We start from the raw sequence: 68,783 nt of genomic DNA on the forward strand, positions 1-68,783 counted from the left end.
TTGGCCCAAGTTCGAGTGTAAGGCTCGGCAGAACGTTCGACCTTACCTCGGCAGGGAGACTGAGCTTCCTAAGCCTAATAGGAGAATCAGGCGAGGGGACTTGGACTGAGTTCAAATGCATGGCTCGGGAGGATGTTCGACCTTACCTCGGCAGCGAGACAAAGCTTCCTAAGCCTAGTAGGAGAGTCAGGCGAGGGGAATTGGCCGGAGTTCCAGTGTAAGACTCGGCAGGACGTTCGGCCTTACCTCGGCAATGAGACCAAACTTCCTAAGCCTAGCAGGAGAGTCAGGCGAAGGAACTTGGCCGGAGCTCATGTGTAAGGCTCGGCAGGACGTTCGACCTTACCTCGGCAGGGAGACCAAGCTTCCTAAGCCGACTAGGAGTCAGGCAAAGGGACTTGGCCGGGGTTCGAGTGTAAGGCTCGGCAGGACGTTCGACCTTACCTCGGCAGGGAGACCAAGCTTCCTAAGCCTAGTAGGAGAGTCAGGTGAGCGACTTGGCCGGGGTTCGAGTGTAAGGCTCGGCAGGATGTTTGACCTTACCTCGGCAAGGAGACCAAGCTTCCTAAGCCTAGTAGGAGTATCAGGCAAAAGAACTTGGCCGGAGCTCATGTGTAAGGCTTGGCCGGACGTTCGACCTTACCTCGGCAGGGAGACCAAGCTTCCTAAGCCTAATAGGATAGTCAGGCGAGGGGACTTGGCCAGAGTTCGAGTGTAAGTATTGGCAAGATGTTTGACCTCACCTCGGCAGGGATACCAAGCTTCCTAAGCCGTGTAGGAGTCAGGCGAAGGGACTTGGCCGGGTTTCGAGTGTAAGGTTAGGCAGGACGTTCGGCCTTACCTCGGCAGGGAGAACAAGCTTCCTATCCCTAGTAGGAGTCACGTGAAGGGACTTGGCCCGAGTTTGAGTGTAAGGCTCGGCAGACTGTTCAACCTTACCTCGGCGAGGAGACCAAGCTTCCTAAGCCGAGTAGGAGTCAGGCGAGGGGACTTGGCCGGGGTTCGAGTGTAAGGCTCGGCAGGACGTTTGACCTTACCTCGGCAGGGAGACCAAGCTTCCTAAGCCTAGTAGGAGAGTCAGGCGAAGGGACTTGGCCGGAGCTCATGTGTAAGGCTCGGCCAGACGTTCGACCTTACCTCGGCAGGGAGACCAAGCTTCTTAAGCCTACTAGGAGTCACGCGAAGAACTTGGCCCGAGTTCGAGTGTAAGGCTCGGCAGTACGTTCGACCTTACCTCGGCAGGGAGACCAAGCTTCCTAAGCCTAGTAGGAGAGTCAGGCGAGGGGACTTGGTAGGAGTTCGAATGTAAGGCTCGGCAAAATGTTCGACCTTACCTCGGCAGGGAGACAAAGCTTCCTAAGCCTAGTCGGAGAGTCAGGCGAAGGAACTTGGCCGGGGTTCGAGTGTAAGGCTCGGCAGGACCTTCGTCCTTACCTCGGCAGGGAGACCAAGTTTCTTAAGCCTAGTAGGAGAGTCAGGCGAAGGAACTTGGCCGGGGTTCGAGTGTCAGGCTCGGCAGGACGTTCGACCTTACCTCGGCAGGGAGACCAAGCTTCCTAAGCCGACTAGGAGTCAGGCAAAGGGACTTGGCCGGGGTTCGAGTGTAAGGCTCGGCAGGATGTTCGGCCTTACCTCGGCAGGGAGACCAAGCTTCCTAAGCCTAATAGGAGTATCAGGCAAAAGAACTTGGCCGGAGCTCATGTGGAAGGCTCGGCCGGACGTTCGACCTTACCTCAGCAGGGAGACCAAGCTTCCTAAGCCTAGTAGAAGAGTCAGGCAAAGGGACATGGCCGGAGTTCCAGAGTAAGCCTCGGCAGGACGTTCGGCCTTACCTCGGCAGGGAGACCAAGCTTCCTAAGCCTAGTAGAAGAGTCAGGCAAAGGGACATGGCCGGAGTTCCAGAGTAAGGCTCGGCAGGACGTTTGACCTTACCTCGGCAGGGAGACCAAGCTTCCTAAGCCTAGTAGGAGAGTCAGGCAAGGGGACTTGGCCGGAGCTCATGTGTAAGGCTCGGCAGAACGTTCGACCTTACCTCGGCAGGGAGACCAAGCTTCCTAAACCGAGTAGGACTCAGGCGAAGGGACTTGCCTGGGTTCGAGTGTAAGGCTCGGCAGAACGTTCGACCTTACCTCGGCAGGGAGACTGAGCTTCCTAAGCCTAGCAGGAGAGTCAGGCGAGGGGACTTGTCCAGGGTACGAGTGTAAGGCTCGGCAGGACATACGAACTTACCTCGGCAGGGAGACCAAGCTTCCTAAGCCTAGTAGGAGAGACAGGCGAGGGGACTTCGTCGGAGTTCGAGTGTAAGGCTCGGCAGAACGTTCGACCTTACGTCGGCAGGGAGACTGAGCTTCCTAAGCCTAGCAGGCGAGTCAGGCGAGGGAACTTGTCCAGGGTCCGAGTGTAAGGCTCGGCAGGACATACGAACTTACCTCGGCAGGGAGACCAAGCTTCCTAAGCCTAGTAGGAGAGTCAGGCGAGGGGACTTCGTCGGAGGTCGAGTGTAAAGCTCGGCAGGACGTTCGACCTTACCTCAGCAGACCAAGCTTCCTAAGCCTAATAGGATAGTCAGGCGAGGGGACATGGCCAGTGTTCGAGTGTAAGTATTGGCAAGATGTTTGACCTCACCTCGGCAGGGATACTAAGCTTCCTAAGCCGTGTAGGAGTCAGGCGAAGGGACTTGGCCGGGTTTCGAGTGTAAGGCTCGGCAGGACGTTCGGCCTTACCTCGGCAGGGAGACCAAGCTTCCTAAGCCTAGTAGGAGAGTCAGGCAAGGGGACTTGGCCGGAGCTCATGTGTAAGGCTCGGCAGGACGTTCGGCCTTACCTCGGCAGGGAGACCAAACTTCCTAATCCGAGTAGGACTCAGGCGAAGGGACTTGCCTGGGTTCGAGTATAAGGCTCAGCAGGACGTTCGGCCTTACCTCGGCAGGGAGACCAAGCTTCCAAAGCCTAGTAGAAGAGTCAGGCAAAAGGACTTGGCCCGAGTTCGAGTGTATGGCTCGGCAGACTGTTCGACATTATCTCGCCAGGGAGACCAAGCTTCCTATGGCGAGTAGGAGTCAGGCGAAAAGACTTGGCCGAAGTTCGAATGTAAGGCTCGGCAGGACGTTTGATCTCACCTCGGCAGGGAGACCAAGCTTCCTAAGCCTAGTAGGAAAGTCAGGCAAGTGGACTTGGCCGGAGCTCATGTGTAAGGCTCGGCAGGACCTTCGACCTTACCTCGGCAGGGAGACCAAGCTTCCTAAGCCGAGTAGGAGTCAGGCGAAGGGACTTTGCCGGGGTTCGAGTGTAAGGCTCGGCAGGACGTTCGGCCTTACCTCGGCAGGGAGACCAAGCTTCCTAAGCCTAGTAGGAGAGTCAGGCGAAGGGACTTGGCCAGAGTTCGAGTGTAAGGCTCGGCAGGAAGTTTGACCTTACCTCGGTATGGAGACCAAGCTTCCTAAGCCTAATAGGATAGTCAGGTGAGGGGACTTGGCCGGAGTTCAACTGTAAGTCTTGGAAAGACGTTTGACCTTACCTTGGCCGGGAGACCAAGCTTCCTAAGCCTAGTAGGAAAGTCAGGCAAGGGGACTTGGCCGGAGCTCATGTGTAAGGCTCGGCAGGACGTTCGACCTTACCTCGGCAGGGAGACCAAGCTTCCTAAGCCGAGTAGGAGTCAGGCGAGGGGACTTGGCCGGGGTTCGAGTGTAAGGTTCGGCAGGACGTTCGGACTTACCTCGGCAGGGAGACCAAGCTTCCTAAGCCTAATAGGATAGTCAGGCGAGGTGATTTGGCCGGAGTTCGAGTGTAAGTCTTGGCAAGACATTTGACCTTACCTCGTCAGGGAGACCAAGCTTCCTAAGCCTAGGAGAAGTCAGGTGAAGGGAATTGGCCGGAGTTCGAGGGTAAGGCTCGGCAAGACGTTCGACCTTACCGCGGAAGGGAGACCAAGCTTCCTAATCCTAGTAGGAGAGTCAGGCGAGGGGACTTGGCCAGAGTTTGAGTGTAAAGCTTGGCAGGACGTTCGGCCTTACCTCAGCAGGGAGACCAAGCTTCCTAAGCCTAGTAGGAGAGTCAGGCGAAGGGACTTGGGCGGGGTTCGAATGTAGGGCTCGGCAGGACGTTTGACCTTACCTCGGCAGGGAGACCCAGGTTCCTAAGCCTAGTAGGAGAGTCAGGCAAGGGGACTTGGCCGGAGCTCATGTGTAAGGCTCGGCAGGACGTTCGACCTTACCTCGGCAGGGAGACCGAGCTTCCTAAGCCTAATAGGAGTCACGCGAAGGGACTTGGCCAGAGTTCGAGTGTAAGGCTCGGCAGGACGTTCGACCTTACCTCGGTAAGGAGACCAAGCTTCCTAAGCCTAGTAGAAGAGTCAGGCAGAGGCACATGCCCGGAGTTCGAGTGTAAGGCTCGGCCAGACGTTCGACCTTACCTCGGCAGGGAGACCAAGCCTCTTAAGCCTACTAGGAGTCACGCGAAGGGACTTGGCCCAAGTTCGAGTGTAAGGCTCGGCAGAACGTTCGACCTTACCTCGGCAGGGAGACTGAGCTTCCTAAGCCTAATAGGAGAATCAGGCGAGGGGACTTGGACTGAGTTCAAATGCATGGCTCGGGAGGATGTTCGACCTTACCTCGGCAGCGAGACAAAGCTTCCTAAGCCTAGTAGGAGAGTCAGGCGAGGGGAATTGGCCGGAGTTCCAGTGTAAGACTCGGCAGGACGTTCGGCCTTACCTCGGCAATGAGACCAAACTTCCTAAGCCTAGCAGGAGAGTCAGGCGAAGGAACTTGGCCGGAGCTCATGTGTAAGGCTCGGCAGGACGTTCGACCTTACCTCGGCAGGGAGACCAAGCTTCCTAAGCCGACTAGGAGTCAGGCAAAGGGACTTGGCCGGGGTTCGAGTGTAAGGCTCGGCAGGACGTTCGACCTTACCTCGGCAGGGAGACCAAGCTTCCTAAGCCTAGTAGGAGAGTCAGGTGAGCGACTTGGCCGGGGTTCGAGTGTAAGGCTCGGCAGGATGTTTGACCTTACCTCGGCAAGGAGACCAAGCTTCCTAAGCCTAGTAGGAGTATCAGGCAAAAGAACTTGGCCGGAGCTCATGTGTAAGGCTTGGCCGGACGTTCGACCTTACCTCGGCAGGGAGACCAAGCTTCCTAAGCCTAATAGGATAGTCAGGCGAGGGGACTTGGCCAGAGTTCGAGTGTAAGTATTGGCAAGATGTTTGACCTCACCTCGGCAGGGATACCAAGCTTCCTAAGCCGTGTAGGAGTCAGGCGAAGGGACTTGGCCGGGTTTCGAGTGTAAGGTTAGGCAGGACGTTCGGCCTTACCTCGGCAGGGAGAACAAGCTTCCTATCCCTAGTAGGAGTCACGTGAAGGGACTTGGCCCGAGTTTGAGTGTAAGGCTCGGCAGACTGTTCAACCTTACCTCGGCGAGGAGACCAAGCTTCCTAAGCCGAGTAGGAGTCAGGCGAGGGGACTTGGCCGGGGTTCGAGTGTAAGGCTCGGCAGGACGTTTGACCTTACCTCGGCAGGGAGACCAAGCTTCCTAAGCCTAGTAGGAGAGTCAGGCGAAGGGACTTGGCCGGAGCTCATGTGTAAGGCTCGGCCAGACGTTCGACCTTACCTCGGCAGGGAGACCAAGCTTCTTAAGCCTACTAGGAGTCACGCGAAGAACTTGGCCCGAGTTCGAGTGTAAGGCTCGGCAGTACGTTCGACCTTACCTCGGCAGGGAGACCAAGCTTCCTAAGCCTAGTAGGAGAGTCAGGCGAGGGGACTTGGTAGGAGTTCGAATGTAAGGCTCGGCAAAATGTTCGACCTTACCTCGGCAGGGAGACAAAGCTTCCTAAGCCTAGTCGGAGAGTCAGGCGAAGGAACTTGGCCGGGGTTCGAGTGTAAGGCTCGGCAGGACCTTCGTCCTTACCTCGGCAGGGAGACCAAGTTTCTTAAGCCTAGTAGGAGAGTCAGGCGAAGGAACTTGGCCGGGGTTCGAGTGTCAGGCTCGGCAGGACGTTCGACCTTACCTCGGCAGGGAGACCAAGCTTCCTAAGCCGACTAGGAGTCAGGCAAAGGGACTTGGCCGGGGTTCGAGTGTAAGGCTCGGCAGGATGTTCGGCCTTACCTCGGCAGGGAGACCAAGCTTCCTAAGCCTAATAGGAGTATCAGGCAAAAGAACTTGGCCGGAGCTCATGTGGAAGGCTCGGCCGGACGTTCGACCTTACCTCAGCAGGGAGACCAAGCTTCCTAAGCCTAGTAGAAGAGTCAGGCAAAGGGACATGGCCGGAGTTCCAGAGTAAGCCTCGGCAGGACGTTCGGCCTTACCTCGGCAGGGAGACCAAGCTTCCTAAGCCTAGTAGAAGAGTCAGGCAAAGGGACATGGCCGGAGTTCCAGAGTAAGGCTCGGCAGGACGTTTGACCTTACCTCGGCAGGGAGACCAAGCTTCCTAAGCCTAGTAGGAGAGTCAGGCAAGGGGACTTGGCCGGAGCTCATGTGTAAGGCTCGGCAGAACGTTCGACCTTACCTCGGCAGGGAGACCAAGCTTCCTAAACCGAGTAGGACTCAGGCGAAGGGACTTGCCTGGGTTCGAGTGTAAGGCTCGGCAGAACGTTCGACCTTACCTCGGCAGGGAGACTGAGCTTCCTAAGCCTAGCAGGAGAGTCAGGCGAGGGGACTTGTCCAGGGTACGAGTGTAAGGCTCGGCAGGACATACGAACTTACCTCGGCAGGGAGACCAAGCTTCCTAAGCCTAGTAGGAGAGACAGGCGAGGGGACTTCGTCGGAGTTCGAGTGTAAGGCTCGGCAGAACGTTCGACCTTACGTCGGCAGGGAGACTGAGCTTCCTAAGCCTAGCAGGCGAGTCAGGCGAGGGAACTTGTCCAGGGTCCGAGTGTAAGGCTCGGCAGGACATACGAACTTACCTCGGCAGGGAGACCAAGCTTCCTAAGCCTAGTAGGAGAGTCAGGCGAGGGGACTTCGTCGGAGGTCGAGTGTAAAGCTCGGCAGGACGTTCGACCTTACCTCAGCAGACCAAGCTTCCTAAGCCTAATAGGATAGTCAGGCGAGGGGACATGGCCAGTGTTCGAGTGTAAGTATTGGCAAGATGTTTGACCTCACCTCGGCAGGGATACTAAGCTTCCTAAGCCGTGTAGGAGTCAGGCGAAGGGACTTGGCCGGGTTTCGAGTGTAAGGCTCGGCAGGACGTTCGGCCTTACCTCGGCAGGGAGACCAAGCTTCCTAAGCCTAGTAGGAGAGTCAGGCAAGGGGACTTGGCCGGAGCTCATGTGTAAGGCTCGGCAGGACGTTCGGCCTTACCTCGGCAGGGAGACCAAACTTCCTAATCCGAGTAGGACTCAGGCGAAGGGACTTGCCTGGGTTCGAGTATAAGGCTCAGCAGGACGTTCGGCCTTACCTCGGCAGGGAGACCAAGCTTCCAAAGCCTAGTAGAAGAGTCAGGCAAAAGGACTTGGCCCGAGTTCGAGTGTATGGCTCGGCAGACTGTTCGACATTATCTCGCCAGGGAGACCAAGCTTCCTATGGCGAGTAGGAGTCAGGCGAAAAGACTTGGCCGAAGTTCGAATGTAAGGCTCGGCAGGACGTTTGATCTCACCTCGGCAGGGAGACCAAGCTTCCTAAGCCTAGTAGGAAAGTCAGGCAAGTGGACTTGGCCGGAGCTCATGTGTAAGGCTCGGCAGGACCTTCGACCTTACCTCGGCAGGGAGACCAAGCTTCCTAAGCCGAGTAGGAGTCAGGCGAAGGGACTTTGCCGGGGTTCGAGTGTAAGGCTCGGCAGGACGTTCGGCCTTACCTCGGCAGGGAGACCAAGCTTCCTAAGCCTAGTAGGAGAGTCAGGCGAAGGGACTTGGCCAGAGTTCGAGTGTAAGGCTCGGCAGGAAGTTTGACCTTACCTCGGTATGGAGACCAAGCTTCCTAAGCCTAATAGGATAGTCAGGTGAGGGGACTTGGCCGGAGTTCAACTGTAAGTCTTGGAAAGACGTTTGACCTTACCTTGGCCGGGAGACCAAGCTTCCTAAGCCTAGTAGGAAAGTCAGGCAAGGGGACTTGGCCGGAGCTCATGTGTAAGGCTCGGCAGGACGTTCGACCTTACCTCGGCAGGGAGACCAAGCTTCCTAAGCCGAGTAGGAGTCAGGCGAGGGGACTTGGCCGGGGTTCGAGTGTAAGGTTCGGCAGGACGTTCGGACTTACCTCGGCAGGGAGACCAAGCTTCCTAAGCCTAATAGGATAGTCAGGCGAGGTGATTTGGCCGGAGTTCGAGTGTAAGTCTTGGCAAGACATTTGACCTTACCTCGTCAGGGAGACCAAGCTTCCTAAGCCTAGGAGAAGTCAGGTGAAGGGAATTGGCCGGAGTTCGAGGGTAAGGCTCGGCAAGACGTTCGACCTTACCGCGGAAGGGAGACCAAGCTTCCTAATCCTAGTAGGAGAGTCAGGCGAGGGGACTTGGCCAGAGTTTGAGTGTAAAGCTTGGCAGGACGTTCGGCCTTACCTCAGCAGGGAGACCAAGCTTCCTAAGCCTAGTAGGAGAGTCAGGCGAAGGGACTTGGGCGGGGTTCGAATGTAGGGCTCGGCAGGACGTTTGACCTTACCTCGGCAGGGAGACCCAGGTTCCTAAGCCTAGTAGGAGAGTCAGGCAAGGGGACTTGGCCGGAGCTCATGTGTAAGGCTCGGCAGGACGTTCGACCTTACCTCGGCAGGGAGACCGAGCTTCCTAAGCCTAATAGGAGTCACGCGAAGGGACTTGGCCAGAGTTCGAGTGTAAGGCTCGGCAGGACGTTCGACCTTACCTCGGTAAGGAGACCAAGCTTCCTAAGCCTAGTAGAAGAGTCAGGCAGAGGCACATGCCCGGAGTTCGAGTGTAAGGCTCGGCCAGACGTTCGACCTTACCTCGGCAGGGAGACCAAGCCTCTTAAGCCTACTAGGAGTCACGCGAAGGGACTTGGCCCAAGTTCGAGTGTAAGGCTCGGCAGAACGTTCGACCTTACCTCGGCAGGGAGACTGAGCTTCCTAAGCCTAATAGGAGAATCAGGCGAGGGGACTTGGACTGAGTTCAAATGCATGGCTCGGGAGGATGTTCGACCTTACCTCGGCAGCGAGACAAAGCTTCCTAAGCCTAGTAGGAGAGTCAGGCGAGGGGAATTGGCCGGAGTTCCAGTGTAAGACTCGGCAGGACGTTCGGCCTTACCTCGGCAATGAGACCAAACTTCCTAAGCCTAGCAGGAGAGTCAGGCGAAGGAACTTGGCCGGAGCTCATGTGTAAGGCTCGGCAGGACGTTCGACCTTACCTCGGCAGGGAGACCAAGCTTCCTAAGCCGACTAGGAGTCAGGCAAAGGGACTTGGCCGGGGTTCGAGTGTAAGGCTCGGCAGGACGTTCGACCTTACCTCGGCAGGGAGACCAAGCTTCCTAAGCCTAGTAGGAGAGTCAGGTGAGCGACTTGGCCGGGGTTCGAGTGTAAGGCTCGGCAGGATGTTTGACCTTACCTCGGCAAGGAGACCAAGCTTCCTAAGCCTAGTAGGAGTATCAGGCAAAAGAACTTGGCCGGAGCTCATGTGTAAGGCTTGGCCGGACGTTCGACCTTACCTCGGCAGGGAGACCAAGCTTCCTAAGCCTAATAGGATAGTCAGGCGAGGGGACTTGGCCAGAGTTCGAGTGTAAGTATTGGCAAGATGTTTGACCTCACCTCGGCAGGGATACCAAGCTTCCTAAGCCGTGTAGGAGTCAGGCGAAGGGACTTGGCCGGGTTTCGAGTGTAAGGTTAGGCAGGACGTTCGGCCTTACCTCGGCAGGGAGAACAAGCTTCCTATCCCTAGTAGGAGTCACGTGAAGGGACTTGGCCCGAGTTTGAGTGTAAGGCTCGGCAGACTGTTCAACCTTACCTCGGCGAGGAGACCAAGCTTCCTAAGCCGAGTAGGAGTCAGGCGAGGGGACTTGGCCGGGGTTCGAGTGTAAGGCTCGGCAGGACGTTTGACCTTACCTCGGCAGGGAGACCAAGCTTCCTAAGCCTAGTAGGAGAGTCAGGCGAAGGGACTTGGCCGGAGCTCATGTGTAAGGCTCGGCCAGACGTTCGACCTTACCTCGGCAGGGAGACCAAGCTTCTTAAGCCTACTAGGAGTCACGCGAAGAACTTGGCCCGAGTTCGAGTGTAAGGCTCGGCAGTACGTTCGACCTTACCTCGGCAGGGAGACCAAGCTTCCTAAGCCTAGTAGGAGAGTCAGGCGAGGGGACTTGGTAGGAGTTCGAATGTAAGGCTCGGCAAAATGTTCGACCTTACCTCGGCAGGGAGACAAAGCTTCCTAAGCCTAGTCGGAGAGTCAGGCGAAGGAACTTGGCCGGGGTTCGAGTGTAAGGCTCGGCAGGACCTTCGTCCTTACCTCGGCAGGGAGACCAAGTTTCTTAAGCCTAGTAGGAGAGTCAGGCGAAGGAACTTGGCCGGGGTTCGAGTGTCAGGCTCGGCAGGACGTTCGACCTTACCTCGGCAGGGAGACCAAGCTTCCTAAGCCGACTAGGAGTCAGGCAAAGGGACTTGGCCGGGGTTCGAGTGTAAGGCTCGGCAGGATGTTCGGCCTTACCTCGGCAGGGAGACCAAGCTTCCTAAGCCTAATAGGAGTATCAGGCAAAAGAACTTGGCCGGAGCTCATGTGGAAGGCTCGGCCGGACGTTCGACCTTACCTCAGCAGGGAGACCAAGCTTCCTAAGCCTAGTAGAAGAGTCAGGCAAAGGGACATGGCCGGAGTTCCAGAGTAAGCCTCGGCAGGACGTTCGGCCTTACCTCGGCAGGGAGACCAAGCTTCCTAAGCCTAGTAGAAGAGTCAGGCAAAGGGACATGGCCGGAGTTCCAGAGTAAGGCTCGGCAGGACGTTTGACCTTACCTCGGCAGGGAGACCAAGCTTCCTAAGCCTAGTAGGAGAGTCAGGCAAGGGGACTTGGCCGGAGCTCATGTGTAAGGCTCGGCAGAACGTTCGACCTTACCTCGGCAGGGAGACCAAGCTTCCTAAACCGAGTAGGACTCAGGCGAAGGGACTTGCCTGGGTTCGAGTGTAAGGCTCGGCAGAACGTTCGACCTTACCTCGGCAGGGAGACTGAGCTTCCTAAGCCTAGCAGGAGAGTCAGGCGAGGGGACTTGTCCAGGGTACGAGTGTAAGGCTCGGCAGGACATACGAACTTACCTCGGCAGGGAGACCAAGCTTCCTAAGCCTAGTAGGAGAGACAGGCGAGGGGACTTCGTCGGAGTTCGAGTGTAAGGCTCGGCAGAACGTTCGACCTTACGTCGGCAGGGAGACTGAGCTTCCTAAGCCTAGCAGGCGAGTCAGGCGAGGGAACTTGTCCAGGGTCCGAGTGTAAGGCTCGGCAGGACATACGAACTTACCTCGGCAGGGAGACCAAGCTTCCTAAGCCTAGTAGGAGAGTCAGGCGAGGGGACTTCGTCGGAGGTCGAGTGTAAAGCTCGGCAGGACGTTCGACCTTACCTCAGCAGACCAAGCTTCCTAAGCCTAATAGGATAGTCAGGCGAGGGGACATGGCCAGTGTTCGAGTGTAAGTATTGGCAAGATGTTTGACCTCACCTCGGCAGGGATACTAAGCTTCCTAAGCCGTGTAGGAGTCAGGCGAAGGGACTTGGCCGGGTTTCGAGTGTAAGGCTCGGCAGGACGTTCGGCCTTACCTCGGCAGGGAGACCAAGCTTCCTAAGCCTAGTAGGAGAGTCAGGCAAGGGGACTTGGCCGGAGCTCATGTGTAAGGCTCGGCAGGACGTTCGGCCTTACCTCGGCAGGGAGACCAAACTTCCTAATCCGAGTAGGACTCAGGCGAAGGGACTTGCCTGGGTTCGAGTATAAGGCTCAGCAGGACGTTCGGCCTTACCTCGGCAGGGAGACCAAGCTTCCAAAGCCTAGTAGAAGAGTCAGGCAAAAGGACTTGGCCCGAGTTCGAGTGTATGGCTCGGCAGACTGTTCGACATTATCTCGCCAGGGAGACCAAGCTTCCTATGGCGAGTAGGAGTCAGGCGAAAAGACTTGGCCGAAGTTCGAATGTAAGGCTCGGCAGGACGTTTGATCTCACCTCGGCAGGGAGACCAAGCTTCCTAAGCCTAGTAGGAAAGTCAGGCAAGTGGACTTGGCCGGAGCTCATGTGTAAGGCTCGGCAGGACCTTCGACCTTACCTCGGCAGGGAGACCAAGCTTCCTAAGCCGAGTAGGAGTCAGGCGAAGGGACTTTGCCGGGGTTCGAGTGTAAGGCTCGGCAGGACGTTCGGCCTTACCTCGGCAGGGAGACCAAGCTTCCTAAGCCTAGTAGGAGAGTCAGGCGAAGGGACTTGGCCAGAGTTCGAGTGTAAGGCTCGGCAGGAAGTTTGACCTTACCTCGGTATGGAGACCAAGCTTCCTAAGCCTAATAGGATAGTCAGGTGAGGGGACTTGGCCGGAGTTCAACTGTAAGTCTTGGAAAGACGTTTGACCTTACCTTGGCCGGGAGACCAAGCTTCCTAAGCCTAGTAGGAAAGTCAGGCAAGGGGACTTGGCCGGAGCTCATGTGTAAGGCTCGGCAGGACGTTCGACCTTACCTCGGCAGGGAGACCAAGCTTCCTAAGCCGAGTAGGAGTCAGGCGAGGGGACTTGGCCGGGGTTCGAGTGTAAGGTTCGGCAGGACGTTCGGACTTACCTCGGCAGGGAGACCAAGCTTCCTAAGCCTAATAGGATAGTCAGGCGAGGTGATTTGGCCGGAGTTCGAGTGTAAGTCTTGGCAAGACATTTGACCTTACCTCGTCAGGGAGACCAAGCTTCCTAAGCCTAGGAGAAGTCAGGTGAAGGGAATTGGCCGGAGTTCGAGGGTAAGGCTCGGCAAGACGTTCGACCTTACCGCGGAAGGGAGACCAAGCTTCCTAATCCTAGTAGGAGAGTCAGGCGAGGGGACTTGGCCAGAGTTTGAGTGTAAAGCTTGGCAGGACGTTCGGCCTTACCTCAGCAGGGAGACCAAGCTTCCTAAGCCTAGTAGGAGAGTCAGGCGAAGGGACTTGGGCGGGGTTCGAATGTAGGGCTCGGCAGGACGTTTGACCTTACCTCGGCAGGGAGACCCAGGTTCCTAAGCCTAGTAGGAGAGTCAGGCAAGGGGACTTGGCCGGAGCTCATGTGTAAGGCTCGGCAGGACGTTCGACCTTACCTCGGCAGGGAGACCGAGCTTCCTAAGCCTAATAGGAGTCACGCGAAGGGACTTGGCCAGAGTTCGCGTGTAAGGTTCGGCAGGACGTTCGGCCTTACCTCGGCAGGGAGACCAAGCTTCCTAAGCCTAGTAGGAGTCACGCGAAGGGACTTCGCCCGAGTTCGAGTGTAAGGCTCGGCAGGACGTTCGACCTTACCTCGGTAAGGAGACCAAGCTTCCTAAGCCTAGTAGAAGAGTCAGGCAGAGGCACATGCCCGGAGTTCGAGTGTAAGGCTCGGCCAGACGTTCGACCTTACCTCGGCAGGGAGACCAAGCTTCCTAAGCCTAGTAGGAGAGTCAGGCGAAGGAACTTGGCCGGGGTTCGAGTGTAAGGCTCGGCAGGACCTTCGACCTTACCTCGGTAAGGAGACCAAGCTTCCTAAGCCTAGTAGAAGAGTCCGGCGAAGGAACTTGGCCGGGGTTCGAGTGTAAGGCTCGGCAGGACGTTCGACCTTACCTCGGCAGGGAGATCCAGCTTCCTAAGCCTAGTAGGAGAGTCAGGCAAGGGGAATTGGCCGGAGCTCATGTTTAAGGCTCGGCAGGACGTTCGACCTTACCTCAGCAGGGAGACCGAGCTTCCTAAGCCTAATAGGAGTCACGCGAAGGGACTTGGCCAGAGTTCGCGTGTAAGGTTCGGCAGGACGTTCGGCCTTACCTCGGCAGGGAGACCAAGCTTCCTAAGCCTAGTAGGAGTCACGCGAAGGGACTTGGCCCGAGTTCGAGTGTAAGTCTCGGCAGACTGTTCGACCTTACCTCGGCAGGGAGACCAAGCTTCCTAACCCTTGTAGGAGAGTCAGGCGAGGGAACTTGGTCGGAGTTCGAGTGTAAAGCTCGGCAGGACGTTCGACCTTACCTCGGCAGGGAGACCAAGCTTCCAAAGTCTAGTAGGACAGTCAGGGGAGGGGACTTGGCCGCAGTTTTAGTGTAAATCATGGCAGGACGTTCCACCTTACCTCGACAGGGAGAACAAGCTTCCTAAGCCTAGTAGGAGAGTCAGGCAAAGGGACCTGGTCGGAGTTCGAGTGTAAGGCTCGGCAGAACGTTTGACCTTACCTCGGCAGGGAGACCAAGCTTCCTAAGCCTAGTAGGAGTCACGCGAAGGGACTTGGCCCGAGTTCGAGTGTAAGGCTCAGCAGACTGTTCGACCTTACCTCAGCAGGGAGACCAAGCTTCCGAAGCCCAGTAGGAGTCAGGCGAAAGGACTTGGCCGGGGTTCGAGTGTAAGGCTCGGCAGGACGTTCGGCCTTACCTTGGCAGGGAGACCAAGCTTCCGAAGCCTAGTAGGAGAGTCAGGCGAAGGGACTTGGCCAGAGTTCGAGTGTAAGGCTCGGCAGGACGTTTGACCTTACCTCGGCAGGGAGACCAAGCTTACTAAGCATAGTAGGATTATCAGGCAAAAGAACTTGGCCGGAGCTCATGTGTAAGGCTCGGCCGGACGTTCGACCTTACCTCGGCAGGGAGACCAAGCTTCCTAAGCCTAGTAGGAGAGTCAGGCAAGGGGACTTGGCCAGAGATCATGTGTAAGGCTCGGCAGGACGTTCGACCTTACCTCGGCAGGGAGACCAAGCTTCCTAAGCATAATAGGAGTCACGCAAAGGGACTTGGCCCGAGTTCAAGTGTAAGGCTCGGCAGTACGTTCGACCTTACCTCGGCAGGGAGACCAAGCTTCCTAAGCCTAGTAGGAGAGTCAGGCGAGGGGACTTGGTAGGAGTTCGAATGTAAGGCTCGGCAAAATGTTCGACCTTACCTCGGCAGGGAGACAAAGCTTCCTAAGCCTAGTCGGAGAGTCAGGCGAAGGAACTTGGCCGGGGTTCGAGTGTAAGGCTCGGCAGGACCTTCGTCCTTACCTCGGCAGGGAGACCAAGTTTCTTAAGCCTAGTAGGAGAGTCAGGCGAAGGAACTTGGCCGGGGTTCGAGTGTCAGGCTCGGCAGGACGTTCGACCTTACCTCGGCAGGGAGACCAAGCTTCCTAAGCCGACTAGGAGTCAGGCAAAGGGACTTGGCCGGGGTTCGAGTGTAAGGCTCGGCAGGACGTTTGACCTTACCTCGGCAGGGAGACCAAGCTTCCTAAGCCTAATAGGAGTATCAGGCAAAAGAACTTGGCCGGAGCTCATGTGGAAGGCTCGGCCGGACGTTCGACCTTACCTCAGCAGGGAGACCAAGCTTCCTAAGCCTAGTAGAAGAGTCAGGCAAAGGGACATGGCCGGAGTTCCAGAGTAAGGCTCGGCAGGACGTTCGGCCTTACCTCGGCAGGGAGACCAAGCTTCCTAAGCCTAGTAGAAGAGTCAGGCAAAGGGACATGGCCGGAGTTCCAGAGTAAGGCTCGGCAGGACGTTTGACCTTACCTCGGCAGGGAGACCAAGCTTCCTAAGCCTAGTAGGAGAGTTAGGCAAGGGGACTTGGCCGGAGCTCATGTGTAAGGCTCGGCAGGACGTTCGGCCTTACCTCGGCAGGGAGACCAAACTTCCTAATCCGAGTAGGACTCAGGCGAAGGGACTTGCCTGGGTTCGAGTATAAGGCTCAGCAGGACGTTCGGCCTTACCTCGGCAGGGAGACCAAGCTTCCAAAGCCTAGTAGAAGAGTCAGGCAAAAGGACTTGGCCCGAGTTCGAGTGTATGGCTCGGCAGACTGTTCGACATTATCTCGCCAGGGAGACCAAGCTTCCTATGGCGAGTAGGAGTCAGGCGAAAAGACTTGGCCGAAGTTCGAATGTAAGGCTCGGCAGGACGTTTGATCTCACCTCGGCAGGGAGACCAAGCTTCCTAAGCCTAGTAGGAAAGTCAGGCAAGTGGACTTGGCCGGAGCTCATGTGTAAGGCTCGGCAGGACCTTCGACCTTACCTCGGCAGGGAGACCAAGCTTCCTAAGCCGAGTAGGAGTCAGGCGAAGGGACTTTGCCGGGGTTCGAGTGTAAGGCTCGGCAGGACGTTCGGCCTTACCTCGGCAGGGAGACCAAGCTTCCTAAGCCTAGTAGGAGAGTCAGGCGAAGGGACTTGGCCAGAGTTCGAGTGTAAGGCTCGGCAGGAAGTTTGACCTTACCTCGGTATGGAGACCAAGCTTCCTAAGCCTAATAGGATAGTCAGGTGAGGGGACTTGGCCGGAGTTCAACTGTAAGTCTTGGAAAGACGTTTGACCTTACCTTGGCCGGGAGACCAAGCTTCCTAAGCCTAGTAGGAAAGTCAGGCAAGGGGACTTGGCCGGAGCTCATGTGTAAGGCTCGGCAGGACGTTCGACCTTACCTCGGCAGGGAGACCAAGCTTCCTAAGCCGAGTAGGAGTCAGGCGAGGGGACTTGGCCGGGGTTCGAGTGTAAGGTTCGGCAGGACGTTCGGACTTACCTCGGCAGGGAGACCAAGCTTCCTAAGCCTAATAGGATAGTCAGGCGAGGTGATTTGGCCGGAGTTCGAGTGTAAGTCTTGGCAAGACATTTGACCTTACCTCGTCAGGGAGACCAAGCTTCCTAAGCCTAGGAGAAGTCAGGTGAAGGGAATTGGCCGGAGTTCGAGGGTAAGGCTCGGCAAGACGTTCGACCTTACCGCGGAAGGGAGACCAAGCTTCCTAATCCTAGTAGGAGAGTCAGGCGAGGGGACTTGGCCAGAGTTTGAGTGTAAAGCTTGGCAGGACGTTCGGCCTTACCTCAGCAGGGAGACCAAGCTTCCTAAGCCTAGTAGGAGAGTCAGGCGAAGGGACTTGGGCGGGGTTCGAATGTAGGGCTCGGCAGGACGTTTGACCTTACCTCGGCAGGGAGACCCAGGTTCCTAAGCCTAGTAGGAGAGTCAGGCAAGGGGACTTGGCCGGAGCTCATGTGTAAGGCTCGGCAGGACGTTCGACCTTACCTCGGCAGGGAGACCGAGCTTCCTAAGCCTAATAGGAGTCACGCGAAGGGACTTGGCCAGAGTTCGAGTGTAAGGCTCAGCAGGACGTTCGACCTTACCTCGGTAAGGAGACCAAGCTTCCTAAGCCTAGTAGAAGAGTCAGGCAGAGGCACATGCCCGGAGTTCGAGTGTAAGGCTCGGCCAGACGTTCGACCTTACCTCGGCAGGGAGACCAAGCTTCCTAAGCCTAGTAGGAGAGTCAGGCGAAGGAACTTGGCCGGGGTTCGAGTGTAAGGCTCGGCAGGACCTTCGACCTTACCTCGGTAAGGAGACCAAGCTTCCTAAGCCTAGTAGAAGAGTCCGGCGAAGGAACTTGGCCGGGGTTCGAGTGTAAGGCTCGGCAGCACGTTCGACCTTACCTCGGCAGGGAGATCCAGCTTCCAAAGCCTAGTAGGAGAGTCAGGCAAGGGGAATTGGCCGGAGCTCATGTTTAAGGCTCGGCAGGACGTTCGACCTTACCTCAGCAGGGAGACCGAGCTTCCTAAGCCTAATAGGAGTCACGCGAAGGGACTTGGCCAGAGTTCGCGTGTAAGGTTCGGCAGGACGTTCGGCCTTACCTCGGCAGGGAGACCAAGCTTCCTAAGCCTAGTAGGAGTCACGCGAAGGGACTTGGCCCGAGTTCGAGTGTAAGTCTCGGCAGACTGTTCGACCTTACCTCGGCAGGGAGACCAAGCTTCCTAACCCTTGTAGGAGAGTCAGGCGAGGGAACTTGGTCGGAGTTCGAGTGTAAAGCTCGGCAGGACGTTCGACCTTACCTCGGCAGGGAGACCAAGCTTCCAAAGTCTAGTAGGACAGTCAGGGGAGGGGACTTGGCCGCAGTTTTAGTGTAAATCATGGCAGGACGTTCCACCTTACCTCGACAGGGAGAACAAGCTTCCTAAGCCTAGTAGGAGAGTCAGGCAAAGGGACCTGGTCGGAGTTCGAGTGTAAGGCTCGGCAGAACGTTTGACCTTACCTCGGCAGGGAGACCAAGCTTCCTAAGCCTAGTAGGAGTCACGCGAAGGGACTTGGCCCGAGTTCGAGTGTAAGGCTCAGCAGACTGTTTGACCTTACCTCAGCAGGGAGACCAAGCTTCCGAAGCCCAGTAGGAGTCAGGCGAAAGGACTTGGCCGGGGTTCGAGTGTAAGGCTCGGCAGGACGTTCGGCCTTACCTTGGCAGGGAGACCAAGCTTCCGAAGCCTAGTAGGAGAGTCAGGCGAAAAGACTTGGGCGGGGTTCGAATGTAGGGCTCGGCAGGACGTTTGACCTTACCTCGGCAGGGAGACCCAGGTTCCTAAGCCTAGTAGGAGAGTCAGGAGAGGGGACTTGGCCGGAGCTCATGTGTAAGGCTCGGCAGGACGTTCGACCATACCTCGGCAGGGAGACCGAGCTTCCTAAGCCTAATAGGAGTCACGCGAAGGGACTTGGCCAGAGTTCGCGTGTAAGGTTCGGCAGGACGTTCGGCCTTACCTCGGCAGGGAGACCAAGCTTCCTAAGCCTAGTAGGAGTCACGCGAAGGGACTTCGCCCGAGTTCGAGTGTAAGGCTCGGCAGGACGTTCGACCTTACCTCGGTAAGGAGACCAAGCTTCCTAAGCCTAGTAGAAGAGTCAGGCAGAGGCACATGCCCGGAGTTCGAGTGTAAGGCTCGGCCAGACGTTCGACCTTACCTCGGCAGGGAGACCAAGCTTCCTAAGCCTAGTAGGAGAGTCAGGCGAAGGAACTTGGCCGGGGTTCGAGTGTAAGGCTCGGCAGGACCTTCGACCTTACCTCGGTAAGGAGACCAAGCTTCCTAAGCCTAGTAGAAGAGTCCGGCGAAGGAACTTGGCCGGGGTTCGAGTGTAAGGCTCGGCAGGACGTTCGACCTTACCTCGGCAGGGAGATCCAGCTTCCTAAGCCTAGTAGGAGAGTCAGGCAAGGGGAATTGGCCGGAGCTCATGTTTAAGGCTCGGCAGGACGTTCGACCTTACCTCAGCAGGGAGACCGAGCTTCCTAAGCCTAATAGGAGTCACGCGAAGGGACTTGGCCAGAGTTCGCGTGTAAGGTTCGGCAGGACGTTCGGCCTTACCTCGGCAGGGAGACCAAGCTTCCTAAGCCTAGTAGGAGTCACGCGAAGGGACTTGGCCCGAGTTCGAGTGTAAGTCTCGGCAGACTGTTCGACCTTACCTCGGCAGGGAGACCAAGCTTCCTAACCCTTGTAGGAGAGTCAGGCGAGGGAACTTGGTCGGAGTTCGAGTGTAAAGCTCGGCAGGACGTTCGACCTTACCTCGGCAGGGAGACCAAGCTTCCAAAGTCTAGTAGGACAGTCAGGGGAGGGGACTTGGCCGCAGTTTTAGTGTAAATCATGGCAGGACGTTCCACCTTACCTCGACAGGGAGAACAAGCTTCCTAAGCCTAGTAGGAGAGTCAGGCAAAGGGACCTGGTCGGAGTTCGAGTGTAAGGCTCGGCAGAACGTTTGACCTTACCTCGGCAGGGAGACCAAGCTTCCTAAGCCTAGTAGGAGTCACGCGAAGGGACTTGGCCCGAGTTCGAGTGTAAGGCTCAGCAGACTGTTCGACCTTACCTCAGCAGGGAGACCAAGCTTCCGAAGCCCAGTAGGAGTCAGGCGAAAGGACTTGGCCGGGGTTCGAGTGTAAGGCTCGGCAGGACGTTCGGCCTTACCTTGGCAGGGAGACCAAGCTTCCGAAGCCTAGTAGGAGAGTCAGGCGAAGGGACTTGGCCAGAGTTCGAGTGTAAGGCTCGGCAGGACGTTTGACCTTACCTCGGCAGGGAGACCAAGCTTACTAAGCATAGTAGGATTATCAGGCAAAAGAACTTGGCCGGAGCTCATGTGTAAGGCTCGGCCGGACGTTCGACCTTACCTCGGCAGGGAGACCAAGCTTCCTAAGCCTAGTAGGAGAGTCAGGCAAGGGGACTTGGCCAGAGATCATGTGTAAGGCTCGGCAGGACGTTCGACCTTACCTCGGCAGGGAGACCAAGCTTCCTAAGCATAATAGGAGTCACGCAAAGGGACTTGGCCCGAGTTCAAGTGTAAGGCTCGGCAGTACGTTCGACCTTACCTCGGCAGGGAGACCAAGCTTCCTAAGCCTAGTAGGAGAGTCAGGCGAGGGGACTTGGTAGGAGTTCGAATGTAAGGCTCGGCAAAATGTTCGACCTTACCTCGGCAGGGAGACAAAGCTTCCTAAGCCTAGTCGGAGAGTCAGGCGAAGGAACTTGGCCGGGGTTCGAGTGTAAGGCTCGGCAGGACCTTCGTCCTTACCTCGGCAGGGAGACCAAGTTTCTTAAGCCTAGTAGGAGAGTCAGGCGAAGGAACTTGGCCGGGGTTCGAGTGTCAGGCTCGGCAGGACGTTCGACCTTACCTCGGCAGGGAGACCAAGCTTCCTAAGCCGACTAGGAGTCAGGCAAAGGGACTTGGCCGGGGTTCGAGTGTAAGGCTCGGCAGGACGTTTGACCTTACCTCGGCAGGGAGACCAAGCTTCCTAAGCCTAATAGGAGTATCAGGCAAAAGAACTTGGCCGGAGCTCATGTGGAAGGCTCGGCCGGACGTTCGACCTTACCTCAGCAGGGAGACCAAGCTTCCTAAGCCTAGTAGAAGAGTCAGGCAAAGGGACATGGCCGGAGTTCCAGAGAAAGGCTCGGCAGGACGTTCGGCCTTACCTCGGCAGGGAGACCAAGCTTCCTAAGCCTAGTAGAAGAGTCAGGCAAAGGGACATGGCCGGAGTTCCAGAGTAAGGCTCGGCAGGACGTTTGACCTTACCTCGGCAGGGAGACCAAGCTTCCTAAGCCTAGTAGGAGAGTTAGGCAAGGGGACTTGGCCGGAGCTCATGTGTAAGGCTCGGCAGGACGTTCGGCCTTACCTCGGCAGGGAGACCAAACTTCCTAATCCGAGTAGGACTCAGGCGAAGGGACTTGCCTGGGTTCGAGTATAAGGCTCAGCAGGACGTTCGGCCTTACCTCGGCAGGGAGACCAAGCTTCCAAAGCCTAGTAGAAGAGTCAGGCAAAAGGACTTGGCCCGAGTTCGAGTGTATGGCTCGGCAGACTGTTCGACATTATCTCGCCAGGGAGACCAAGCTTCCTATGGCGAGTAGGAGTCAGGCGAAAAGACTTGGCCGAAGTTCGAATGTAAGGCTCGGCAGGACGTTTGATCTCACCTCGGCAGGGAGACCAAGCTTCCTAAGCCTAGTAGGAAAGTCAGGCAAGTGGACTTGGCCGGAGCTCATGTGTAAGGCTCGGCAGGACCTTCGACCTTACCTCGGCAGGGAGACCAAGCTTCCTAAGCCGAGTAGGAGTCAGGCGAAGGGACTTTGCCGGGGTTCGAGTGTAAGGCTCGGCAGGACGTTCGGCCTTACCTCGGCAGGGAGACCAAGCTTCCTAAGCCTAGTAGGAGAGTCAGGCGAAGGGACTTGGCCAGAGTTCGAGTGTAAGGCTCGGCAGGAAGTTTGACCTTACCTCGGTATGGAGACCAAGCTTCCTAAGCCTAATAGGATAGTCAGGTGAGGGGACTTGGCCGGAGTTCAACTGTAAGTCTTGGAAAGACGTTTGACCTTACCTTGGCCGGGAGACCAAGCTTCCTAAGCCTAGTAGGAAAGTCAGGCAAGGGGACTTGGCCGGAGCTCATGTGTAAGGCTCGGCAGGACGTTCGACCTTACCTCGGCAGGGAGACCAAGCTTCCTAAGCCGAGTAGGAGTCAGGCGAGGGGACTTGGCCGGGGTTCGAGTGTAAGGTTCGGCAGGACGTTCGGACTTACCTCGGCAGGGAGACCAAGCTTCCTAAGCCTAATAGGATAGTCAGGCGAGGTGATTTGGCCGGAGTTCGAGTGTAAGTCTTGGCAAGACATTTGACCTTACCTCGTCAGGGAGACCAAGCTTCCTAAGCCTAGGAGAAGTCAGGTGAAGGGAATTGGCCGGAGTTCGAGGGTAAGGCTCGGCAAGACGTTCGACCTTACCGCGGAAGGGAGACCAAGCTTCCTAATCCTAGTAGGAGAGTCAGGCGAGGGGACTTGGCCAGAGTTTGAGTGTAAAGCTTGGCAGGACGTTCGGCCTTACCTCAGCAGGGAGACCAAGCTTCCTAAGCCTAGTAGGAGAGTCAGGCGAAGGGACTTGGGCGGGGTTCGAATGTAGGGCTCGGCAGGACGTTTGACCTTACCTCGGCAGGGAGACCCAGGTTCCTAAGCCTAGTAGGAGAGTCAGGCAAGGGGACTTGGCCGGAGCTCATGTGTAAGGCTCGGCAGGACGTTCGACCTTACCTCGGCAGGGAGACCGAGCTTCCTAAGCCTAATAGGAGTCACGCGAAGGGACTTGGCCAGAGTTCGCGTGTAAGGCTCGGCAGGACGTTCGACCTTACCTCGGTAAGGAGACCAAGCTTCCTAAGCCTAGTAGAAGAGTCAGGCAGAGGCACATGCCCGGAGTTCGAGTGTAAGGCTCGGCCAGACGTTCGACCTTACCTCGGCAGGGAGACCAAGCTTCCTAAGCCTAGTAGGAGAGTCAGGCGAAGGAACTTGGCCGGGGTTCGAGTGTAAGGCTCGGCAGGACCTTCGACCTTACCTCGGTAAGGAGACCAAGCTTCCTAAGCCTAGTAGAAGAGTCCGGCGAAGGAACTTGGCCGGGGTTCGAGTGTAAGGCTCGGCAGCACGTTCGACCTTACCTCGGCAGGGAGATCCAGCTTCCAAAGCCTAGTAGGAGAGTCAGGCAAGGGGAATTGGCCGGAGCTCATGTTTAAGGCTCGGCAGGACGTTCGACCTTACCTCAGCAGGGAGACCGAGCTTCCTAAGCCTAATAGGAGTCACGCGAAGGGACTTGGCCAGAGTTCGCGTGTAAGGTTCGGCAGGACGTTCGGCCTTACCTCGGCAGGGAGACCAAGCTTCCTAAGCCTAGTAGGAGTCACGCGAAGGGACTTGGCCCGAGTTCGAGTGTAAGTCTCGGCAGACTGTTCGACCTTACCTCGGCAGGGAGACCAAGCTTCCTAACCCTTGTAGGAGAGTCAGGCGAGGGAACTTGGTCGGAGTTCGAGTGTAAAGCTCGGCAGGACGTTCGACCTTACCTCGGCAGGGAGACCAAGCTTCCAAAGTCTAGTAGGACAGTCAGGGGAGGGGACTTGGCCGCAGTTTTAGTGTAAATCATGGCAGGACGTTCCACCTTACCTCGACAGGGAGAACAAGCTTCCTAAGCCTAGTAGGAGAGTCAGGCAAAGGGACCTGGTTGGAGTTCGAGTGTAAGGCTCGGCAGAACGTTTGACCTTACCTCGGCAGGGAGACCAAGCTTCCTAAGCCTAGTAGGAGTCACGCGAAGGGACTTGGCCCGAGTTCGAGTGTAAGGCTCGGCAGACTGTTTGACCTTACCTCGGCAGGGAGACCAAGCTTCCGAAGCCCAGTAGGAGTCAGGCGAAAGGACTTGGCCGGGGTTCGAGTGTAAGGCTCGGCAGGACGTTCGGCCTTACCTTGGCAGGGAGACCAAGCTTCCGAAGCCTAGTAGGAGAGTCAGGCGAAAAGACTTGGGCGGGGTTCGAATGTAGGGCTCGGCAGGACGTTTGACCTTACCTCGGCAGGGAGACCCAGGTTCCTAAGCCTAGTAGGAGAGTCAGGCAAGGGGACTTGGCCGGAGCTCATGTGTAAGGCTCGGCAGGACGTTCGACCTTACCTCGGCAGGGAGACCGAGCTTCCTAAGCCTAATAGGAGTCACGCGAAGGGACTTGGCCAGAGTTCGCGTGTAAGGTTCGGCAGGACGTTCGGCCTTACCTCGGCAGGGAGACCAAGCTTCCTAAGCCTAGTAGGAGTCACGCGAAGGGACTTCGCCCGAGTTCGAGTGTAAGGCTCGGCAGGACGTTCGACCTTACCTCGGTAAGGAGACCAAGCTTCCTAAGCCTAGTAGAAGAGTCAGGCAGAGGCACATGCCCGGAGTTCGAGTGTAAGGCTCGGCCAGACGTTCGACCTTACCTCGGCAGGGAGACCAAGCTTCCTAAGCCTAGTAGGAGAGTCAGGCGAAGGAACTTGGCCGGGGTTCGAGTGTAAGGCTCGGCAGGACCTTCGACCTTACCTCGGTAAGGAGACCAAGCTTCCTAAGCCTAGTAGAAGAGTCCGGCGAAGGAACTTGGCCGGGGTTCGAGTGTAAGGCTCGGCAGGACGTTCGACCTTACCTCGGCAGGGAGATCCAGCTTCCTAAGCCTAGTAGGAGAGTCAGGCAAGGGGAATTGGCCGGAGCTCATGTTTAAGGCTCGGCAGGACGTTCGACCTTACCTCAGCAGGGAGACCGAGCTTCCTAAGCCTAATAGGAGTCACGCGAAGGGACTTGGCCAGAGTTCGCGTGTAAGGTTCGGCAGGACGTTCGGCCTTACCTCGGCAGGGAGACCAAGCTTCCTAAGCCTAGTAGGAGTCACGCGAAGGGACTTGGCCCGAGTTCGAGTGTAAGTCTCGGCAGACTGTTCGACCTTACCTCGGCAGGGAGACCAAGCTTCCTAACCCTTGTAGGAGAGTCAGGCGAGGGAACTTGGTCGGAGTTCGAGTGTAAAGCTCGGCAGGACGTTCGACCTTACCTCGGCAGGGAGACCAAGCTTCCAAAGTCTAGTAGGACAGTCAGGGGAGGGGACTTGGCCGCAGTTTTAGTGTAAATCATGGCAGGACGTTCCACCTTACCTCGACAGGGAGAACAAGCTTCCTAAGCCTAGTAGGAGAGTCAGGCAAAGGGACCTGGTCGGAGTTCGAGTGTAAGGCTCGGCAGAACGTTTGACCTTACCTCGGCAGGGAGACCAAGCTTCCTAAGCCTAGTAGGAGTCACGCGAAGGGACTTGGCCCGAGTTCGAGTGTAAGGCTCAGCAGACTGTTCGACCTTACCTCAGCAGGGAGACCAAGCTTCCGAAGCCCAGTAGGAGTCAGGCGAAAGGACTTGGCCGGGGTTCGAGTGTAAGGCTCGGCAGGACGTTCGGCCTTACCTTGGCAGGGAGACCAAGCTTCCGAAGCCTAGTAGGAGAGTCAGGCGAAGGGACTTGGCCAGAGTTCGAGTGTAAGGCTCGGCAGGACGTTTGACCTTACCTCGGCAGGGAGACCAAGCTTACTAAGCATAGTAGGATTATCAGGCAAAAGAACTTGGCCGGAGCTCATGTGTAAGGCTCGGCCGGACGTTCGACCTTACCTCGGCAGGGAGACCAAGCTTCCTAAGCCTAGTAGGAGAGTCAGGCAAGGGGACTTGGCCAGAGATCATGTGTAAGGCTCGGCAGGACGTTCGACCTTACCTCGGCAGGGAGACCAAGCTTCCTAAGCATAATAGGAGTCACGCAAAGGGACTTGGCCCGAGTTCAAGTGTAAGGCTCGGCAGTACGTTCGACCTTACCTCGGCAGGGAGACCAAGCTTCCTAAGCCTAGTAGGAGAGTCAGGCGAGGGGACTTGGTAGGAGTTCGAATGTAAGGCTCGGCAAAATGTTCGACCTTACCTCGGCAGGGAGACAAAGCTTCCTAAGCCTAGTCGGAGAGTCAGGCGAAGGAACTTGGCCGGGGTTCGAGTGTAAGGCTCGGCAGGACCTTCGTCCTTACCTCGGCAGGGAGACCAAGTTTCTTAAGCCTAGTAGGAGAGTCAGGCGAAGGAACTTGGCCGGGGTTCGAGTGTCAGGCTCGGCAGGACGTTCGACCTTACCTCGGCAGGGAGACCAAGCTTCCTAAGCCGACTAGGAGTCAGGCAAAGGGACTTGGCCGGGGTTCGAGTGTAAGGCTCGGCAGGACGTTTGACCTTACCTCGGCAGGGAGACCAAGCTTCCTAAGCCTAATAGGAGTATCAGGCAAAAGAACTTGGCCGGAGCTCATGTGGAAGGCTCGGCCGGACGTTCGACCTTACCTCAGCAGGGAGACCAAGCTTCCTAAGCCTAGTAGAAGAGTCAGGCAAAGGGACATGGCCGGAGTTCCAGAGTAAGGCTCGGCAGGACGTTCGGCCTTACCTCGGCAGGGAGACCAAGCTTCCTAAGCCTAGTAGAAGAGTCAGGCAAAGGGACATGGCCGGAGTTCCAGAGTAAGGCTCGGCAGGACGTTTGACCTTACCTCGGCAGGGAGACCAAGCTTCCTAAGCCTAGTAGGAGAGTCAGGCAAGGGGACTTGGCCGGAGCTCATGTGTAAGGCTCGGCAGGACGTTCGGCCTTACCTCGGCAGGGAGACCAAACTTCCTAATCCGAGTAGGACTCAGGCGAAGGGACTTGCCTGGGTTCGAGTATAAGGCTCAGCAGGACGTTCGGCCTTACCTCGGCAGGGAGACCAAGCTTCCAAAGCCTAGTAGAAGAGTCAGGAAAAAGGACTTGGCCCGAGTTCGAGTGTATGGCTCGGCAGACTGTTCGACATTATCTCGCCAGGGAGACCAAGCTTCCTATGGCAAGTAGGAGTCAGGCGAAAAGACTTGGCCGAAGTTCGAATGTAATGCTCGGCAGGACGTTTGATCTCACCTCGGCAGGGAGACCAAGCTTCCTAAGCCTAGTAGGAAAGTCAGGCAAGTGGACTTGGCCGGAGCTCATGTGTAAGGCTCGGCAGGACCTTCGACCTTACCTCGGCAGGGAGACCAAGCTTCCTAAGCCGAGTAGGAGTCAGGCGAAGGGACTTTGCCGGGGTTCGAGTGTAAGGCTCGGCAGGACGTTCGGCCTTACCTCGGCAGGGAGACCAAGCTTCCTAAGCCTAGTAGGAGAGTCAGGCGAAGGGACTTGGCCAGAGTTCGAGTGTAAGGCTCGGCAGGAAGTTTGACCTTACCTCGGTATGGAGACCAAGCTTCCTAAGCCTAATAGGATAGTCAGGTGAGGGGACTTGGCCGGAGTTCAACTGTAAGTCTTGGAAAGACGTTTGACCTTACCTTGGCCGGGAGACCAAGCTTCCTAAGCCTAGTAGGAAAGTCAGGCAAGGGGACTTGGCCGGAGCTCATGTGTAAGGCTCGGCAGGACGTTCGACCTTACCTCGGCAGGGAGACCAAGCTTCCTAAGCCGAGTAGGAGTCAGGCGAGGGGACTTGGCCGGGGTTCGAGTGTAAGGTTCGGCAGGACGTTCGGACTTACCTCGGCAGGGAGACCAAGCTTCCTAAGCCTAATAGGATAGTCAGGCGAGGTGATTTGGCCGGAGTTCGAGTGTAAGTCTTGGCAAGACATTTGACCTTACCTCGTCAGGGAGACCAAGCTTCCTAAGCCTAGGAGAAGTCAGGTGAAGGGAATTGGCCGGAGTTCGAGGGTAAGGCTCGGCAAGACGTTCGACCTTACCGCGGAAGGGAGACCAAGCTTCCTAATCCTAGTAGGAGAGTCAGGCGAGGGGACTTGGCCAGAGTTTGAGTGTAAAGCTTGGCAGGACGTTCGGCCTTACCTCAGCAGGGAGACCAAGCTTCCTAAGCCTAGTAGGAGAGTCAGGCGAAGGGACTTGGGCGGGGTTCGAATGTAGGGCTCGGCAGGAAGTTTGACCTTACCTCGGCAGGGAGACCCAGGTTCCTAAGCCTAGTAGGAGAGTCAGGCAAGGGGACTTGGCCGGAGCTCATGTGTAAGGCTCGGCAGGACGTTCGACCTTACCTCGGCAGGGAGACCGAGCTTCCTAAGCCTAATAGGAGTCACGCGAAGGGACTTGGCCAGAGTTCGCGTGTAAGGCTCGGCAGGACGTTCGACCTTACCTCGGTAAGGAGACCAAGCTTCCTAAGCCTAGTAGAAGAGTCAGGCAGAGGCACATGCCCGGAGTTCGAGTGTAAGGCTCGGCCAGACGTTCGACCTTACCTCGGCAGGGAGACCAAGCTTCCTAAGCCTAGTAGGAGAGTCAGGCGAAGGAACTTGGCCGGGGTTCGAGTGTAAGGCTCGGCAGGACCTTCGACCTTACCTCGGTAAGGAGACCAAGCTTCCTAAGCCTAGTAGAAGAGTCCGGCGAAGGAACTTGGCCGGGGTTCGAGTGTAAGGCTCGGCAGCACGTTCGACCTTACCTCGGCAGGGAGATCCAGCTTCCAAAGCCTAGTAGGAGAGTCAGGCAAGGGGAATTGGCCGGAGCTCATGTTTAAGGCTCGGCAGGACGTTCGACCTTACCTCAGCAGGGAGACCGAGCTTCCTAAGCCTAATAGGAGTCACGCGAAGGGACTTGGCCAGAGTTCGCGTGTAAGGTTCGGCAGGACGTTCGGCCTTACCTCGGCAGGGAGACCAAGCTTCCTAAGCCTAGTAGGAGTCACGCGAAGGGACTTGGCCCGAGTTCGAGTGTAAGTCTCGGCAGACTGTTCGACCTTACCTCGGCAGGGAGACCAAGCTTCCTAACCCTTGTAGGAGAGTCAGGCGAGGGAACTTGGTCGGAGTTCGAGTGTAAAGCTCGGCAGGACGTTCGACCTTACCTCGGCAGGGAGACCAAGCTTCCAAAGTCTAGTAGGACAGTCAGGGGAGGGGACTTGGCCGCAGTTTTAGTGTAAATCATGGCAGGACGTTCCACCTTACCTCGACAGGGAGAACAAGCTTCCTAAGCCTAGTAGGAGAGTCAGGCAAAGGGACCTGGTCGGAGTTCGAGTGTAAGGCTCGGCAGAACGTTTGACCTTACCTCGGCAGGGAGACCAAGCTTCCTAAGCCTAGTAGGAGTCACGCGAAGGGACTTGGCCCGAGTTCGAGTGTAAGGCTCAGCAGACTGTTCGACCTTACCTCAGCAGGGAGACCAAGCTTCCGAAGCCCAGTAGGAGTCAGGCGAAAGGACTTGGCCGGGGTTCGAGTGTAAGGCTCGGCAGGACGTTCGGCCTTACCTTGGCAGGGAGACCAAGCTTCCGAAGCCTAGTAGGAGAGTCAGGCGAAGGGACTTGGCCAGAGTTCGAGTGTAAGGCTCGGCAGGACGTTTGACCTTACCTCGGCAGGGAGACCAAGCTTACTAAGCATAGTAGGATTATCAGGCAAAAGAACTTGGCCGGAGCTCATGTGTAAGGCTCGGCCGGACGTTCGACCTTACCTCGGCAGGGAGACCAAGCTTCCTAAGCCTAGTAGGAGAGTCAGGCAAGGGGACTTGGCCAGAGATCATGTGTAAGGCTCGGCAGGACGTTCGACCTTACCTCGGCAGGGAGACCAAGCTTCCTAAGCATAATAGGAGTCACGCAAAGAAACTTGGCCCGAGTTCAAGTGTAAGGCTCGGCAGAACGTTCGACCTTACCTCGGCAGGGAGACCAAGCTTCCTAAGCCGAGTAGGAGTCACGCGAAGGGACTTGGCCCGAGTTCGAGTGTAATGCTCGGCACGACATTCGACCTTACCTCGGCAGGGAGACCAAGCTTCCTAAGCCTAGTAGGAGAGTCAGGCGAAGGGACTTGGCCGGAGTTCGAGTGTAAGGCTCGGCAGGACGTTCGGCCTTACCTCGGCAAGGAGACCAAGATTCCTAAGCCTAGCAGGAGAGTCAGGCGAAGGAACTTGGCCGGGGTTCGAGTGTAAGGCTCGGCAGGACGTTCGACCTTACCTCGGCAGGGAGACCAAGCTTCCTAAGCCTAGTAGGAGAGTCAGGCAAGTGGACTTGGCCGGAACTCATGTGTAAGGCTCGGCAGGACGTTCGACCTTACCTCAGCAGGGAGACCAAGCTTCTTAAGCCGAGTAGGAGTCAGGCAAAGGGACTTGGCCGGAGCTCATGTGTAAAGCTCGGCAGGACCTTCGACCTTACCTCAGCAGGGAGACCAAGCTTCCTAAGCCGAGTAGGAGTCAGGCGAAGGGACTTGGCCGGGGTTCGAGTATAAGGCTCGGCAGGACGTTCGACCTTACCTCGGCAGGGAGACCAAGCTTCCTAAGCCTAGTAGGAGAGTCAGGCGAAGGAACTTGGCCGGGGTTCGAGTGTAAGGCTCGGCAGGACGTTCGACCTTACCTCGGCAGGGAGACCAAGCTTCCTAAGCCTAGTAGGAGAGTCAGGCAAGTGGACTTGGACGGAGCTCATGTGTAAGGCTCGGTAGGGCGTTCGACCTTACCTCGGCAGGGAGACCAAGCTTCCTAAGCCTAGTAGGAGTCTGGCGAGGGGACTTGGCCGAAGTTTGAGTGTAAAGCTCGGCAGGACGTTCGACCTTACCTCGGCAGGGAGACCAAGCTTCCTAAGCATAATAGGAGTCACGCAAAGGGACTTGGCCCGAGTTCAAGTGTAAGGCTCGGCAGTACGTTCGACCTTACCTCGGCAGGGAGACCAAGCTTCCTAAGCCTAGTAGGAGAGTCAGGCGAGGGGACTTGGTAGGAGTTCGAATGTAAGGCTCGGCAAAATGTTCGACCTTACCTCGGCAGGGAGACAAAGCTTCCTAAGCCTAGTCGGAGAGTCAGGCGAAGGAACTTGGCCGGGGTTCGAGTGTAAGGCTCGGCAGGACCTTCGTCCTTACCTCGGCAGGGAGACCAAGTTTCTTAAGCCTAGTAGGAGAGTCAGGCGAAGGAACTTGGCCGGGGTTCGAGTGTCAGGCTCGGCAGGACGTTCGACCTTACCTCGGCAGGGAGACCAAGCTTCCTAAGCCGACTAGGAGTCAGGCAAAGGGACTTGGCCGGGGTTCGAGTGTAAGGCTCGGCAGGACGTTTGACCTTACCTCGGCAGGGAGACCAAGCTTCCTAAGCCTAATAGGAGTATCAGGCAAAAGAACTTGGCCGGAGCTCATGTGGAAGGCTCGGCCGGACGTTCGACCTTACCTCAGCAGGGAGACCAAGCTTCCTAAGCCTAGTAGAAGAGTCAGGCAAAGGGACATGGCCGGAGTTCCAGAGTAAGGCTCGGCAGGACGTTCGGCCTTACCTCGGCAGGGAGACCAAGCTTCCTAAGCCTAGTAGAAGAGTCAGGCAAAGGGACATGGCCGGAGTTCCAGAGTAAGGCTCGGCAGGACGTTTGACCTTACCTCGGCAGGGAGACCAAGCTTCCTAAGCCTAGTAGGAGAGTCAGGCAAGGGGACTTGGCCGGAGCTCATGTGTAAGGCTCGGCAGGACGTTCGGCCTTACCTCGGCAGGGAGACCAAACTTCCTAATCCGAGTAGGACTCAGGCGAAGGGACTTGCCTGGGTTCGAGTATAAGGCTCAGCAGGACGTTCGGCCTTACCTCGGCAGGGAGACCAAGCTTCCAAAGCCTAGTAGAAGAGTCAGGAAAAAGGACTTGGCCCGAGTTCGAGTGTATGGCTCGGCAGACTGTTCGACATTATCTCGCCAGGGAGACCAAGCTTCCTATGGCGAGTAGGAGTCAGGCGAAAAGACTTGGCCGAAGTTCGAATGTAAGGCTCGGCAGGACGTTTGATCTCACCTCGGCAGGGAGACCAAGCTTCCTAAGCCTAGTAGGAAAGTCAGGCAAGTGGACTTGGCCGGAGCTCATGTGTAAGGCTCGGCAGGACCTTCGACCTTACCTCGGCAGGGAGACCAAGCTTCCTAAGCCGAGTAGGAGTCAGGCGAAGGGACTTTGCCGGGGTTCGAGTGTAAGGCTCGGCAGGACGTTCGGCCTTACCTCGGCAGGGAGACCAAGCTTCCTAAGCCTAGTAGGAGAGTCAGGCGAAGGGACTTGGCCAGAGTTCGAGTGTAAGGCTCGGCAGGAAGTTTGACCTTACCTCGGTATGGAGACCAAGCTTCCTAAGCCTAATAGGATAGTCAGGTGAGGGGACTTGGCCGGAGTTCAACTGTAAGTCTTGGAAAGACGTTTGACCTTACCTTGGCCGGGAGACCAAGCTTCCTAAGCCTAGTAGGAAAGTCAGGCAAGGGGACTTGGCCGGAGCTCATGTGTAAGGCTCGGCAGGACGTTCGACCTTACCTCGGCAGGGAGACCAAGCTTCCTAAGCCGAGTAGGAGTCAGGCGAGGGGACTTGGCCGGGGTTCGAGTGTAAGGTTCGGCAGGACGTTCGGACTTACCTCGGCAGGGAGACCAAGCTTCCTAAGCCTAATAGGATAGTCAGGCGAGGTGATTTGGCCGGAGTTCGAGTGTAAGTCTTGGCAAGACATTTGACCTTACCTCGTCAGGGAGACCAAGCTTCCTAAGCCTAGGAGAAGTCAGGTGAAGGGAATTGGCCGGAGTTCGAGGGTAAGGCTCGGCAAGACGTTCGACCTTACCGCGGAAGGGAGACCAAGCTTCCTAATCCTAGTAGGAGAGTCAGGCGAGGGGACTTGGCCAGAGTTTGAGTGTAAAGCTTGGCAGGACGTTCGGCCTTACCTCAGCAGGGAGACCAAGCTTCCTAAGCCTAGTAGGAGAGTCAGGCGAAGGGACTTGGGCGGGGTTCGAATGTAGGGCTCGGCAGGACGTTTGACCTTACCTCGGCAGGGAGACCCAGGTTCCTAAGCCTAGTAGGAGAGTCAGGCAAGGGGACTTGGCCGGAGCTCATGTGTAAGGCTCGGCAGGACGTTCGACCTTACCTCGGCAGGGAGACCGAGCTTCCTAAGCCTAATAGGAGTCACGCGAAGGGACTTGGCCAGAGTTCGCGTGTAAGGCTCGGCAGGACGTTCGACCTTACCTCGGTAAGGAGACCAAGCTTCCTAAGCCTAGTAGAAGAGTCAGGCAGAGGCACATGCCCGGAGTTCGAGTGTAAGGCTCGGCCAGACGTTCGACCTTACCTCGGCAGGGAGACCAAGCTTCCTAAGCCTAGTAGGAGAGTCAGGCGAAGGAACTTGGCCGGGGTTCGAGTGTAAGGCTCGGCAGGACCTTCGACCTTACCTCGGTAAGGAGACCAAGCTTCCTAAGCCTAGTAGAAGAGTCCGGCGAAGGAACTTGGCCGGGGTTCGAGTGTAAGGCTCGGCAGCACGTTCGACCTTACCTCGGCAGGGAGATCCAGCTTCCAAAGCCTAGTAGGAGAGTCAGGCAAGGGGAATTGGCCGGAGCTCATGTTTAAGGCTCGGCAGGACGTTCGACCTTACCTCAGCAGGGAGACCGAGCTTCCTAAGCCTAATAGGAGTCACGCGAAGGGACTTGGCCAGAGTTCGCGTGTAAGGTTCGGCAGGACGTTCGGCCTTACCTCGGCAGGGAGACCAAGCTTCCTAAGCCTAGTAGGAGTCACGCGAAGGGACTTGGCCCGAGTTCGAGTGTAAGTCTCGGCAGACTGTTCGACCTTACCTCGGCAGGGAGACCAAGCTTCCTAACCCTTGTAGGAGAGTCAGGCGAGGGAACTTGGTCGGAGTTCGAGTGTAAAGCTCGGCAGGACGTTCGACCTTACCTCGGCAGGGAGACCAAGCTTCCAAAGTCTAGTAGGACAGTCAGGGGAGGGGACTTGGCCGCAGTTTTAGTGTAAATCATGGCAGGACGTTCCACCTTACCTCGACAGGGAGAACAAGCTTCCTAAGCCTAGTAGGAGAGTCAGGCAAAGGGACCTGGTCGGAGTTCGAGTGTAAGGCTCGGCAGAACGTTTGACCTTACCTCGGCAGGGAGACCAAGCTTCCTAAGCCTAGTAGGAGTCACGCGAAGGGACTTGGCCCGAGTTCGAGTGTAAGGCTCAGCAGACTGTTCGACCTTACCTCAGCAGGGAGACCAAGCTTCCGAAGCCCAGTAGGAGTCAGGCGAAAGGACTTGGCCGGGGTTTGAGTGTAAGGCTCGGCAGGACGTTCGGCCTTACCTTGGCAGGGAGACCAAGCTTCCGAAGCCTAGTAGGAGAGTCAGGCGAAGGGACTTGGCCAGAGTTCGAGTGTAAGGCTCGGCAGGACGTTTGACCTTACCTCGGCAGGGAGACCAAGCTTACTAAGCATAGTAGGATTATCAGGCAAAAGAACTTGGCCGGAGCTCATGTGTAAGGCTCGGCCGGACGTTCGACCTTACCTCGGCAGGGAGACCAAGCTTCCTAAGCCTAGTAGGAGAGTCAGGCAAGGGGACTTGGCCAGAGATCATGTGTAAGGCTCGGCAGGACGTTCGACCTTACCTCGGCAGGGAGACCAAGCTTCCTAAGCATAATAGGAGTCACGCAAAGGGACTTGGCCCGAGTTCAAGTGTAAGGCTCGGCAGAACGTTCGACCTTACCTCGGCAGGGAGACCAAGCTTCCTAAGCCGAGTAGGAGTCACGCGAAGGGACTTGGCCCGAGTTCGAGTGTAATGCTCGGCACGACATTCGACCTTACCTCGGCAGGGAGACCAAGCTTCCTAAGCCTAGTAGGAGAGTCAGGCGAAGGGACTTGGCCGGGGTTCGAGTGTAAGGCTCGGCAGGACGTTCGACCTTACCTCGGCAGGGAGACCAAGCTTCCTAAGCCTAGTAGGAGAGTCAGGCAAGTGGACTTGGCCGGAACTCATGTGTAAGGCTCGGCAGGACGTTCGACCTTACCTCGGCAGGGAGACCAAGCTTCTTAAGCCGAGTAGGAGTCAGGCAAAGGGACTTGGCCGGAGCTCATGTGTAAAGCTCGGCAGGACCTTCGACCTTACCTCAGCAGGGAGACCAAGCTTCCTAAGCCGAGTAGGAGTCAGGCGAAGGGACTTGGCCGGGGTTCGAGTATAAGGCTCGGCAGGACGTTCGACCTTACCTCGGCAGGGAGACCAAGCTTCCTAAGCCTAGTAGGAGAGTCAGGCGAAGGAACTTCGCCGGGGTTCGAGTGTAAGGCTCGGCAGGACGTTCGACCTTACCTCGGCAGGGAGACCAAGCTTCCTAAGCCTAGTAGGAGAGTCAGGCAAGTGGACTTGGACGGAGCTCATGTGTAAGGCTCGGTAGGGCGTTCGACCTTACCTCGGCAGGGAGACCAAGCTTCCTAAGCCTAGTAGGAGTCTGGCGAGGGGACTTGGCCGAAGTTTGAGTGTAAAGCTCGGCAGGACGTTTGACCTTACCTCGGCAGGGAGACCAAGCTTCCTAAGCCTAATAGGAGTATCAGGCAAAAGAACTTGGCCGGAGCTCATGTGTAAGGCTCGGCCGGACGTTCGACCTTACCTCAGCAGGGAGACCAAGCTTCCTAAGCCGAGTAGGAGTCACGCAAAGGGACTTGGCCCGAGTTCGAGTGTAAGGCTCGGCAGAACGTTCGACCTTACCTCGGCAGGGAGTCTGAGCTTCCTAAGCCTAGCAGGAGAGTCAGGCGAGGGGACTTGTCCAGGGTCCGAGTGTAAGGCTCGGCAGGACATACGAACTTACCTCGGCAGGGAGACCAAGCTTCCTAAGCCTAGTAGGATAGTCAGGCGAGGGGACTTCGTCGGAGCTCATGTGTAAGGCTCGGCAGGACGTTCGACCTTACCTCGGCAGGGAGACCGAGCTTCCTAAGCCTAATAGGAGTCACGCGAAGGGACTTGGCCAGAGTTCGCGTGTAAGGTTCGGCAGGACGTTCGGCCTTACCTCGGCAGGGAGACCAAGCTTCCTAAGCCTAGTAGGAGTCACGCGAAGGGACTTCGCCCGAGTTCGAGTGTAAGGCTCGGCAGGACGTTCGACCTTACCTCGGTAAGGAGACCAAGCTTCCTAAGCCTAGTAGAAGAGTCAGGCAGAGGCACATGCCCGGAGTTCGAGTGTAAGGCTCGGCCAGACGTTCGACCTTACCTCGGCAGGGAGACCAAGCTTCCTAAGCCTAGTAGGAGAGTCAGGCGAAGGGACTTGGCCCGATTTCGAGTGTAAGGCTCGGCAGGACGTTCGACCTTACCTCGGTAAGGAGACCAAGCTTCCTAAGCCTAGTAGAAGAGTCCGGCGAAGGAACTTGGCCGGGGTTCGAGTGTAAGGCTCGGCAGGACGTTCGACCTTACCTCGGCAGGGAGATCCAGCTTCCTAAGCCTAGTAGGAGAGTCAGGCAAGGGGAATTGGCCGGAGCTCATGTTTAAGGCTCGGCAGGACGTTCGACCTTACCTCAGCAGGGAGACCGAGCTTCCTAAGCCTAATAGGAGTCACGCGAAGGGACTTGGCCAGAGTTCGCGTGTAAGGTTCGGCAGGACGTTCGGCCTTACCTCGGCAGGGAGACCAAGCTTCCTAAGCCTAGTAGGAGTCACGCGAAGGGACTTGGCCCGAGTTCGAGTGTAAGTCTCGGCAGACTGTTCGACCTTACCTCGGCAGGGAGACCAAGCTTCCTAACCCTTGTAGGAGAGTCAGGCGAGGGAACTTGGTCGGAGTTCGAGTGTAAAGCTCGGCAGGACGTTCGACCTTACCTCGGCAGGGAGACCAAGCTTCCAAAGTCTAGTAGGACAGTCAGGGGAGGGGACTTGGCCGCAGTTTTAGTGTAAATCATGGCAGGACGTTCCACCTTACCTCGACAGGGAGAACAAGCTTCCTAAGCCTAGTAGGAGAGTCAGGCAAAGGGACCTGGTCGGAGTTCGAGTGTAAGGCTCGGCAGAACGTTTGACCTTACCTCGGCAGGGAGACCAAGCTTCCTAAGCCTAGTAGGAGTCACGCGAAGGGACTTGGCCCGAGTTCGAGTGTAAGGCTCAGCAGACTGTTCGACCTTACCTCAGCAGGGAGACCAAGCTTCCGAAGCCCAGTAGGAGTCAGGCGAAAGGACTTGGCCGGGGTTCGAGTGTAAGGCTCGGCAGGACGTTCGGCCTTACCTTGGCAGGGAGACCAAGCTTCCGAAGCCTAGTAGGAGAGTCAGGCGAAGGGACTTGGCCAGAGTTCGAGTGTAAGGCTCGGCAGGACGTTTGACCTTACCTCGGCAGGGAGACCAAGCTTACTAAGCATAGTAGGATTATCAGGCAAAAGAACTTGGCCGGAGCTCATGTGTAAGGCTCGGCCGGACGTTCGACCTTACCTCGGCAGGGAGACCAAGCTTCCTAAGCCTAGTAGGAGAGTCAGGCAAGGGGACTTGGCCAGAGATCATGTGTAAGGCTCGGCAGGACGTTCGACCTTACCTCGGCAGGGAGACCAAGCTTCCTAAGCATAATAGGAGTCACGCAAAGGGACTTGGCCCGAGTTCAAGTGTAAGGCTCGGCAGAACGTTCGACCTTACCTCGGCAGGGAGACCAAGCTTCCTAAGCCGAGTAGGAGTCACGCGAAGGGACTTGGCCCGAGTTCGAGTGTAATGCTCGGCACGACATTCGACCTTACCTCGGCAGGGAGACCAAGCTTCCTAAGCCTAGTAGGAGAGTCAGGCGAAGGGACTTGGCCGGAGTTCGAGTGTAAGGCTCGGCAGGACGTTCGGCCTTACCTCGGCAAGGAGACCAAGATTCCTAAGCCTAGCAGGAGAGTCAGGCGAAGGAACTTGGCCGGGGTTCGAGTGTAAGGCTCGGCAGGACGTTCGACCTTACCTCGGCAGGGAGACCAAGCTTCCTAAGCCTAGTAGGAGAGTCAGGCAAGTGGACTTGGCCGGAACTCATGTGTAAGGCTCGGCAGGACGTTCGACCTTACCTCGGCAGGGAGACCAAGCTTCCTAAGCCGAGTAGGAGTCAGGCAAAGGGACTTGGCCGGAGCTCATGTGTAAAGCTCGGCAGGACCTTCGACCTTACCTCAGCAGGGAGACCAAGCTTCCTAAGCCGAGTAGGAGTCAGGCGAAGGGACTTGGCCGGGGTTCGAGTATAAGGCTCGGCAGGACGTTCGACCTTACCTCGGCAGGGAGACCAAGCTTCCTAAGCCTAGTAGGAGAGTCAGGCGAAGGAACTTGGCCGGGGTTCGAGTGTAAGGCTCGGCAGGACGTTCGACCTTACCTCGGCAGGGAGACCAAGCTTCCTAAGCCTAGTAGGAGAGTCAGGCAAGTGGACTTGGACGGAGCTCATGTGTAAGGCTCGGTAGGGCGTTCGACCTTACCTCGGCAGGGAGACCAAGCTTCCTAAGCCTAGTAGGAGTCTGGCGAGGGGACTTGGCCGAAGTTTGAGTGTAAAGCTCGGCAGGACGTTTGACCTTACCTCGGCAGGGAGACCAAGCTTCCTAAGCCTAATAGGAGTATCAGGCAAAAGAACTTGGCCGGAGCTCATGTGTAAGGCTCGGCCGGATGTTCGACCTTACCTCGGCTAGGAGACCAAGCTTCCTAAGCCTAGTAGTAGTCACGCGAAGGGACTTGGCCCGAGTTCGAGTGTAAGGCTCGGCAGAACGTTCGACCTTACCTCGGCAGGGAGACCAAGCTTCCAAAGTCTAGTAGGACAGTCAGGGGAGGGGACTTGGCCGCAGTTTTAGTGTAAATCATGGCAGGACGTTCCACCTTACCTCGACAGGGAGAACAAGCTTCCTAAGCCTAGTTGGAGTCTGGCGAGGGGACTTGGCCGAAGTTTGAGTGTAAACTCGGCAGGACGTTTGACCTTACCTCGGCAGGGAGACCAAGCTTCCTAAGCCTAATAGGAGTATCAGGCAAAAGAACTTGGCCGGAGCTCATGTGTAAGGCTCGGCCGGACGTTCGACCTTACCTCAGCAGGGAGACCAAGCTTCCTAAGCCGAGTAGGAGTCACGCAAAGGGACTTGGCCCGAGTTCGAGTGTAAGGCTCGGCAGAACGTTCGACCTTACCTCGGCAGGGAGTCTGAGCTTCCTAAGCCTAGCAGGAGAGTCAGGCGAGGGGACTTGTCCAGGGTCCGAGTGTAAGGCTCGGCAGGACATACGAACTTACCTCGGCAGGGAGACCAAGCTTCCTAAGCCTAGTAGGATAGTCAGGCGAGGGGACTTCGTCGGAGGTCGAGTGTAAAGCTCGGCAGGACGTTCGACCTTACCTCGGCAGGGAGACCAAGCTTCCTAAGCCTAATAGGATAGTCAGGCGAGGGGACTCGGCCAGAGTTCGAGTGTAAGTATTGGCAAGATGTTTGACCTCACCTCGGCAGGGATACCAAGCTTCCTAAGCCGTGTAGGAGTCAGGCGAAGGGACTTGGCCGGGTTTCGAGTGTAAGGCTCGGCAGGACGTTCGGCCTTACCTCGGCAGGGAGAACAAGCTTCCTATGCCTAGTAGGAGTCACGTGAAGGGACTTGGCCCGAGTTTGAGTGTAAGGCTCGGCAGACTGTTCAACCTTACCTCGGAAGGGAGACCAAGCTTCCTAAGCCGAGTAGGAATCAGGCGAGGGGACTTGGCCGGGGTTCGAGTGTAAGGCTCGGCAGGACGTTTGACCTTACCTCGGCAGGGAGACCAAGCTTCCTAAGCCTAGTAGGAGAGTCAGGCGAAGGGACTCGGCCGGAGCTCATGTGTAAGGCTCGGCCAGACGTTCGACCTTACCTCGGCAGGGAGACCAAGCTTCTTAAGCCTACTAGGAGTCACGCGAAGGGACTTGGGCTGAGTTCGAGTGTAAGGCTCGGCAGAACGTTCGACCTTACCTCGGCAGGGAGACCAAACTTCCTAAGCCTAGTAGGAGAGTCAGGCGAGGGGACTTGGACAGAGTTCGAATGTAAGGCTCGGCAAAATGTTCGACCTTACCTCGGCAGGTAGACCAAGCTTCCTAAGCCTAGTAGGAGAGTCAGGCGAAGGAACTTGGCCGGGGTTCGAGTGTAAAGCTCGGCAGGACCTTCGTCCTTACCTCGGCAGGGAGACCAAGTTTCTTAAGCCTAGTAGGAGAGACAGGCGAAGGAACTTGGCCGGGGTTCGAGTGTAAGGCTCGGCAGGACGTTCGACCTTACCTCGGCAGGGAGACCAAGCTTCCTAAGCCTAGTAGGAGAGTCAGGCAAGGGGAATTGGCCGGAGCTCATGTTTAAGGCTCGGCAGGTCGTTCGACCTTACCTCGGCAGGGAGACCAAGCTTCCTAAGCCGAGTAGGAGTCACGCGAAGGGACTTGGCCCGAGTTCGAGTGTAAGGCTCGGCAGAACGTTCGACCTTACCTCGGCAGGGAGACTGAGCTTCCTAAGCCTAGCAGGAGAGTCAGGCGAGGGGACTTGTCCAGGGTCCGAGTGTAAGGCTCGGCAGGACATACGAACTTACCTCGGCAGGGAGACCAAGCTTCCTAAGCCTAGGAGTAGTCACGTGAAGGGACTTGGCCCGAGTTCGAGTGTAAGGCTCGGCAGGACGTTCGGCCTTACCTCGGCAGGGAGACCAAGCTTCCTAAGCCTAGTAGGAGAGTCAGGTGAAGGGACTTGGCCAGAGTTCGAGCGTAAGGCTCGGCAGGACGTTTGACCTTACCTCGGCAGGGAGACCAAGCTTCCTAAGCCTAGTAGGAGTATCAGGCAAAAGAACTTGGCCGGAGCTCATGTGTAAGGCTCGGCCGGACGTTCGACCTTACCTCAGCAGGGAGACCAAGTTTCTTAAGCCTAGTAGGAGAGTCAGGCGAAGGAACTTGGCCGGGGTTCGAGTGTAAGGCTCGGCAGGACGTTCGACCTTACCTCGGCAGGGAGACCAAGCTTCCTAAGCCTAGTAGGAGAGTCAGGCAAGGGGAATTGGCCGGAGCTCATGTTTAAGGCTCGGCAGGTCATTCGACCTTACCTCGGCAGGGAGACCAAGCTTCCTAAGCCGAGTAGGAGTCAGGCGAAGGGACTTGGCTGGGGTTCAAGTGTAAGGCTCGGCAGGACGTTCGGCCTTACCTCGGCAGGGAGACCAAGCTTCCTAAGCCTAGTAGGAGTCACGCGAAGGGACTTGGCTGGGGTTCAAGTGTAAGGCTCGGCAGGACGTTCGGCCTTACCTCGGCAGGGAGACCAAGCTTCCTAAGCCGAGTAGGAGAGTCAGGCGAGGGAACTTGGTCGGAGTTCGAGTGTAAAGCTCGGCAGGACGTTCGACCTTACCTCGGCAGGGAGACCAAGCTTCCAAAGTCTAGTAGGACAGTCAGGGGAGGGGACTTGGCCGCAGTTTTAGTGTAAATCATGGCAGGACGTTCCACCTTACCTCGACAGGGAGAACAAGCTTCCTAAGCCTAGTAGGAGTCTGGCGAGGGGACTTGGCCGAAGTTTGAGTGTAAAGCTCGGCAGGACGTTTGACCTTACCTCGGCAGGGAGACCAAGCTTCCTAAGCCTAATAGGAGTATCAGGCAAAAGAACTTGGCCGGAGCTCATGTGGAAGGCTCGGCCGGACGTTCGACCTTACCTCGGCAGGGAGACCAAGCTTCCTAAGCCTAGTAGTAGTCACGCGAAGGGACTTGGCCCGAGTTCGAGTGTAAGGCTCGGCAGAACATTCGACCTTACCTCGGCAGGGAGACCAAGCTTCCTAAGCCTAATAGGATAGTCAGGCTAGGGGACTTGGCCAGAGTTCGAGTGTAAGTCTTGGCAAGATGTTTGACCTCACCTTGGCAGGGATACCAAGCTTCCTAAGCCTAGTAGGAGTATCAGGCAAAAGAACTTGGCCGGAGCGCATGTGTAAGGCTCGGCCGGACGTTCGACCTTACCTCAGCACGGAGACCAAGCTTCCTAAGCCTAATAGGATAGTCAGGCGAGGGGACTTGGCCCGAGTTCGAGTGTAAGGCTTGGCAGAACGTTCGACCTTACCTCGGGAGGGAGACTGAGCTTCCTAAGCCTAGCAGGAGAGTCAGGCGAGGGGACTTGTCCAGGGTCCGAGTGTAAGGCTCGGCAGGACATACGACCTTACCTCGGCAGGGAGACCAAGCTTCCTAAGCCTAGTAGGAGAGTCAGCTGAAGGGACTTGGCCACAGTTCGAGTGTAAGGCTCGGCAGACTGTTCAACCTTACCTCGGCGAGGAGACCAAGCTTCCTAAGCCGAGTAGGAGTCAGGCGAGGGGACTTGGAAGGGGTTCGAGTGTAAGGCTCGGCAGGACGTTTGACCTTACCTCGGCAGGGAGACCAAGCTTCCTAAGCCTAGTAGGAGAGTCAGGCGAAGGGACTTGGCCGGAGCTCATGTGTAAGGCTCGGCAGACTGTTCGACCTTACCTCGGCAGGGAGACCAAGCTTCCTAACCCTTGTAGGAGAGTCAGGCGAGGGAACTTGGTCGGAGTTCGAGTGTAAAGCTCGGCAGGACGTTCGACCTTACCTCGGCAGGGAGACCAAGCTTCCAAAGTCTAGTAGGACAGTCAGGGGAGGGGACTTGGCCGCAGTTTTAGTGTAAATCATGGCAGGACGTTCCACCTTACCTCGACAGGGAGAACAAGCTTCCTAAGCCTAGTAGGAGTCTGGCGAGGGGACTTGGCCGAAGTTTGAGTGTAAAGCTCGGCAGGACGTTTGACCTTACCTCGGCAGGGAGACCAAGCTTCTTAAGCCTACTAGGAGTCACGCGAAGAACTTGGCCCGAGTTCGAGTGTAAGGCTCGGCAGTACGTTCGACCTTACCTCGGCAGGGAGACCAAGCTTCCTAAGCCTAGTAGGAGAGTCAGGCGCGGGGACTTGGTAGGAGTTCGAATGTAAGGCTCGGCAAAATGTTCGACCTTACCTCGGCAGGGAGACAAAGCTTCCTAAGCCTAGTCGGAGAGTCAGGCGAAGGAATTTGGCCGGGGTTCGAGTGTAAGGCTCAGCAGGACCTTCGGCCTTACCTCGGCAAGGAGACCAAGTTTCTTAAGCCTAGTAGGAGAGTCAGGCGAAATAACTTGGCCGGGGTTCGAGTGTCAGGCTCGGCAGGACGTTCGGCCTTACCTCGGCAGGGAGACCAAGCTTCCTATGCCGAGAAGGAGTCAGGCGAAGGGACTTGCCCGGGGTTCGAGTGTAAGTCTCGGCAGGAAGTTTGACCTTACCTCGGCAGGGAGACCATGCTTCCTAAGCCTAGTAGGAGAGTCAGGCAAGTGGACTTGGCCGGAGCTCATGTGTAAAGCTCGGCAGGACGTTCGACCTTACCTCGGCAGGGAGACCAAGCTTCCTAAGCCGAGTAGGAGTCAGGCGAAAGGGACTTGGCCGGGGTTCGAGTGTAAGGCTCGGAAGGACGTTAGGCCTAACCTCGGCAGGGAGACCAAGCTTCCTAAGCCTAGTAGGAGAGTCAGCTGAAGGCACTTGGCAGGAGTTCGAGTGTAAGGCTCGGCAGACTGTTCAACCTTACCTCGGCGAGGAGACCAAGCTTCCTAAGCCGAGTAGGAGTCAGGCGAGGGGACTTGGAAGGGGTTCGAGTGTAAGGCTCGGCAGGACGTTTGACCTTACCTCGGCAGGGAGACCAAGCTTCCTAAGCCTAGTAGGAGAGTCAGGCGAAGGGACTTGGCCGGACCTCATGTGTAAGGCTCGGCCAGACGTTCGATCTTACCTCGGCAGGGAGACCAAGCTTCTTAAGCCTACTAGGAGTCACGCGAAGAACTTGGCCCGAGTTCGAGTGTAAGGCTCGGCAGTACGTTCGACCTTACCTCGGCAGGGAGACCAAGCTTCCTAAGCCTAGTAGGAGAGTCAGGCGCGGGGACTTGGTAGGAGTTCGAATGTAAGGCTCGGCAAAATGTTCGACCTTACCTCGGCAGGGAGACAAAGCTTCCTAAGCCTAGTCGGAGAGTCAGGCGAAGGAACTTGGCCGGGGTTCGAGTGTAAGGCTCGGCAGGACCTTCGGCCTTACCTCGGCAGGGAGACCAAGTTTCTTAAGCCTAGTAGGAGAGTCAGGCGAAATAACTTGGCCGGGGTTCGAGTGTCAGGCTCGGCAGGACGTTCGACCTTACCTCGGCAGGGAGACCAAGCTTCCTAAGCCTAGTAGGAGAGTGAGGCAAAAGGACTGGCCAGGAGCACATGTGTAAGGCTCGGCCGGACGTTCGACCTTACATCGGCAGGGAGACCAAGCCTCTTAAGCCTACTAGGAGTCACGCGAAGGGACTTGGCCCAAGTTCGAGTGTAAGGCTCGGCAGAACGTTCGACCTTACCTCGGCAGGGAGACTGAGCTTCGTAAGCCTAATAGGAGAATCAGGCGAGGGGACTTGGACGGAGTTCAAATGCATGGCTCGGGAGGATGTTCGACCTTACCTCGGCAGCGAGACAAAGCTTCCTAAGCCTAGTAGGAGAGTCAGGCGAGGGGAATTGGCCGGAGTTCCAGTGTAAGGCTCGGCAGGACGTTCGGCCTTACCTCGGCAAGGAGACCAAGCTTCCTAAGCCTAGCAGGAGAGTCAGGCGAAGAACTTGGCCGGAGCTCATGTGTAAGGCTCGGCAGGACGTTCGACCTTACCTCGGCAGGGAGACCAAGCTTCCTAAGCCGACTAGGAGTCAGGCAAAGGGACTTGGCCGGGGTTCGAGTGTAAGGCTCGGCAGGACGTTCGACCTTACCTCGGCAGGGAGACCAAGCTTCCTAAGCCTAGTAGGAGAGTCAGGCGAGCGACTTGGCCGGGGTTCGAGTGTAAGGCTCGGCAGGATGTTCGGCCTTACCTCGGCAGGGAGACCAAGCTTCCTAAGCCTAGTAGGAGAGTCAGGCAAGTGGACTTGGCCGGAGCTCATGTGTAAGGCTCGGCAGGACGTTCGACCTTACCTCGGCAGGGAGACCAAGCTTCCTAAGCCTAGTAAGAGTCTGGCGAGGGCACTTGGCCGAAGTTTGAGTGTAAAGCTCGGCAGGACGTTTGACCTTACCTCGGCAGGGAGACCAAGCTTCCTAAGCCTAATAGGAGTATCAGGCAAAAGAACTTGGCCGGAGCTCATGTGGAAGGCTCGGCCGGACGTTCGACCTTACCTCGGCAGGGAGACCAAGCTTCCTAAGCCTAGTAGTAGTCACGCGAAGGGACTTGGCCCGAGTTCGAGTGTAAGGCTCGGCAGAACATTCGACCTTACCTCGGCAGGGAGACCAAGCTTCCTAAGCCTAATAGGATAGTAAGGCTAGGGGACTTGGCCAGAGTTCGAGTGTAAGTCTTGGCAAGATGTTTGACCTCACCTTGGCAGGGATACCAAGCTTCCTAAGCCTAGTAGGAGTATCAGGCAAAAGAACTTGGCCGGAGCTCATGTGTAAGGCTCGGCCGGACGTTCGACCTTACCTCAGCACGGAGACCAAGATTCCTAAGCCGAGTAGGAGTCACGCGAAGGGACTTGGCCCGAGTTCGAGTGTAAGGCTTGGCAGAACGTTTGACCTTACCTCGGCAGGGAGACTGAGCTTCCTAAGCCTAGCAGGAGAGTCAGGCGAGGGGACTTGTCCAGGGTCCGAGTGTAAGGCTCGGCAGGACATACGAACTTACCTCGGCAGGGAGACCAAGCTTCCTAAGCCTAGTAGTCACGCGAAGGGACTTGGCCCGAGTTCGAGTGTAAGGCTCGGCAGGACGTTCGGCCTTACCTCGGCATGGAGACCAAGCTTCCTAAGCCTAGTAGGAGAGTCAGGCGAAGGGACTTGGCCAGAGTTCGAGTGTAAGGCTCGGCAGGACGTTTGACCTTACCTCGGCAGGGAGACCAAGCTTCCTAAGCCTAGTAGGAGTATCAGGCAAAAGAACTTGGCCGGAGCTCATGTGTAAGGCTTGGCCGGACGTTCGACCTTACCTCGGCAGGGAGACCAAGCTTCCTAAGCCTAATAGGATAGTCAGGCGAGGGGACTTGGCCAGAGTTCGAGTGTAAGTATTGGCAAGATGTTTGACCTCAGCTCGGCAAGGATACCAAGCTTCCTAAGCCGTGTAGGAGTCAGGCGAAAGGACTTGGCCGGGTTTCGAGTGTAAGGCTCGGCAGGACGTTCGGCCTTACCTCGGCAGGGAGAACAAGCTTCCTATGCCTAGTAGGAGTCACGTGAAGGGACTTGGCCCGAGTTTGAGTGTAAGGCTCGGCAGACTGTTCAACCTCACCTCGGCAGGGAGACCAAGCTTCCTAAGCCGAGTAAGAGTCAGGCGAGGGGACTTGGCCGGGGTTCGAGTGTAAGGCTCGGCAGGACGTTCGACCTTACCTCGGCAGGGAGACCAAGCTTCCTAAGCCTAGTCGGAGAGTCAGGCGAAGGAACTTGGCCGGGGTTCGAGTGTAAGGCTCAGCAGGACATTCGACCTTACCTCGGCAGGGAGACCAAGTTTCTTAAGCCTAGTAGGAGAGTCAGGCGAAGGAACTTGGCCGGGGTTCGAGTGTCAGGCTCGGCAGGACGTTCGACCTTACCTCGGCAGGGAGACCAAGCTTCCTAAGCCTAGTAGGAGAGTCAGGCAAGGGGAATTGGCCGGAGCTCATGTTTAAGTCTCGGCAGGTTGTTCGACCTTACCTCGGCAGGGAGACCAAGCTTCCTAAGCCTAGTAGTAGTCACGCGAAGGGACTTGGCCCGAGTTCGAGTGTAAGGCTCGGCAGGACGTTCGGCCTTGCCTCGGCAGGGAGACCAAGCTTCCTAAGCCTAGTAGGAGAGTCAGGCGAAGGGACTTGGCCAGAGTTCGAGTGTAAGGCTCGGCAGGACGTTTGACCTTACCTCGGCAGGGAGACCAAGCTTCCTAAGCCTAGTAGGAGAATCAGGCAAAAGAACTTGTCCGGAGCTCATGTGTAAGGCTCGGCCGGACGTTCGACCTTGCCTCAGCAGGGAGACCAAGCTTCCTAAGCCGAGTAGGAGTCACGCGAAGGGACTTGGCCCGAGTTCGAGTGTAAGGCTCGGCAGAACGTTCGGCCTTACCTCGGCAGGGAGACCAAGCTTCCTAAGCCTAGTAGGAGAGTCAGGCGAAGGGACTTGGCCAGAGTTCGAGTGTAAGGCTCGGCAGGACGTTTGACCTTACCTCGGCAGGGAGACCAAGCTTCCTAAGCCTAGTAGGAGTATCAGGCAAAAGAACTTGGCCGGAGCTCATGTGTAAGGCTCGGCCGGACGTTCGACCTTACCTCGGCAGGGAGACCAAGCTTCTTAAGCCTACTAGGAGTCACGCGAAGAACTTGGCCCGAGTTTGAGTGTAAGGCTCGGCAGAACGTTTGACCTTACCTCGGCAGGGAGACCAAGTTTCTTAAGCCTAGTAGGAGAGTCAGGCGAAGGAACTTGGCCGGGGTTCGAGTGTAAGGCTCGGCAGGACGTTCGACCTTACCTCGGCAGGGAGACCAAGCTTCCTAATCCTAGTAGGAGAGTCAGGCAAGGGGAATTGGCCGGAGCTCATGTTTAAGGCTCGGCAGGTCGTTCGACCTTACCTCGGCAAGGAGACCAAGCTTCCTAAGCCGAGTAGGAGTCACGCGAAGGGACTTGGCCCGAGTTCGAGTGTAAGGCTCGGCAGAACGTTCGACCTTACCTCGGCAGGGAGACTGAGCTTCCTAAGCGTAGCAGGAGAGTCAGGCGAGGGGACTTGTCCAGGGTCCGAGTGTAAGGCTCGGCAGGACATACGAACTTACCTCGGCAGGGAGACCAAGCTTCCTAAGCCTAGTAGTAGTCACGCGAAGGGACTTGGCCCGAGTTCGAGTGTAAGGCTCGGCAGGACGTTCGGCCTTACCTCGGCAGGGAGAACAAGCTTCCTATGCCTAGTAGGAGTCACGTGAAGGGACTTGGCCCGAGTTTGAGTGTAAGGCTCGGCAGACTGTTCAACCTCACCTCGGCAGGGAGACCAAGCTTCCTAAGCCGAGTAGGAGTCAGGCGAGGGGACTTGGCCGGGGTTCGAGTGTAAGGCTCGGCAGGACGTTTGACCTTACCTCGGCAGGGAGAACAAGCTTCCTAAGCCTAGTCGGAGAGTCAGGCGAAGGAACTTGGCCGGGGTTCGAGTGTAAGGCTCAGCAGGACATTCGACCTTACCTCGGCAGGGAGACCAAGTTTCTTAAGCCTATTAGGAGAGTCAGGCGAAGGAACTTGGCCGGGGTTCGAGTGTCAGGCTCGGCAGGACGTTCGACCTTACCTCGGCAGGGAGACCAAGCTTCCTAAGCCTAGTAGGAGAGTCAGGCAAGGGGAATTGGCCGGAGCTCATGTTTAAGTCTCGGCAGGTCGTTCGACCTTACCTCGGCAGGGAGACCAAGCTTCCTAAGCCTAGTAGTAGTCACGCGAAGGGACTTGGCCCGAGTTCGAGTGTAAGGCTCGGCAGGACGTTCGGCCTTGCCTCGGCAGGGAGACCAAGCTTCCTAAGCCTAGTAGGAGAGTCAGGCGAAGGGACTTGGCCAGAGTTCGAGTGTAAGGCTCGGCAGGACGTTTGACCTTACCTCGGCAGGGAGACCAAGCTTCCTAAGCCTAGTAGGAGTATCAGGCAAAAGAACTTGTCCGGAGCTCATGTGTAAGGCTCGGCCGGACGTTCGACCTTGCCTCAGCAGGGAGACCAAGCTTCCTAAGCCGAGTAGGAGTCACGCGAAGGGACTTGGCCCGAGTTCGAGTGTAAGGCTCGGCAGAGCGTTCGGCCTTACCTCGGCAGGGAGACCAAGCTTCCTAAGCCGAGTAGGAGAGTCAGGCGAAGGGACTTGGCCAGAGTTCGAGTGTAAGGCTCGGCAGGACGTTTGACCTTACCTCGGCAGGGAGACCAAGCTTCCTAAGCCTAGTAGGAGTATCAGGCAAAAGAACTTGGCCGGAGCTCATGTGTAAGGCTCGGCCGGACGTTCGACCTTACCTCGGCAGGGAGACCAAGCTTCTTAAGCCTACTAGGAGTCACGCGAAGAACTTGGCCCGAGTTTGAGTGTAAGGCTCGGCAGAACATTCGACCTTACCTCGGCAGGGAGACCAAGTTTCTTAAGCCTAGTAGGAGAGTCAGGCGAAGGAACTTGGCCGGGGTTCGAGTGTAAGGCTCGGCAGGACGTTCGACCTTACCTCGGCAGGGAGACCAAGCTTCCTAAGCCTAGTAGGAGAGTCAGGCAAGGGGAATTGGCCGGAGCTCATGTTTAAGGCTCGGCAGGTCGTTCGACCTTACCTCGGCAAGGAGACCAAGCTTCCTAAGCCGAGTAGGAGTCACGCGAAGGGACTTGGCCCGAGTTCGAGTGTAAGGCTCGGCAGAACGTTCGACCTTACCTCGGCAGGGAGACTGAGCTTCCTAAGCCTAGCAGGAGAGTCAGGCGAGGGGACTTGTCCAGGGTCCGAGTGTAAGGCTCGGCAGGACATACGAACTTACCTCGGCAGGGAGACCAAGCTTCCTAAGCCTAGTAGTAGTCACGCGAAGGGACTTGGCCCGAGTTCGAGTGTAAGGCTCGGCAGGACGTTCGGCCTTACCTCGGCAGGGAGACCAAGCTTCCTAAGCCTAGTAGGAGAGTCAGGCGAAGGGACTTGGCCAGAGTTCGAGTGTAAGGCTCGGCAGGACGTTTGACCTTACCTCGGCAGGGAGACCAAGCTTCCTAAGCCTAGTAGGAGTATCAGGCAAACGAACTTGGCCGGAGCTCATGTGTAAGGCTCGGCCGGACGTTCGACCTTACCTCAGCAGGGAGACTAAGCTTCCTAAGCCGAGTAGGAGTCAGGCGAAGGGACTTGGCCCGAGTTCGAGTGTAAGGCTCGGCAGAACATTCGACCTTACCTCGGCAGGGAGACTGAGCTTCCTAAGCCTAGCAGGAGAGTCAGGCGAGGGGACTTGTCCAGGGTCCGAGTGTAAGGCTCGGCAGGACATACGAACTTACCTCGGCAGGGAGACCAAGCTTCCTAAGCCTAGTAGGAGAGTCAGGCGAGGGGACTTCGTCGGAGGTCGAGTGTAAAGCTCGGCAGGACGTTCGACCTTACCTCGGCAGGGAGACCAAGCTTCCTAAGCCTAATAGGATAGTCAGGCGAGGGGACTTGGCCAGAGTTCGAGTGTAAGTATTGGCAAGATGTTTGACCTCACCTCGGCAGGGATACCAAGCTTCCTAAGCCGTGTAGGAGTCAGGCGAAGGGACTTGGCCGGGTTTCGAGTGTAAGGTTAGGCAGGACGTTCGGCCTTACCTCGGCAGGGAGAACAAGCTTCCTATCCATAGTAGGAGTCACGTGAAGGGACTTGGCCCGAGTTTGAGTGTAACGCTCGGCAGACTGTTCAACCTTACCTCGGCGAGGAGGCCAAGCTTCCTAAGCCGAGTAGGAGTCAGGCGAGGGGACTTGGCCGGGGTTCGAGTGTAAGGCTCGGCAGGACGTTTGACCTTACCTCGGCAGGGAGACCAAGCTTCCTAAGCCTAGTAGGAGAGTCAGGCGAAGGGACTTGGCCGGAGCTCATGTGTAAGGCTCGGCCAGACGTTCGACCTTACCTCGGCAGGGAGACCAAGCTTCTTAAGCCTACTAGGAGTCACGCGAAGAACTTGGCCCGAGTTCGAGTGTAAGGCTCGGCAGTACGTTCGACCTTACCTCGGCAGGGAGACCAAGCTTCCTAAGCCTAGTAGGAGAGTCAGGCGAGGGGACTTGGTAGGAGTTCGAATGTAAGGCTCGGCAAAATGTTCGACCTTACCTCGGCAGGGAGACCAAGCTTCCTAAGCCTAGCAGGAGAGTCAGGCGAAGGAACTTGGCCGGGGTTCGAGTGTAAGGCTCGGCAGGACGTTCGACCTTACCTCGGCAGGGAGACCAAGCTTCCTAAGCCGAGTAGGAGTCAGGCAAAGGGATTTGGCCGGGGTTCGAGTGTAAGGCTCGGCAGGACGTTCGGCCTTACCTCGGCAGGGAGACCAAGCTTCCTATGCGGAGAAGGAGTCAGGCGAAGGGACTTGCCCGGGGTTCGAGTGTAAGTCTCGGCAGGAAGTTTGACCTTACCTCGGCAGGGAGACCATGCTTCCTTAGCCTAGTAGGAGAGTCAGGCAAGTGGACTTGGCCGGAGCTCATGTGGAAAGCTCGGCAGGACGTTCGACCTTACCTCGGCAGGGAGACCAAGCTTCCTAAGCCGAGTAGGAGTCAGGCGAAAGGGACTTGGCCAGGGTTCGAGTGTAAGGCTCGGAAGGGCGTTCGGCCTAACCTCGGCAGGGAGACCAAGCTTCCTAAGCCTAGTAGGAGAGTCAGCTGAAGGGACTTGGCCAGAGTTCGAGTGTAAGGCTCGGCAGGACGTTTGAACTTACCTCGGCAGGGAGACCAAGCTTCCTAAGCCTAGTAGGAGAGTGAGGCAAAAGGACTGGCCCGGAGCACATGTGTAAGGCTCGGCCGGACGTTCGACCTTACCTCGGCAGGGAGACCAAGCTTCCTAAGCCTAGTAGTAGTCACGCGAAGGGACTTGGCCCGAGTTCGAGTGTCGGGCTCGGCAGAACATTCGACCTTACCTCGGCAGGGAGACCAAGCTTCCTAAGCCTAATAGGATAGTCAGGCTAGGGGACTTGGCCAGAGTTCGAGTGTAAGTCTTGGCAAGATGTTTGACCTCACCTCGGCAGGGATACCAAGCTTCCTAAGCCTAGTAGGAGTATCAGGCAAAAGAACTTGGCCGGAGCTCATGTGTAAGGCTCGGCCGGACGTTCGACCTTACCTCAGCACGGAGACCAAGCTTCCTAAGCCGAGTAGGAGTCACGCGAAGGGACTTGGCCCGAGTTCGAGTGTAAGGCTCGGCAGAACGTTCGACCTTACCTCGGCAGGGAGACTGAGCTTCCTAAGGCTAGCAGGAGAGTCAGGCGAGGGGACTTGTCCAGGGTCCGAGTGTAAGGCTCGGCAGGACATACGAACTTACCTCGGCAGGGAGACCAAGCTTCCTAAGCCTAGTAGTCACGCGAAGGGACTTGGCCCGAGTTCGAGTGTAAGGCTCGGCAGGACGTTCGGCCTTACCTCGGCAGGGAGACCAAGCTTCCTAAGCCTAGCAGGAGAGTCAGGCGAAGGGACTTGGCCAGAGTTCGAGTGTAAGGCTCGGCAGGATGTTTGACCTTACCTCGGCAAGGAGACCAAGCTTCCTAAGCCTAGTAGGAGTATCAGGCAAAAGAACTTGGCCGGAGCTCATGTGTAAGGCTTGGCCGGACGTTCGACCTTACCTCGGCAGGGAGACCAAGCTTCCTAAGCCTAATAGGATAGTCAGGCGAGGGGACTTGGCCAGAGTTCGAGTGTAAGTATTGGCAAGATGTTTGACCTCACCTCGGCAGGGATACCAAGCTTCCTAAGCCGTGTAGGAGTCAGGCGAAGGGACTTGGCCGGGTTTCGAGTGTAAGGTTAGGCAGGACGTTCGGCCTTACCTCGGCAGGGAGAACAAGCTTCCTATCCCTAGTAGGAGTCACGTGAAGGGACTTGGCCCGAGTTTGAGTGTAAGGCTCGGCAGACTGTTCAACCTTACCTCGGCGAGGAGACCAAGCTTCCTAAGCCGAGTAGGAGTCAGGCGAGGGGACTTGGCCGGGGTTCGAGTGTAAGGCTCGGCAGGACGTTTGACCTTACCTCGGCAGGGAGACCAAGCTTCCTAAGCCTAGTAGGAGAGTCAGGCGAAGGGACTTGGCCGGAGCTCATGTGTAAGGCTCGGCCAGACGTTCGACCTTACCTCGGCAGGGAGACCAAGCTTCTTAAGCCTACTAGGAGTCACGCGAAGAACTTGGCCCGAGTTCGAGTGTAAGGCTCGGCAGTACGTTCGACCTTACCTCGGCAGGGAGACCAAGCTTCCTAAGCCTAGTAGGAGAGTCAGGCGAGGGGACTTGGTAGGAGTTCGAATGTAAGGCTCGGCAAAATGTTCGACCTTACCTCGGCAGGGAGACCAAGTTTCTTAAGCCTAGTAGGAGAGTCAGGCGAAGGAACTTGGCCGGGGTTCGAGTGTCAAGCTCGGCAGGACGTTCGACCTTACCTCGGCAGGGAGACCAAGCTTCCTAAGCCTAGTAGGAGAGTGAGGCAAAAGGACTGGCCAGGAGCACATGTGTAAGGCTCGGCCGGACGTTCGACCTTACCTCGGCAGGGAGACCAAGCCTCTTAAGCCTACTAGGAGTCACGCGAAGGGACTTGGCCCAAGTTCGAGTGTAAGGCTCGGCAGAACGTTCGACCTTACCTCGGCAGGGAGACTGAGCTTCCTAAGCCTAATAGGAGAATCAGGCGAGGGGACTTGGACTGAGTTCAAATGCATGGCTCGGGAGGATGTTCGACCTTACCTCGGCAGCGAGACAAAGCTTCCTAAGCCTAGTAGGAGAGTCAGGCGAGGGGAATTGGCCGGAGTTCCAGTGTAAGGCTCGGCAGGACGTTCGGCCTTACCTCGGCAAGGAGACCAAACTTCCTAAGCCTAGCAGGAGAGTCAGGCGAAGGAACTTGGCCGGAGCTCATGTGTAAGGCTCGGCAGGACGTTCGACCTTACCTCGGCAGGGAGACCAAGCTTCCTAAGCCGACTAGGAGTCAGGCAAAGGGACTTGGCCGGGGTTCGAGTGTAAGGCTCGGCAGGACGTTCGACCTTACCTCGGCAGGGAGACCAAGCTTCCTAAGCCTAGTAGGAGAGTCAGGCGAGCGACTTGGCCGGGGTTCGAGTGTAAGGCTCGGCAGGATGTTCGGCCTTACCTCGGCAGGGAGACCAAGCTTCCTAAGCCTAATAGGAGTATCAGGCAAAAGAACTTGGCCGGAGCTCATGTGGAAGGCTCGGCCGGACGTTCGACCTTACCTCGGCAGGGAGACCAAGCTTCCTAAGCCTAGTAGTAGTCACGCGAAAGGACTTGGCCCGAGTTAGAGCGTAAGGCTCGGCAGAACATTCGACCTTACCTCGGCAGGGAGACCAAGCTTCCTAAGCCTAATAGGATAGTCAGGCTAGGGGACTTGGCCAGAGTTCGAGTGTAAGTCTTGGCAAGATGTTTGACCTCACCTTGGCAGGGATACCAAGCTTCCTAAGCCTAGTAGGAGTATCAGGCAAAAGAACTTGGCCGGAGCTCATGTGTAAGGCTCGGCCGGACGTTCGACCTTACCTCAGCACGGAGACCAAGCTTCCTAAGCCGAGTAGGAGTCACGCGAAGGGACTTGGCCCGAGTTCGAGTGTAAGGCTTGGCAGAACGTTCGACCTTACCTCGGCAGGGAGACGGAGCTTCCTAAGCCTCGCAGGAGAGTCAGGCGAAGGAACTTGGCCGGGGTTCGAGTGTAAGGCTCGGCAGGACGTTCGACCTTACCTCGGCAGGGAGACCAAGCTTCCTAAGCCGAGTAGGAGTCAGGCAAAGGGACTTGGCCGGGGTTCGAGTGTAAGGCTCGGCAGGACGTTCGGCCTTACCTCGGCAGGGAGACCAAGCTTCCTATGCCGAGAAGGAGTCAGGCGAAGGGACTTGCCCGGGGTTCGAGTGTAAGTCTCGGCAGGAAGTTTGACCTTACCTCGGCGAGGAGACCATGCTTCCTAAGCCTAGTAGGAGAGTCAGGCAAGTGGACTTGGCCGGAGCTCATGTGTAAAGCTCGGCAGGACGTTCGACCTTACCTCGGCAGGGAGACCAAGCTTCCTAAGCCGAGTAGGAGTCAGGCGAAAGGGACTTGGCCGGGGTTCGAGTGTAAGGCTCGGCAGGACGTTCGGCCTTACCTCGGCAGGGAGACCAAGCTTCCTAAGCCTAATAGGATAGTCAGGCTAGGGGACTTGGCCAGAGTTCGAGTGTAAGTCTTGGCATGATATTTGACCTCACCTCGGCAGGGATACCAAGCTTCCTAAGCCTAGTAGGAGTATCAGGCAAAAGAACTTGGCCGGAGCTCATGTGTAAGGCTCGGCCGGACGTTCGACCTTACCTCAGCACGGAGACCAAGCTTCCTAAGCCGAGTAGGAGTCACGCGAAGGGACTTGGCCCGAGTTCGAGTGTAAGGCTCGGCAGAACGTTCGACCTTACCTCGGCAGGGAGACTGAGCTTCCTAAGCCTAGCAGGAGAGTCAGGCGAGGGGACTTGTCCAGGGTCCGAGTGTAAGGCTCGGCAGGACATACGAACTTACCTCGGCAGGGAGACCAAGCTTCCTAAGCCTAGTAGTCACGCGAAGGGACTTGGCCCGAGTTCGAGTGTAAGGCTCGGCAGGACGTTCGGCCTTACCTCGGCAGGGAGACCAAGCTTCCTAAGCCTAGCAGGAGAGTCAGGCGAAGGGACTTGGCCAGAGTTCGAGTGTAAGGCTCGGCAGGATGTTTGACCTTACCTCGGCAAGTAGACCAAGCTTCCTAAGCCTAGTAGGAGTATCAGGCAAAAGAACTTGGCCGGAGCTCATGTGTAAGGCTTGGCCGGACGTTCGACCTTACCTCGGCAGGGAGACCAAGCTTCCTAAGCCTAATAGGATAGTCAGGCGAGGGGACTTGGCCAGAGTTCGAGTGTAAGTATTGGCAAGATGTTTGACCTCACCTCGGCAGGGATACCAAGCTTCCTAAGCCGTGTAGGAGTCAGGCGAAGGGACTTGGCCGGGTTTCGAGTGTAAGGTTAGGCAGGACGTTCGGCCTTACCTCGGCAGGGAGAACAAGCTTCCTATCCATAGTAGGAGTCACGTGAAGGGACTTGGCCCGAGTTTGAGTGTAACGCTCGGCAGACTGTTCAACCTTACCTCGGCGAGGAGGCCAAGCTTCCTAAGCCGAGTAGGAGTCAGGCGAGGGGACTTGGCCGGGGTTCGAGTGTAAGGCTCGGCAGGACGTTTGACCTTACCTCGGCAGGGAGACCAAGCTTCCTAAGCCTAGTAGGAGAGTCAGGCGAAGGGACTTGGCCGGAGCTCATGTGTAAGGCTCGGCCAGACGTTCGACCTTACCTCGGCAGGGAGACCAAGCTTCTTAAGCCTACTAGGAGTCACGCGAAGAACTTGGCCCGAGTTCGAGTGTAAGGCTCGGCAGTACGTTCGACCTTACCTCGGCAGGGAGACCAAGCTTCCTAAGCCTAGTAGGAGAGTCAGGCGAGGGGACTTGGTAGGAGTTCGAATGTAAGGCTCGGCAAAATGTTCGACCTTACCTCGGCAGGGAGACCAAGCTTCCTAAGCCTAGCAGGAGAGTCAGGCGAAGGAACTTGGCCGGGGTTCGAGTGTAAGGCTCGGCAGGACGTTCGACCTTACCTCGGCAGGGAGACCAAGCTTCCTATGCGGAGAAGGAGTCAGGCGAAGGGACTTGCCCGGGGTTCGAGTGTAAGTCTCGGCAGGAAGTTTGACCTTACCTCGGCAGGGAGACCATGCTTCCTTAGCCTAGTAGGAGAGTCAGGCAAGTGGACTTGGCCGGAGCTCATGTGGAAAGCTCGGCAGGACGTTCGACCTTACCTCGGCAGGGAGACCAAGCTTCCTAAGCCGAGTAGGAGTCAGGCGAAAGGGACTTGGCCAGGGTTCGAGTGTAAGGCTCGGAAGGGCGTTCGGCCTAACCTCGGCAGGGAGACCAAGCTTCCTAAGCCTAGTAGGAGAGTCAGCTGAAGGGACTTGGCCAGAGTTCGAGTGTAAGGCTCGGCAGGACGTTTGAACTTACCTCGGCAGGGAGACCAAGCTTCCTAAGCCTAGTAGGAGAGTGAGGCAAAAGGACTGGCCCGGAGCACATGTGTAAGGCTCGGCCGGACGTTCGACCTTACCTCGGCAGGGAGACCAAGCTTCCTAAGCCTAGTAGTAGTCACGCGAAGGGACTTGGCCCGAGTTCGAGTGTCGGGCTCGGCAGAACATTCGACCTTACCTCGGCAGGGAGACCAAGCTTCCTAAGCCTAATAGGATAGTCAGGCTAGGGGACTTGGCCAGAGTTCGAGTGTAAGTCTTGGCAAGATGTTTGACCTCACCTCGGCAGGGATACCAAGCTTCCTAAGCCTAGTAGGAGTATCAGGCAAAAGAACTTGGCCGGAGCTCATGTGTAAGGCTCGGCCGGACGTTCGACCTTACCTCAGCACGGAGACCAAGCTTCCTAAGCCGAGTAGGAGTCACGCGAAGGGACTTGGCCCGAGTTCGAGTGTAAGGCTCGGCAGAACGTTCGACCTTACCTCGGCAGGGAGACTGAGCTTCCTAAGGCTAGCAGGAGAGTCAGGCGAGGGGACTTGTCCAGGGTCCGAGTGTAAGGCTCGGCAGGACATACGAACTTACCTCGGCAGGGAGACCAAGCTTCCTAAGCCTAGTAGTCACGCGAAGGGACTTGGCCCGAGTTCGAGTGTAAGGCTCGGCAGGACGTTCGGCCTTACCTCGGCAGGGAGACCAAGCTTCCTAAGCCTAGCAGGAGAGTCAGGCGAAGGGACTTGGCCAGAGTTCGAGTGTAAGGCTCGGCAGGATGTTTGACCTTACCTCGGCAAGGAGACCAAGCTTCCTAAGCCTAGTAGGAGTATCAGGCAAAAGAACTTGGCCGGAGCTCATGTGTAAGGCTTGGCCGGACGTTCGACCTTACCTCGGCAGGGAGACCAAGCTTCCTAAGCCTAATAGGATAGTCAGGCGAGGGGACTTGGCCAGAGTTCGAGTGTAAGTATTGGCAAGATGTTTGACCTCACCTCGGCAGGGATACCAAGCTTCCTAAGCCGTGTAGGAGTCAGGCGAAGGGACTTGGCCGGGTTTCGAGTGTAAGGTTAGGCAGGACGTTCGGCCTTACCTCGGCAGGGAGAACAAGCTTCCTATCCCTAGTAGGAGTCACGTGAAGGGACTTGGCCCGAGTTTGAGTGTAAGGCTCGGCAGACTGTTCAACCTTACCTCGGCGAGGAGACCAAGCTTCCTAAGCCGAGTAGGAGTCAGGCGAGGGGACTTGGCCGGGGTTCGAGTGTAAGGCTCGGCAGGACGTTTGACCTTACCTCGGCAGGGAGACCAAGCTTCCTAAGCCTAGTAGGAGAGTCAGGCGAAGGGACTTGGCCGGAGCTCATGTGTAAGGCTCGGCCAGACGTTCGACCTTACCTCGGCAGGGAGACCAAGCTTCTTAAGCCTACTAGGAGTCACGCGAAGAACTTGGCCCGAGTTCGAGTGTAAGGCTCGGCAGTACGTTCGACCTTACCTCGGCAGGGAGACCAAGCTTCCTAAGCCTAGTAGGAGAGTCAGGCGAGGGGACTTGGTAGGCGTTCGAATGTAAGGCTCGGCAAAATGTTCGACCTTACCTCGGCAGGGAGACCAAGTTTCTTAAGCCTAGTAGGAGAGTCAGGCGAAGGAACTTGGCCGGGGTTCGAGTGTCAAGCTCGGCAGGACGTTCGACCTTACCTCGGCAGGGAGACCAAGCTTCCTAAGCCTAGTAGGAGAGTGAGGCAAAAGGACTGGCCAGGAGCACATGTGTAAGGCTCGGCCGGACGTTCGACCTTACCTCGGCAGGGAGACCAAGCCTCTTAAGCCTACTAGGAGTCACGCGAAGGGACTTGGCCCAAGTTCGAGTGTAAGGCTCGGCAGAACGTTCGACCTTACCTCGGCAGGGAGACTGAGCTTCCTAAGCCTAATAGGAGAATCAGGCGAGGGGACTTGGACTGAGTTCAAATGCATGGCTCGGGAGGATGTTCGACCTTACCTCGGCAGCGAGACAAAGCTTCCTAAGCCTAGTAGGAGAGTCAGGCGAGGGGAATTGGCCGGAGTTCCAGTGTAAGGCTCGGCAGGACGTTCGGCCTTACCTCGGCAAGGAGACCAAACTTCCTAAGCCTAGCAGGAGAGTCAGGCGAAGGAACTTGGCCGGAGCTCATGTGTAAGGCTCGGCAGGACGTTCGACCTTACCTCGGCAGGGAGACCAAGCTTCCTAAGCCGACTAGGAGTCAGGCAAAGGGACTTGGCCGGGGTTCGAGTGTAAGGCTCGGCAGGACGTTCGACCTTACCTCGGCAGGGAGACCAAGCTTCCTAAGCCTAGTAGGAGAGTCAGGCGAGCGACTTGGCCGGGGTTCGAGTGTAAGGCTCGGCAGGATGTTCGGCCTTACCTCGGCAGGGAGACCAAGCTTCCTAAGCCTAATAGGAGTATCAGGCAAAAGAACTTGGCCGGAGCTCATGTGGAAGGCTCGGCAGGACATACGAACTTACCTCGGCAGGGAGACCAAGCTTCCTAAGCCTAGTAGTAGTCACGCGAAGGGACTTGGCCCGAGTTCGAGTGTAAGGCTCGGCAGGATGTTCGGCCTTACCTCGGCAGGGAGACCAAGCTTCCTAAGCCTAGCAGGAGAGTCAGGCGAAGGGACTTGGCCAGAGTTCGAGTGTAAGGCTCGGCAGGATGTTTGACCTTACCTCGGCAAGTAGACCAAGCTTCCTAAGCCTAGTAGGAGTATCAGGCAAAAGAACTTGGCCGGAGCTCATGTGTAAGGCTTGGCCGGACGTTCGACCTTACCTCGGCAGGGAGACCAAGCTTCCTAAGCCTAATAGGATAGTCAGGCGAGGGGACTTGGCCAGAGTTCGAGTGTAAGTATTGGCAAGATGTTTGACCTCACCTCGGCAGGGATACCAAGCTTCCTAAGCCGTGTAGGAGTCAGGCGAAGGGACTTGGCCGGGTTTCGAGTGTAAGGTTAGGCAGGACGTTCGGCCTTACCTCGGCAGGGAGAACAAGCTTCCTATCCATAGTAGGAGTCACGTGAAGGGACTTGGCCCGAGTTTGAGTGTAATGCTCGGCAGACTGTTCAACCTTACCTCGGCGAGGAGGCCAAGCTTCCTAAGCCGAGTAGGAGTCAGGCGAGGGGACTTGGCCGGGGTTCGAGTGTAAGGCTCGGCAGGACGTTTGACCTTACCTCGGCAGGGAGACCAAGCTTCCTAAGCCTAGTAGGAGAGTCAGGCGAAGGGACTTGGCCGGAGCTCATGTGTAAGGCTCGGCCAGACGTTCGACCTTACCTCGGCAGGGAGACCAAGCTTCTTAAGCCTACTAGGAGTCACGCGAAGAACTTGGCCCGAGTTCGAGTGTAAGGCTCGGCAGTACGTTCGACCTTACCTCGGCAGGGAGACCAAGCTTCCTAAGCCTAGTAGGAGAGTCAGGCGAGGGGACTTGGTAGGAGTTCGAATGTAAGGCTCGGCAAAATGTTCGACCTTACCTCGGCAGGGAGACCAAGCTTCCTAAGCCTAGCAGGAGAGTCAGGCGAAGGAACTTGGCCGGGGTTCGAGTGTAAGGCTCGGCAGGACGTTCGACCTTACCTCGGCAGGGAGACCAAGCTTCCTAAGCCGAGTAGGAGTCAGGCAAAGGGATTTGGCCGGGGTTCGAGTGTAAGGCTCGGCAGGACGTTCGGCCTTACCTCGGCAGGGAGACCAAGCTTCCTATGCGGAGAAGGAGTCAGGCGAAGGGACTTGCCCGGGGTTCGAGTGTAAGTCTCGGCAGGAAGTTTGACCTTACCTCGGCAGGGAGACCAAGCTTCCTAAGCCGACTAGGAGTCAGGCAAAGGGACTTGGCCGGGGTTCGAGTGTAAGGCTCGGCAGGACGTTCGACCTTACCTCGGCAGGGAGACCAAGCTTCCTAAGCCGACTAGGAGTCAGGCAAAGGGACTTGGCCGGGGTTCGAGTGTAAGGCTCGGCAGGACGTTCGACCTTACCTCGGCAGGGAGACCAAGCTTCCTAAGCCTAGTAGGAGAGTCAGGCGAGCGACTTGGCCGGGGTTCGAGTGTAAGGCTCGGCAGGATGTTCGGCCTTACCTCGGCAGGGAGACCAAGCTTCCTAAGCCTAATAGGAGTATCAGGCAAAAGAACTTGGCCGGAGCTCATGTGGAAGGCTCGGCAGGACATACGAACTTACCTCGGCAGGGAGACCAAGCTTCCTAAGCCTAGTAGTAGTCACGCGAAGGGACTTGGCCCGAGTTCGAGTGTAAGGCTCGGCAGGATGTTCGGCCTTACCTCGGCAGGGAGACCAAGCTTCCTAAGCCTAGCAGGAGAGTCAGGCGAAGGGACTTGGCCAGAGTTCGAGTGTAAGGCTCGGCAGGATGTTTGACCTTACCTCAGCACGGAGACCAAGCTTCCTAAGCCGAGTTGGAGTCACGCGAAGGGACTTGGCCCGAGTTCGAGTGTAAGGCTTGGCAGAACGTTCGACCTTACCTCGGCAGGGAGACCAAGCTTCCTAAGCCTAATAGGATAGTCAGGCTAGGGGACTTGGCCAGAGTTCGAGTGTAAGTCTTGGCAAGATGTTTGACCTCACCTCGGCAGGGATACCAAGCTTCCTAAGCCTAGTAGGAGTATCAGGCAAAAGGACTGGCCCGGAGCACATGTGTAAGGCTCGGCCGGATGTTCGACCTTACCTCGGCAGGGAGACCAAGCCTCTTAAGCCTACTAGGAGTCACGCGAAGGGACTTGGCCCAAGTTCGAGTGTAAGGCTCGGCAGAACGTTCGACCTTACCTCGGCAGGGAGACTGAGCTTCCTAAGCCTAATAGGATAGTCAGGCTAGGGGACTTGGCCAGAGTTCGAGTGTAAGTCTTGGCAAGATGTTTGACCTCACCTCGGCAGGGATACCAAGCTTCCTAAGCCTAGTAGGAGTATCAGGCAAAAGAACTTGGCCGGAGCTCATGTGTAAGGCTCGGCCGGACGTTCGACCTTACCTCAGCACGGAGACCAAGCTTCCTAAGCCGAGTAGGAGTCACGCGAAGGGACTTGGCCCAAGTTCGAGTGTAAGGCTCGGCAGAACGTTCGACCTTACCTCGGCAGGGAGACTGAGCTTCCTAAGGCTAGCAGGAGAGTCAGGCGAGGGGACTTGTCCAGGGTCCGAGTGTAAGGCTCGGCAGGACATACGAACTTACCTCGGCAGGGAGACCAAGCTTCCTAAGCCTAGTAGTCACGCGAACGGACTTGGCCCGAGTTCGAGTGTAAGGCTCGGCAGGACGTTCGGCCTTACCTCGGCAGGGAGACCAAGCTTCCTAAGCCTAGCAGGAGAGTCAGGCGAAGGGACTTGGCCAGAGTTCGAGTGTAAGCCTCGGCAGGATGTTTGACCTTACCTCGGCAAGGAGACCAAGCTTCCTAAGCCTAGTAGGAGTATCAGGCAAAAGAACTTGGCCGGAGCTCATGTGTAAGGCTTGGCCGGACGTTCGACCTTACCTCGGCAGGGAGACCAAGCTTCCTAAGCCTAATAGGATAGTCAGGCGAGGGGACTTGGCCAGAGTTCGAGTGTAAGTATTGGCAAGATGTTTGACCTCACCTCGGCAGGGATACCAAGCTTCCTAAGCCGTGTAGGAGTCAGGCGAAGAGACTTGGCCGGGTTTCGAGTGTAAGGTTAGGCAGGACGTTCGGCCTTACCTCGGCAGGGAGAACAAGCTTCCTATCCCTAGTAGGAGTCACGTGAAGGGACTTGGCCCGAGTTTGAGTGTAAGGCTCGGCAGACTGTTCAACCTTACCTCGGCGAGGAGACCAAGCTTCCTAAGCCGAGTAGGAGTCAGGCGAGGGGACTTGGCCGGGGTTGGAGTGTAAGGCTCGGCAGGACGTTTGACCTTACCTCGGCAGGGAGACCAAGCTTCCTAAGCCTAGTAGGAGAGTCAGGCGAAGGGACTTGGCCGGAGCTCATGTGTAAGGCTCGGCCAGACGTTCGACCTTACCTCGGCAGGGAGACCAAGCTTCTTAAGCCTACTAGGAGTCACGCGAAGAACTTGGCCCGAGTTCGAGTGTAAGGCTCGGCAGTACGTTCGACCTTACCTCGGCAGGGAGACCAAGCTTCCTAAGCCTAGTAGGAGAGTCAGGCGGGGGGACTTGGTAGGAGTTCGAATGTAAGGCTCGGCAAAATGTTCGACCTTACCTCGGCAGGGAGACAAAGCTTCCTAAGCCTAGTCGGAGAGTCAGGCGAAGGAACTTGGCCGGGGTTCGAGTGTAAGGCTCGGCAGGACCTTCGTCCTTACCTCGGCAGGGAGACCAAGTTTCTTAAGCCTAGTAGGAGAGTCAGGCGAAGGAACTTGGCCGGGGTTCGAGTGTCAGGCTCGGCAGGACGTTCGACCTTACCTCGGCAGGGAGACCAAGCTTCCTAAGCCTAGTAGGAGAGTGAGGCAAAAGGACTGGCCAGGAGCACATGTGTAAGGCTCGGCCGGACGTTCGACCTTACCTCGGCAGGGAGACCAAGCCTCTTAAGCCTACTAGGAGTCACGCGAAGGGACTTGGCCCAAGTTCGAGTGTAAGGCTCGGCAGAACGTTCGACCTTACCTCGGCAGGGAGACTGAGCTTCCTAAGCCTAATAGGAGAATCAGGCGAGGGGACTTGGACTGAGTTCAAATGCATGGCTCGGGAGGATGTTCGACCTTACCTCGGCAGCGAGACAAAGCTTCCTAAGCCTAGTAGGAGAGTCAGGCGAGGGGAATTGGCCGGCGTTCCAGTGTAAGACTCGGCAGGACGTTCGGCCTTACCTTGGCAAGGAGACCAAACTTCCTAAGCCTAGCAGGAGAGTCAGGCGAAGGAACTTGGCCGGAGCTCATGTGTAAGGCTCGGCAGGACGTTCGACCTTACCTCGGCAGGGAGACCAAGCTTCCTAAGCCGACTAGGAGTCAGGCAAAGGGACTTGGCCGGGGTTCGAGTGTAAGGCTCGGCAGGACGTTCGACCTTACCTCGGCAGGGAGACCAAGCTTCCTAAGCCTAGTAGGAGAGTCAGGCGAGCGACTTGGCCGGGGTTCGAGTGTAAGGCTCGGCAGGATGTTTGACCTTACCTCGGCAAGGAGACCAAGCTTCCTAAGCCTAGTAGGAGTATCAGGCAAAAGAACTTGGCCGGAGCTCATGTGTAAGGCTTGGCCGGACGTTCGACCTTACCTCGGCAGGGAGACCAAGCTTCCTAAGCCTAATAGGATAGTCAGGCGAGGGGACTTGGCCAGAGTTCGAGTGTAAGTATTGGCAAGATGTTTGACCTCACCTCGGCAGGGATACCAAGCTTCCTAAGCCGACTAGGAGTCAGGCTAAGGGACTTGGCCGGGGTTCGAGTGTAAGGCTCGGCAGGATGTTCGGCCTTACCTCTGCAGGGAGAACAAGCTTCCTATCCCTAGTAGGAGTCACGTGAAGGGACTTGGCCCGAGTTTGAGTGTAAGGCTCGGCAGACTGTTCAACCTTACCTCGGCGAGGAGACCAAGCTTCCTAAGCCGAGTAGGAGTCAGGCGAGGGGACTTGGCTGGGGTTCGAGTGTAAGGCTCGGCAGGACGTTTGACCTTACCTCGGCAGGGAGACCAAGCTTCCTAAGCCTAGTAGGAGAGTCAGGCGAAGGGACTTGGCCGGAGCTCATGTGTAAGGCTCGGCCAGACGTTCGACCTTACCTCGGCAGGGAGACCAAGCTTCTTAAGCCTACTAGGAGTCACGCGAAGAACTTGGCCCGAGTTCGAGTGTAAGGCTCGGCAGTACGTTCGACCTTACCTCGGCAGGGAGACCAAGCTTCCTAAGCCTAGTAGGAGAGTCAGGCGAGGGGACTTGGTAGGACTTCGAATGTAAGGCTCGGCAAAATGTTCGACCTTACCTCGGCAGGGAGACAAAGCTTCCTAAGCCTAGTCGGAGAGTCAGGCGAAGGAACTTGGCCGGGGTTCGAGTGTAAGGCTCGGCAGGACCTTCGTCCTTACCTCGGCAGGGAGACCAAGTTTCTTAAGCCTAGTAGGAGAGTCAGGCGAAGGAACTTGGCCGGGGTTCGAGTGTCAGGCTCGGCAGGACGTTCGACCTTACCTCGGCAGGGAGACCAAGCTTCCTAAGCCGACTAGGAGTCAGGCTAAGGGACTTGGCCGGGGTTCGAGTGTAAGGCTCGGCAGGATGTTCGGCCTTACCTCGGCAGGGAGACCAAGCTTCCTAAGCCTAATAGGAGTATCAGGCAAAAGAACTTGGCCGGAGCTCATGTGGAAGGCTCGGCCGGACGTTCGACCTTACCTCGGCAGGGAGACCAAGCTTCCTAAGCCTAGTAGTAGTCACGCGAAGGGACTTGGCCCGAGTTCGAGTGTAAGGCTCGGCAGAACATTCGACCTTACCTCGGCAGGGAGACCAAGCTTCCTAAGCCTAATAGGATAGTCAGGCTAGGGGACTTGGCCAGAGTTCGAGTGTAAGTCTTGGCAAGATGTTTGACCTCACCTTGGCAGGGATACCAAGCTTCCTAAGCCTAGTAGGAGTATCAGGCAAAAGAACTTGGCCGGAGCTCATGTGTAAGGCTCGGCCGGACGTTCGACCTTACCTCAGCACGGAGACCAAGCTTCCTAAGCCGAGTAGGAGTCACGCGAAGGGACTTGGCCCGAGTTCGAGTGTAAGGCTTGGCAGAACGTTCGACCTTACCTCGGCAGGGAGACTGAGCTTCCTAAGCCTAGCAGGAGAGTCAGGCGAGGGGACTTGTCCAGGGTCCGAGTGTAAGGCTCGGCAGGACATACGAACTTACCTCGGCAGGGAGACCAAGCTTCCTAAGCCTAGTAGTCACGCGAAGGGACTTGGCCCGAGTTCGAGTGTAAGGCTCAGCAGGACGTTCGGCCTTACCTCGGCAGGGAGACCAAGCTTCCTAAGCCTAGTAGGAGAGTCAGGCGAAGGGACTTGGCCAGAGTTCGAGTGTAAGGCTCGGCAGGACGTTTGACCTTACCTCGGCAGGGAGACCAAGCTTCCTAAGCCTAGTAGGAGTATCAGGCAAAAGAACTTGGCCGGAGCTCATGTGTAAGGCTTGGCCGGACGTTCGACCTTACCTCGGCAGGGAGACCAAGCTTCCTAAGCCTAATAGGATAGTCAGGCGAGGGGACTTGGCCAGAGTTCGAGTGTAAGTATTGGCAAGATGTTTGACCTCACCTCGGCAGGGATACCAAGCTTCCTAAGCCGTGTAGGAGTCAGGCGAAGGGACTTGGCCGGGTTTCGAGTGTAAGGCTCGGCAGGACGTTCGGCCTTACCTCGGCAGGGAGACCAAGCTTCCTAAGCCTAGCAGGAGAGTCAGGCGAAGGAACTTGGCCGGGGTTCGAGTGTAAGGCTCGGCAGGACGTTCGACCTTACCTCGGCAGGGAGACCAAGCTTCCTAAGCCTAGTAGGAGAGTCAGGCGAGGGGACTTGGTAGGAGTTCGAATGTAAGGCTCGGCAAAATGTTCGACCTTACCTCGGCAGGGAGACAAAGCTTCCTAAGCCTAGTCGGAGAGTCAGGCGAAGGAACTTGGCCGGGGTTCGAGTGTAAGGCTCGGCAGGACCTTCGTCCTTACCTCGGCAGGGAGACCAAGTTTCTTAAGCCTAGTAGGAGAGTCAGGCGAAGGAACTTGGCCGGGGTTCGAGTGTCAGGCTCGGCAGGACGTTCGACCTTACCTCGGCAGGGAGACCAAGCTTCCTAAGCCTAGTAGGAGAGTGAGGCAAAAGGACTGGCCAGGAGCACATGTGTAAGGCTCGGCCGGACGTTCGACCTTACCTCGGCAGGGAGACCAAGCCTCTTAAGCCTACTAGGAGTCACGCGAAGGGACTTGGCCCAAGTTCGAGTGTAAGGCTCGGCAGAACGTTCGACCTTACCTCGGCAGGGAGACTGAGCTTCCTAAGCCTAATAGGAGAATCAGGCGAGGGGACTTGGACGGAGTTCGAGTGTAAGTCTTGGCAAGATGTTTGACCTCACCTCGGCAGGGATACCAAGCTTCCTAAGCCTAGTAGGAGTATCAGGCAAAAGAACTTGGCCGGAGCTCATGTGTAAGGCTCGGCCGGACGTTCGACCTTACCTCAGCACGGAGACCAAGCTTCCTAAGCCGAGTAGGAGTCACGCGAAGGGACTTGGCCCGAGTTCGAGTGTAAGGCTTGGCAGAACGTTCGACCTTACCTCGGCAGGGAGACCAAGCTTCCTAAGCCTAATAGGATAGTCAGGCTAGGGGACTTGGCCAGAGTTCGAGTGTAAGTCTTGGCAAGATGTTTGACCTCACCTCGGCAGGGATACCAAGCTTCCTAAGCCTAGTAGGAGTATCAGGCAAAAGGACTGGCCCGGAGCACATGTGTAAGGCTCGGCCGGATGTTCGACCTTACCTCGGCAGGGAGACCAAGCCTCTTAAGCCTACTAGGAGTCACGCGAAGGGACTTGGCCCAAGTTCGAGTGTAAGGCTCGGCAGAACGTTCGACCTTACCTCGGCAGGGAGACTGAGCTTCCTAAGCCTAATAGGATAGTCAGGCTAGGGGACTTGGCCAGAGTTCGAGTGTAAGTCTTGGCAAGATGTTTGACCTCACCTCGGCAGGGATACCAAGCTTCCTAAGCCTAGTAGGAGTATCAGGCAAAAGAACTTGGCCGGAGCTCATGTGTAAGGCTCGGCCGGACGTTCGACCTTACCTCAGCACGGAGACCAAGCTTCCTAAGCCGAGTAGGAGTCACGCGAAGGGACTTGGCCCGAGTTCGAGTGTAAGGCTCGGCAGAACGTTCGACCTTACCTCGGCAGGGAGACTGAGCTTCCTAAGGCTAGCAGGAGAGTCAGGCGAGGGGACTTGTCCAGGGTCCGAGTGTAAGGCTCGGCAGGACATACGAACTTACCTCGGCAGGGAGACCAAGCTTCCTAAGCCTAGTAGTCACGCGAACGGACTTGGCCCGAGTTCGAGTGTAAGGCTCGGCAGGACGTTCGGCCTTACCTCGGCAGGGAGACCAAGCTTCCTAAGCCTAGCAGGAGAGTCAGGCGAAGGGACTTGGCCAGAGTTCGAGTGTAAGTCTTGGCAAGATGTTTGACCTCACCTCGGCAGGGATACCAAGCTTCCTAAGCCTAGTAGGAGTATCAGGCAAAAGGACTGGCCCGGAGCACATGTGTAAGGCTCGGCCGGATGTTCGACCTTACCTCGGCAGGGAGACCAAGCCTCTTAAGCCTACTAGGAGTCACGCGAAGGGACTTGGCCCAAGTTCGAGTGTAAGGCTCGGCAGAACGTTCGACCTTACCTCGGCAGGGAGACTGAGCTTCCTAAGCCTAATAGGATAGTCAGGCTAGGGGACTTGGCCAGAGTTCGAGTGTAAGTCTTGGGAAGATGTTTGACCTCACCTCGGCAGGGATACCAAGCTTCCTAAGCCTAGTAGGAGTATCAGGCAAAAGAACTTGGCCGGAGCTCATGTGTAAGGCTCGGCCGGACGTTCGACCTTACCTCAGCACGGAGACCAAGCTTCCTAAGCCGAGTAGGAGTCACGCGAAGGGACTTGGCCCAAGTTCGAGTGTAAGGCTCGGCAGAACGTTCGACCTTACCTCGGCAGGGAGACTGAGCTTCCTAAGGCTAGCAGGAGAGTCAGGCGAGGGGACTTGTCCAGGGTCCGAGTGTAAGGCTCGGCAGGACATACGAACTTACCTCGGCAGGGAGACCAAGCTTCCTAAGCCTAGTAGTCACGCGAACGGACTTGGCCCGAGTTCGAGTGTAAGGCTCGGCAGGACGTTCGGCCTTACCTCGGCAGGGAGACCAAGCTTCCTAAGCCTAGCAGGAGAGTCAGGCGAAGGGACTTGGCCAGAGTTCGAGTGTAAGCCTCGGCAGGATGTTTGACCTTACCTCGGCAAGGAGACCAAGCTTCCTAAGCCTAGTAGGAGTATCAGGCAAAAGAACTTGGCCGGAGCTCATGTGTAAGGCTTGGCCGGACGTTCGACCTTACCTCGGCAGGGAGACCAAGCTTCCTAAGCCTAATAGGATAGTCAGGCGAGGGGACTTGGCCAGAGTTCGAGTGTAAGTATTGGCAAGATGTTTGACCTCACCTCGGCAGGGATACCAAGCTTCCTAAGCCGTGTAGGAGTCAGGCGAAGAGACTTGGCCGGGTTTCGAGTGTAAGGTTAGGCAGGACGTTCGGCCTTACCTCGGCAGGGAGAACAAGCTTCCTATCCCTAGTAGGAGTCACGTGAAGGGACTTGGCCCGAGTTTGAGTGTAAGGCTCGGCAGACTGTTCAACCTTACCTCGGCGAGGAGACCAAGCTTCCTAAGCCGAGTAGGAGTCAGGCGAGGGGACTTGGCCGGGGTTGGAGTGTAAGGCTCGGCAGGACGTTTGACCTTACCTCGGCAGGGAGACCAAGCTTCCTAAGCCTAGTAGGAGAGTCAGGCGAAGGGACTTGGCCGGAGCTCATGTGTAAGGCTCGGCCAGACGTTCGACCTTACCTCGGCAGGGAGACCAAGCTTCTTAAGCCTACTAGGAGTCACGCGAAGAACTTGGCCCGAGTTCGAGTGTAAGGCTCGGCAGTACGTTCGACCTTACCTCGGCAGGGAGACCAAGCTTCCTAAGCCTAGTAGGAGAGTCAGGCGAGGGGACTTGGTAGGAGTTCGAATGTAAGGCTCGGCAAAATGTTCGACCTTACCTCGGCAGGGAGACAAAGCTTCCTAAGCCTAGTCGGAGAGTCAGGCGAAGGAACTTGGCCGGGGTTCGAGTGTAAGGCTCGGCAGGACCTTCGTCCTTACCTCGGCAGGGAGACCAAGTTTCTTAAGCCTAGTAGGAGAGTCAGGCGAAGGAACTTGGCCGGGGTTCGAGTGTCAGGCGCGGCAGGACGTTCGACCTTACCTCGGCAGGGAGACCAAGCTTCCTAAGCCTAGTAGGAGAGTGAGGCAAAAGGACTGGCCAGGAGCACATGTGTAAGGCTCGGCCGGACGTTCGACCTTACCTCGGCAGGGAGACCAAGCCTCTTAAGCCTACTAGGAGTCACGCGAAGGGACTTGGCCCAAGTTCGAGTGTAAGGCTCGGCAGAACGTTCGACCTTACCTCGGCAGGGAGACTGAGCTTCCTAAGCCTAATAGGAGAATCAGGCGAGGGGACTTGGACTGAGTTCAAATGCATGGCTCGGGAGGATGTTCGACCTTACCTCGGCAGCGAGACAAAGCTTCCTAAGCCTAGTAGGAGAGTCAGGCGAGGGGAATTGGCCGGCGTTCCAGTGTAAGACTCGGCAGGACGTTCGGCCTTACCTCGGCAAGG

The sequence above is a fragment of the Lonchura striata genome, chromosome W (genome assembly GCF_050655825.1).
Source record: "Lonchura striata isolate lonStrDom1 chromosome W, ASM5065582v1, whole genome shotgun sequence".
Classification (NCBI taxonomy): domain Eukaryota; kingdom Metazoa; phylum Chordata; class Aves; order Passeriformes; family Estrildidae; genus Lonchura; species Lonchura striata.